This window comes from Azolla caroliniana, unplaced genomic scaffold (assembly GCF_043228905.1).
Source record: "Azolla caroliniana isolate FFs.n. ecotype wild unplaced genomic scaffold, voAzoCaro1.0.p SCAF_18, whole genome shotgun sequence".
Taxonomy (NCBI): Eukaryota; Viridiplantae; Streptophyta; class Polypodiopsida; order Salviniales; family Salviniaceae; genus Azolla; species Azolla caroliniana.
The window spans coordinates 1,635,344-1,706,114 of NW_028230453.1; the positions used below are offsets into that span (position 1 = coordinate 1,635,344).

Consider the following 70,771-nt stretch of genomic DNA (forward strand, 5'->3'; position numbering starts at 1 on the left):
TCCCTTCTTTCTTTCAGAATCCATCTAATTAATTCTTCTTCTTCTTCTTCGTCTCTGATTCTTAATTAGCGTTCCATCTTTTCCTGCGCTTTCTGTTTCGTTAGTTTTTTTTATTGTTTTTTTTCCCTTCTTTCTTTCAGAATCCATCTAATTAATTCTTCTTCTTCTTCTTCAGCTTCGTCTCTGATTCTTCTTCTTCTTCTTCTTTAACTTCGTCTCTGATTCTTCTTCTTCTTCTTCTTCAGGTTCGTCTCTGATTCTTCTTCTTCTTCTTCTTCTTCAGGTTCGTCTCTGATTCTTCTTCTTCTTCTTCTTCAGCTTCGTCTCTGATTCTTCTTCTTCTTCTTCTTCTTCAGCTTCGTCTCTGATTCTTCTTCTCTTTCCATACTTGAATGGGCTTCTCCTTCCACAACCTCCAAACCTGGCTATGGAGAAACCCTAGCTCCAAATCCTCCTCCGAATCCAACCCTAACTCTCACCCTAACCTTCGCACAGGGCAGGCGCGGCTCCCTCAGCCTCAATCTCGGTTGCAGAGCATCGACCTCGACGACTCAGACATGGTGATAGTCACATCTACTGCTCATGACCATAGCTACTGCTCGAGGTCGGACTCTGAGGACGGCTCGACAGGGTCCGAAGATTGGTCAGTCGGATGGTTCGAGCCACACGCGCCCGATTTCTCCTGCACAGATGATGGCACAGGCGGAGAATGCGAAGAAGATGCAGAGAATAGCTTCGCGGTGTTAGTACCTTGTTATGGTGGTGCATCCAAGGGTTTTGATCATGGATTGAAGGAGCAGGAGGAGAAGCAGAAGAAGCAGAAGAAGGATGAAGAATCTGAGGCCCTTACAGTGTTCGATTCAGGCTCTAAATCCCAACTCTGGGCTGCTGTTCTCTCCACCATTGCAGCAAACCCTCGTGCAGGTAAAGGTAAGAGCCATGAATACATACTGATACAGGCATACATGATTGCATCTACATGCATGCTTACACAGGCCTAGGATTCATGGTTCAAGCAGTCTTATACACATGGAAGAATTAGGGTTTTAAGCTGTCATTCATCCATTTTTTCTGAATGTACACTTCACCATTCAGACCTCTTTTTAATCAGAAATCTAATGAAGCAGACGAGGAGACTGTTTTCTTTAGATCCATTCCCATATAAATCCCTGAAAAAAATAAATATCAAAATGCAGAAGAAGTAGCTACCGTGAAGCATGACTATAAACCCAAGTAAACCCTAAACCCTAATCCAATGAAGCAAATGAAGAAAGTGTTTAAATTAGTGCAGCAATCTGCAGCAAAAAGAAGAAGAGATCCATGTGCAGATGTGGCTTTTTAGAGTGTCTGAAAGAGAGATAGAAATCAACAGATTGGATTTATCCAGAAAGTAGAGCATTTTTTTGGGATGATCCTTCCATGGTTTTAGCACACATAATTTATAATATGAGTCTCATGGTGGTCAATTTGTGTGTGTGTTTTTTTTGTCTTGCAGAGACAAATCAGTACTTGCTGCAATGGATTTCCTCCTTGGAATCATAACATAAGCTTCCAGATTAGATCGCAGGTCCGATCCGATCCGTTTTCCGAATTAATCGAAGTCACAAGGAGGACGGCAAAAAATATGGTGCAAAAACCAGAGTTAAAACACAAGAACACCAAGTAAAATTATAATGCCAAGAGTCATATGAAAATCACAAGAAAAAAAACAAAAAACTTAATTGTCCATAGCCTAGATTGATGATGGTTTACGGATTTTCTCATGATGTACACAAATTACTATAACTTTTTGTACATAGGATCGAAGATCATGGGGAGGAAAATTCGAATTTTGCTCATGTATGTGCATGTATATATCGATGGAAGAAAATCGAAATTAGGATAGAAACTCGATTAGTAGAGTATATCGATAAGTTGTTGCCATTATTAAGCACAAAGGATTCATTAGAGTGATGGACGGATTGACTTTTGTGGCATGGAATGTGTCATAAGTGTAAGATACAAGAATAACTCATTAGGTTGATGGATTTGTTATCACCTTGACCATGTACCTTCCTCTAATCTCACCATTCTTTTGTCATGACTTGCTTTATTTGTTGTAACTTGTACATATTCGCAATTATTCAAATAACAGACACTGTTTGATAAGTCTTCCTTCCTCTCTCTTCGTGTTTTCTGGGGGGAGTCATTGATTGATTGATTGCTTCAATTGTAGTTAATGTCAATCTTCATAATTATTCAAGAAATTTTTATTTACCGAGTTTCCACACGAAAAAGTACAAAGAAAAAGTCATGGATCTCTCTTGAGTAGGAATGTTTTAGAAAAATGACAAAAGGTTAACAATGATGGAGGAAATAATGCAAAATTATCTCTTCGAGGGGTTGATCATGTGTGTTTAGAGAGGTAACTGAAGTCAGGGACATGTTGCGAAATAGCTTCACAAAGGGGTATTTTGGGGAATAACATAAGTTAGAGACGTATGAGGGAACTGTTCATGCAAAATCATGGGTTCTATACTGGGGGGCATGATCGAAGGTGTTTTGGTAGACAAAAAGAAGCATAACAACATCTTAAGAAATAAGAGAAAAATGATGGGATTTGTTTCAAGCAATTTAGGGTTTTAAGAATGAAGATGGTGTTTGGGGCGATCAACAAAAAGTTAGGGACATGTGAGGAAATAACGCAATAGTAGGCACTAGGTCTTTCAAGAAACTCATTATTATCAAAGGATTGAGTTGAAAGCTTCAACTCAGCTGGTTTGCCCGAGTGGTTAAGGGGGGCGACTTAAGATCGCCTGCACTCAAGTGCGCGTGGGTTCGAACCCCACAGCCAGCACTCCATTTAAAGATTAATTATTGCTTGTAATTTTTCATTCGATTGCCTTGTTTTGCTTTCCATATGCATTTCTTTCAATCATACGAAAATAAGTTTTTTTTTAATTCATCAATTGAATAAGTAAATAAAACCCTTGAAGTGGACACGAATCGGTCAGGTCTCACATTCGCAATGGTACCTTCTGTTCTACTTCTAATCTGTGCGAAAGAGAGGGAGTGGCGATTCCACACAGAACGATCACAAAACATTCCGAACTGAAAAGTGCAACCTTTGGATTCAAATTGTCCCTCTTTCATGCCTTAAAAATGATCTTGAATGCATGAGTTGTTGTTGATTCATTCCAATAAATTGTAATTACGATAAGCAGTTGGTCATCTTCATGGTGATGTTTTTCTTATGAAACAATACATTTGCATGCAATGTGAGCATGCTCCATATAGATATATATATACATGTGTTCACAATTTTTATGTTCCGACACATATTTGTTCATACATTCGTGAATAGATAGTTGATAGTATTGTGTTATGGACATAATGGCTTGCTTAAAAAATGTCTATATTTGTGCAACAAACACATGCTAGTTTTAGGCCACGCATAAATTGGTATGCTTATATGAAAATCATTGAAATTATTATATATATTGTGATTCGTGAAATACTCAAAAACTTGTCTATATCCATTTCCATGCTTTTACTTTTATAGCTTTAGTTGGACACTTATGTTTGGTAGTTATTGGTTAGTTACTGGTGATTCTTGGTTAGCTATGGGCAGTTCTTGGTCTTGTTGTAACCGGCTTTGGGCATCTTTCCATTAATACCAAGGCGAATATTTAAAATAAAAAAAAGAGAGTGTTGCTAAGGAAAATGAGATTATGTAACGCAAATGTTTATCATGGTCAAGAAGCAAAAATTATGGTTAGCCAATGGTCTCCATTGAGCATCACGGAATTGGAATGTTAATGCATGAAATGTTGACACCTAGCGTTGAGTTTTTATCATTGATAACATAACTTCTATCTAGTTTGATGTTAGGCATCAACTTGTCATGGATTTGGAACCAATACATAACAAAGTCAATTCATAACATTAGATTCACATGCACTGGTAACTAGAAGTAGAGCAAATTGTTGGCTAACATTAGGTTCCCATGCACTAATAGTCCAAAACAAAGCAAGTCAATGTTAGGCATCAACTTGTCATTCATTATTAGGATTTTGCTATTCTGATGTTTCTATTGGTTTATATTGAAACCTCGATTGTGGAAATTTGATGGCATGAGAGCGGTATCACAAGCGGCCTTATTTTTTAATAGCAAACATGCCTTCCAAGATCACAAGTGTCACATACATGGCCTTAGATATGTGAGGTGCATCCTCGTCATCCAAATAAGCAAATATATTTTGCGGTTATGTACGAAATCTACTATTATATTGATGACTTGACATATGGGTTTGTAGAATGTTGCCTAGGCAATGCAATATATAGCTTTCATGAGTTGTTTAAAAAATGGTAGTGTCTTGAAAATGGAATGTTCTAAAAAACACATCATTTTTAGAGATTTTTCAAGGAATCATGGAACGGAAGTTGGCATTTCGTTGTTCACAACGATGAGTGTGTAAAGGAGCACTCACTAAATAATAATGGATAAATTCAAAATTGTATCAATTGAACCAACAAAGACCTGTTACTTTTGCACGCGCGTGTGGGGGAACAAATAGAGGGTGTTTTCAAGGGAAATATTTAAAGAAAACTCGGGGGCATTTTCTCATTGAAGAAAAAACCATATTGTGTTAACAAAGGCATGTTTGAGGCAGTAAAGAAAATAACTGTGTGGAGGGGTTATTTTCAAGTAAAATAAGGTTGGGTCAGAGTGGTCATTGTTAGGAGTTGAGATAGTTGTTCACGGCTTGAGATATCGGGTGGGTTATGGCGAAATATATATTGGGGTATTGCTCGAATCAAATACATCTTTCAATGCCCCGAGTTTGGGGGTGCAAGAGAGCTATCCAGAGGTCATCGACAAACAAGTGTTGTTTGCTCACGCGATTCTCGCTGTTTAGAGGAGACTTGTGCTGATTGTGACTGAGATGGGAAGCAATTAGATTAAGAGGGAAACATGAGGGTATATTTTGAATCGTCCGAAATCAACAATAAAAAACGAGTAGGGAGACATTACGTGAATGCAGGTTTCCGGATGAAACTGGGAGGTGATTTTGTCTTTGCATTGGGCAAAAAGGGCCCAAAGGCACATTTCTGTGTTGACAAGGGCAGGTTTTGGGGAATAATAGAAAAGCCATTGATGGGATGGATGGATGGGGAGGGGTATGCCCAGTGAAATTAAAGAAAACTCAGGGGTGCACCTCTGCACCAAATTGGAGCCAAGCAGGAAAAACCCATCTCCATTTCTCTCTTTTAATAGCTCTGTTTCTCTTATGATGGCTTGCTCTGACTAACACACACAGATAGAGATAGAGAGAGAGAGAGAGAGAGAGAGAGAGGTGTGTAGCCATGTTGGGCTCTCAGAGGGCCGCCCCTGTGGTGGTGGGGATATCTTTGCTCTGCTTCATACTCATCAATATGACCCACTGGGAATTCTTCTTCCAGCGACCCTTGAGCTTCGTGGAAAGAAATGGAACCCGTTTTGTTCTGGATGGGAAGCCTTTCTATGTCAATGGATGGAACTCTTACTGGCTCATGGCTCAGAGTATCGACTACAATGGTAGATCTGATGTCGCGACTGTTCTTCGCAATGGTGCTGAGATGGGTCTCTCGGTCTGCCGGACATGGGCTTTTCACGATGGGTTAAATGGCCTCCAATTCGAACCCGGTCATTTCTCAGAAGATGTGTTTCGGGTCAGGAATCCATTCTACTGCCACTATTTATTACTATTTAATTTTCTTTTTAATATTGCATTTAAAGGAATACATACCATAAGGAAGTATCTTCACATTTAATTTTCTTCCTATTTTTTTAAGCATTGTATTTCAAAGGAAAACATGAGGGAGAATTTTTACTACTCTTTTTTTGCATTGCCTTTCTAAGGAAAATTCTCGTTGATATCATTTTCAACCCCTGGGTTGTGGAAACAATGTCAAGGTCAATTTTGTAATGCCATTTTTTAATAGCAAATTGTTAGTGTAGGCGATCATAAAACCAAAATTATCAGGACTTCTTATTTGAATGCAAAATGAAACCCATAATATGTCAATTTATGCACAAACAAGTGATAGTTATTTTGTTTCAGAAAGTAGTCTTGATTTCCCCATTGAATAGCAAAGAAGAACTTGACAGAGGAATCTAATGGTAGATCATGCTGATTATACTTGCCTATGTTTAAAGATGCAACTTCATCCTAATGACATTTGCGTGAAGCAGAAAGCTGTTTCAATTCCAAAAAGATGGATGCAATGTTATGTTCCTTGTAAAAAGATGTTAACACTTCACGGCCCCATTTTCCCTTAAAATTGGCCTTACATAATCCACAACCTCAGGTATGAAAAGCATACCATTCCCTGAGGTTCCAAAAGCGGCATATAAGCTCTCACGATTTGATTTCCCTATGGATAGTCTTCCTATTGGTGATTGTAAGGAAAAAAAAGGGTGGGTTTAGAAGAAGAGGACAATAAGTCCTTAGTTAGAGTGTGAAATGGAAGTGGCACAATTTCATTGAAGCATATTCATCCTACCCGTGCTTGCTAGTGTTATTTGAACTGCTTTTGATTGGAACCTAACAGCAAGGGGCTTTCATTACATATCTTCTTCCTTATGATGATTCTAAGTTTGAATGAGGTTCGGTTTGCATTGCAAAATAGCGTGGCATAGAAGCTCCTGTAGGATGTGAAACTGAAGTGGCAAGATTCAATTGAAATCTTAAGATAAGGGGAGAGCACTATGCATCTGCTTCTCAATGGTGGTTGCAAAGGAAAAAAAGTCAGGGCTCACAAGAAGAGGACATAGAAGCTCTTATAGGGACATGAAAATGCAGTAAATGCAGTGACATGATCAATTGAAGTCAAGGCCAGTATGAAAGCTTCCAGGAGATAATGGGTGAGCAGGAGAGGGAATAGGCCATCTTGACAAGTTGGAATATCAACTTCCACGAAACAAGGATAGATCTTCAACTCAAAGTAACCTTTTGGCCATTGTAACCTTTGTTTTGCCTGCATTCCCATTCTGAATGTGATCACTAATTAATATCATCCAAGCAATTCCAATTCCTATCTTATTTGCTTAAAGAAAGAATATATGCATGATGTCAACCTCTGAATCCTTGATGGATAGAACTTCTATCGGCAATTAAGAATGGAGTCAATTTTAGATGGGAAATGGAATCATTTGCATTTCACAGGCATTGGATTATGTGATTGTGGAGGCAAGGCGCCAGGGTGTCCGATTGCTGCTGAGTCTTGTAAATAACTTGCCTGCATATGGTGGGAAGGGGCAGTATGTTGAGTGGGCTCGTAATGCAGGGGATCATGTTAGTTCTTCAAATGACTCATTCTTTTCTGATCCCATTACCCGTGGCTATTACAAGAAGTACATGAAGGTATACTCTTTAATTTCTTAACTCCATATTGCTATTGGATTTGGATACCATAATATTGTATGCATCTCATTATAGCATTGCAAATTCATAATATGCTGGTTTTATGCACCTGCAGCTAGTTAACAACTATCTTTTGGGAAGTTTAAAGTATTCATCTGCTAATTTCTTTGCTGATGTTATTTTAGTTGCACTTATTCCCCTGTGATTATCCATGTTGAGGAAAGTAGGAAATAATTGATATGAACATGTCATGAATGATGGCTGTATACTCTTTACATACCGACTTTGTGGATATGCCAAAAATAGTAAGTGAAAACATTTCAAGCCAATGTGGAGTGATGTCTCGTTTTGGGGCATCCAAAGTAATATAATTTCCTCGAGAGAGAATAAAGATGTTCTCTATGCTACAATGTGAATATATGTGGGTTGCATTCACTCATAGAACCTATGCCTAGCAATGGGCCCGGTTCGGTTTCTTTGCCTTGAAACCAAACCATTTATATAAAACAAAAACCAAACCAAACTATTTAGGAACTCTCAAGCGATTTAAACCAAACCATTTAAGAAAAGATAAACCAAACCATTTAAACCCAAACTGTTTAGGGAAAAGTTGAAACCAAACTGAACCATTTAATAAAAAATTTAAACCTAACCACTTCAGTCAAACTAATTATAAAAACTAAATAAACAAAAATGTATTAAATTAAATAAAGATTAAGGTTATATTTATTAAATCAATAAAAAAACATTAATTAAACCATTAAATTAAATAAGCATTGATTAAATCAATAAAAAAACATTAATTAAACCATTAAATTAATAAACCATTAAGTGGGGTAAAAAAAAGTTTAACAAAAACCTTTAAACCAATAAACTCGAGTATTAGAACCAAACTGAACTAAAACCAAACCGTTTATTTATAACCCAAACCAAACCAAACGATTAAATGTTTTTGGAATCGATAAACCGTTAAACTATGGCTTAACGGTTCGGTTCGGTTCGAGCCGAAACCGGGCCCATTGCTACCTATGCCCTAAGTTGTTCATGATGCTTGGATGTAACACACATTTGCAAGTCTCATTCAGAGCATTATTTAAGGCTTTGAGATACCATTTTGGTGTTCAACACACTTTCGGAGTATAGACATTAAAGTGTTTCTCTATGAAAGAAAGAACATTTATATTCTATAGAAAAGCTTATTGCAATAGAAGTTCTTCTTTACCTCCTGTTCTCCAAGAAACTGAAAACTACTAGCCCCTGATATAGAAAAACTGTGAATTTAATGTGAATACTTAAACATGAGCAGAAAATCATGACGAGAGTTAACAGCTTCAGTGGAATTCCTTACCATGATGAACCCACCATATTTGCATGGGAGTTGATGAATGAACCTCGGTGTGCATCAGATCCATCAGGTGATACTTTACAGGTGCGATACCTCATTTACTTTCTTTCTCTTGCATATTTTACCACTTTTTGGGTATTCCTATTTCCCTAAATGATAAGATTCTCTTTTGATACATATGTTTTGTACAAAAACACGCATAACTCTCTGGTTAACCATAAGTGAAATGACTAGGAGAAATAAAGTTCTCATCTTTGCTTACTTATGTATCAGATTTTGGACACTCATTTGTGACCAAACATGGCATGAAGAAAATTTGTTAGCCAGATCATGTGAGGTTTGAGAGATGATGATGTGAAGGACCTTATGTTAACTATGCTGAAGGTAAATAAAGTGAAAGATTTCATTTTGTAAGTCATAGTGTGATGACCTTCTGTTTGAGAGGCAAAAAGAGAAAAGGCTCGAGGCATGATATAGCATCAACAGGAAGTTTTATGCCCCAAATTTGAGTCCAAGAACGGCAAGTTTCAGATGAAGATCTTAGCATATTAATATAGATTGGCTCCATTCTCCTATATCTTGAGAAGCAATGGCAGATGAGTCAAGAATAGTAGCAGCTGAAGACTGGAATAAACACAAACCATAATAAAGAGAAAGATATAATGATGTGAGATCAGGCATCCTTTCTTCCCATTGATGGTGCTTGTGGTGTCTTTTGACCCGCTGCAATACTTGGAAATCTAACTCATAGCAATACTTGCTTGTATGATGTAGATATTGCACATGTCATGTCAGAGGCGATCGTGAATGCTCATAGTCTATATAGAAGAGGTCTAGTGGAAATCCACAAATCATCCATACTATCTTTCTTTTGTACCTCTGTCTGGTTCACGAAGGAGCTTAATGTTAAGCATGTGGTCAGTGGTAGAGAAGGTGCATCTGAAACTTTCTCGACCTTGCCATAAGCATTCAACTGCTACAAGTTGCAACATCATCTAGTAAAATTAGTGAGAGTAGGAGGTTTGTACTCAAGTGTACAGGCTAATAAAACATGGCTTACCACTAGAGTATAGCCCATATTTGACAACGAAAGTTAGAGAGAATGGAGAGACAGCTATATAGATCAAAAGGAGAATCTTAACTAACTCATGGATTTATTTTGTATGTAAATACATCTGAAAAAGAAAGTCTTCTGTTTCCTGTTTTTTGTTAGCAAGGAAATGTATTCCTTGTTTCCCATGTTTCTTATCGTACGTGCAACTATGCTCCTAGCAGCAGATACTTGAACTAGTGTCCTATGTTGTCTACAGGATATAGGCATCAGTGTGTTGAATGTTTGTTGACCTATTTCTCATTTTCTTTCCTTCATGGTTTTTTAGTTATTATGCTCTTTGTAATTAGAAAGGTGTATATGACCATTCGACTTCATTGAATCAACAGGGTTGGATTGAGGAAATGGTCACTTATGCCAAGTCTTTGGATCAGAAGCACCTTATCACTGTTGGGCTTGAAGGTTTTTATGGCTCATCTTCACCAGAGAGTTTGGAAAAGAACCCGGGGGACTGGGTCAAAAACCTAGGTTCTGATTTCATCAGGAATTCAAAAACAGACCTTATTGACTTTGGTTCCGTACATTTATACCCAGATATGTGGTATGTGTGAATGTTTTAGTAATCGTTATATGTGTACTCTTGTTAAGTTGTTTACGAGAAATATGAAAATGTTAAATCATAGGACTTCGAATCTTCAAATGGAGGATAAGCTAAAGTTTGCAGAAAAGTGGGTAACGTCCCACATTGAAGATGCATCACAAGTCCTAGGAAAACCAGTTCTCTTTACGGAATTTGGAGTATCGAACCAAGTAAAGAACTTTGAGTTTAAGAATAGAATTGACATGATCAAGATGATTTCGGGAAAGATATACGAATCAGCTAAAGCTAATGGTGCTGGTGCTGGAGCATTGATATGGCAGTTTGTAGTGGAAGATCTCGAGAGGTTTCAGGATGAGTTTGCAGTTATTCCATGGCGAGAGCCCTTGCTTTATGATGCTATTATTGAACAATCTTGCAGATTGTATAATGTTACAGGGAACTACAATCCGAAGCATTCAGTATGTTTGAAGTACATCACCTGATTGGGTGGAAGTGTTTTGAAGCGCATTTTGTCGATATTGGTTTACTTGGCTCAATTGTAAGTAATACTTGGATTTCACCATTCTTTTCTTCATTTGTAATAATCTATTGAAGAATATTAATAAACAGTACATTTACGAAAAGAGATGTCAGAATGAGATCTTCATTCTTGCTGATAATGGCAACCTCCAGTTTGTAATTGTTTGGGTTACTTCTTCCAATGTATTTGTTTTAGCAGGCAAATTAAAGATTTTGAAGAACTCAAGGCCTAATTTAAGGTCACATGGTGTGTATTTTGTGATGAAGGTCGGAAAGACTACTATTTATCAAGATATATTCTTACATAATTGTAGGTTTCATGGGAATGAATGAATACGAAATACACCCAAATCGTCCATCAAAGTGCTGAGTGGAAGTTACCTAATTTGAACTCTATTCCGTGTCAAAATTGTAAGAAAATCTTCGCACAAATGTATTTGCCTTGCATTGATAATCTTTATGACATTGCATTATACACAAAATTGATTTTAAACGTGAAACTAATGGAACTATTTTGACATGCAAATGCAAGCATGGATATTTCTTTTCACTCACACCCATTTTTATTTTCAATTTATTGATGCTTTCCCTCTTTCCGAGTCTTTTATTGTTGGTTGAAAGCATATATATATATATATATATATATATATATATGTATATGTATGTATGTATGTATGTGTTTATTTTCTTCAAATTGGTATATTAGTTTTTATGTTGCCTTTTTAAGAACTAAACCAAGTCTTTATAACAAGAGTACTCAGATGAAACTTGAGTGATTATTTGGGAATCTTTCCATTAATACCAAGGTGAATCTTAAAAAAAGGCAAAAAAGGTTTTAAAAAAAGAAACTTGAGCAATTATTATACAAATATATTTGTGCGTTCAAATAATTGTATATGTAATCATTCCTTTTCTAATGTAATTCTCATTGTTCATGCTCAATAAAGAAAAGATAAACTGAATCGAGAGTTCCAATTATTGTTTTATATGTTTTGGTTGAACTTACATACCTCTTTATGTTTCAATTTGGTTTTTCCAAGGGACTTTCAATACTATCAATGAATGGGAAATGTGATTAGTGTAAGCTAATCTTCTAGTATGTTTACAATGTAAGGTCATTCCCACAAGAGAAACTCGACAAGACCCATATTTTAGTTCTTTGGTTAAGTGTTTAGTAGTATACATATATGATTGTAGAAATATCAAATATGTCAAGGATAGAATTTATCTAGTAATGAGTGAATCCATAGAATAAAAGCATACTTGAATACCCATGGAAAGAAATCTAGAGCAATGCTTTAGCCATGGTATATGACAAACGAAAATAACATATTTGTTTCCCATGTGTTGGATGCACCTTGCATATAGTCGTCACACATGAAAGTTAGTATCAATCACTACATCAGTTATACAAATAACTTAGGCATCCTTAAATGTGATAATGTTTCACCAAATTATGATCACGATGACTACGAAACCTAATCTTTACAAATGCAAATGAGTTTACAATTCAAAGACTTTAGACGGGGGAATGCATCTTTAATGGGTTCGTATCAAATCTCAGATTTTAAAAAAAGGTAATAAAAATCATTACATAAACATTCACAAGCACACTGTACAAACAAAGAATTTCAACACTCATTTGTATGTTTTACCTTTATGTCCACATTGTTAAGTGATTTCTACTTTCACTACACGACAAAACATGTTATGTTGATGTATGCAGTAGCGGAAAGGTCATAGTAGCTTTAACACAATCATTTCTATATACATGGAAAGCATACAGAGGGACATTAAAAAAAGCAATCCAATATAAATTGGGAGTATCATGTTAGACATATTGAATTTTTACATTTATGCATCATGGGGAGATTCTAATTGGTAACCAATCCAATATGTGTGTTGCCTCTATGCATTATAAGCTTGTTGCTTCTCACACATTATAAGATTGCATCAATAAAATAAAGCATGAAACCATGGCATGCAAACACACAGACCAAATCTATACAAGAAATTCTTGAGAAAAACTTTGTTATTCCAACGCATGAGTGCTCACACAAACACACCCCCACCCATTGCCCCAGCCGAATCAATAGTTGCACGTAACTTTACAATTTCATTCTAGGTGGTCATTTTCTTTTGTTCTGGATATGGATGCCCAAAGGACATCATTATATGGTTGTTAAACAATCGACATGATGTACTTGATGATAGAAAAACCATGTGTTTGTGAATATGACAACTCATATATGCACATACCACATCACCTCCATAATCTCTTACTCGATTCAATCATCTTGATACTCCTAGGTTTAAAGACTTTGTGCGTATGCTTATGGACAAGATCGGGTGTGGGCTATATTATCAAATCGCAAAGGAACACATGGGTAAATTTGTTCGAAAAGAGTGGAATATCATCATGAATTCACGAACCCACCCCCCAAACGCTCCAAACCGAAAATCCTAGTTTCACTTAATTGGAGAGTTTATATGGAATCCAATACATATATTGAAGTTGGTATGATTGCATCACGTTGGAGTTGTCCCTTTAACAAGAATGATAGAAACTAGAACAAGAGATTGGTGGGGCGAAAAGACATATAGAAACCTTGCACAATGTTACGAATTAATTCCTCCACTTCACTCTTATAAAATTAAGACATTGGTCAATTGTCAAAGTAACTTTGTTACTTTCATGTGTGATTTGATTCACTTTCAATCAACTTGTTGGCATCATGCAAGTGGCAAGTAGCCACATATTCCCATTTCTCAACGTGATAATCTCTACTACTTTGAGATGTTATGCTTTCCCAAATTTACTTTGTTCTAGAGTAATCAACAAATGACCTGAAAAGCATCTTTGAAGTCTTATTGCTCTCGTGAATCACTTTCTCAATACTATGATAGGACCACAAAATCATTGGATTCTTTTGCATCATATAATCACATACGTGTCCCTATCAATCTCTCGCTAAAAATTGGTGTGCCTTAACTTGAGTATTAATTAGCTTATTTTACACTTTGGGAAACCAAAATCCCTCTTGAACCCACTCACTCACTCACTCATTAAAGTATTGAATTAAAGCATTTCAAGGGAAACTTTCTTAGATCGTTCATTGGATTAGGATTCTCGACATTGACCAAGCATATTTGAGTACAATTTTCAATATAAATGGATGAGCCTCTTGTAACTTATAACATGTTTCCGTAACTTTCCCTCATTTACACATTTTGATCCAAGTGGTCAACACACATTGTGGACATTATATTATGTGCTCCTTTAATAATTTTGGGTATCTATCCTTTCCATACAAAAATAATGTTGCACCTATCTAATCCATTGATAAAGTAACACATGCATATGTGTTGCCCCCATTCGATAACAAAAACCATCGGGACGTTGATTTTATTACATTGATCGAGCAACATGAATAGGTTGTCCAATCCCTAGTAAATTTGTATTGTGATAAGACATGGTTCTTTTATGGTATGTGATAAAGGTCATCATGCCAAAGTGTAGTTAAGCTTCACTAAAATTCCTATATACCTTCACCCATTATGTGATGAAGGTACTCAGATCAAAATTCTTATGGGCAAGAACCCCATAGATCATCCAATTGAGTTATACTGTTTTCTACATTACATGGGGAAGAGCTAATCACTATTGCATCTCCTTCTAATCCATGGAGCATATCGATTTGATCCCATATAAAATCATTCTCTAAGATGCCCCATGTGCTATAAGAAGATGGATCGATGCTTGACATGATTGGAAATGTACTAGTCCATTCGCCGGTTTGAACTTCATGGACTCCTCCGAGACTAGGAAAACTGGTACAATGCAATGGTCTTGATAGTAGTCCATGATCATTACAATCCACTTCAGATATCTCTTTTGTTGACCCAATCTTTTGAATCTGAGGCATTTCAATGTTATTAATGCATTCTCGAGTTTGGCTACTGTCCAAGCAATTCGCTGTTATAATGCCACCATTAATATTGGAATGCATTAACAAGCATGGACTCTCATGATTTTGTGTAGTATAGTTTTCAAATTCATTCATTCCTTTCCCAAGAATAATGATTTTTGGGTGTCTCAACGAAGATTCAAATACATTAGCCTTATTACTAGCACATGTTTCCAAATTACATCGAGCATTTCTTTTAATTTCTCTATCGAATCCGTTGGATCTTGGGAAAGGTTTATGTGTCTTGGGGTCGATCCCCAGTGCATACAATCTTTTCTTGAGATGGGCATTCCAATGGTTCTTTATCTCATTATCAGTTCGACCTGGTAGTTTGCTAGCAATGAGGGACCACCTACACATATTGAACATATGTTTAAAAGGTTAAATTCATGATAGGGAACATTGTCACAGATAAAAGATTGCTAGATGCAAATTTCCTATTTAATTAAACCCATTCTACATATAACCTATTCAACTCTAATATTAGTTCGAAACAAATTTTGATTGTGCTTGATTTGATCCATAAACTTAGATTGTTAATTTTCATGCCAAATATGTAAATAAATGTAGGTATTTGATTGTTCTTGAATTATTGATCTGGCATAAAGATTGTTAATTTTCATGCCAAATCTGTAAATAAATGTAGGTATTTGATTGTTCTTGAATTATTGATCTGGCATAAAGATTGTTATTTTCATGCCAAAGCTGTAAATGAATGTAGGTGTTGTCCGTGTGAATTTCTCAGAACATGAGCATTGTTGTGCATTAGGAAACTTTCCATGAGTCTAATTATTCAAGTTGCATTGTATTATATGCTTTTAGAGCAGATTAACTGTTTGATTATCAGGTGTTTCAAAGCGCCATTTTTAGTTCAAATGTGCTTCATCTGAAATTCATAGTTACTAGATCAATTCGTGCTCGAAGGGGCATGATTCTAGGTGCATTTTTACCTGTTGCCTAGAATGGAATGGAGCTTGATGATGAGGCTCTCTTCATCTTTGGAGATGTTCCCTTTCTTTATGTTGGGCCGAAGGTAGTTCAACCAACGTAGCCGGCAACTCTTGCCGCATCGAAGCAACCCTGCTTCGAGAAAATTTTCAATTTAAGAAAGATTAAGGATTGTTAATTTCATAGAAAAGTATACTATAATGGAGGATTAACTTGATATATAGATATCCTTGCTATGGGGAATTAACTTGACATACACTATAAGGGGGGGGGGATTAACAATCCTTATCAAAGAAAGATAAGGATTGTTAATTTCATAGCAAGGTATAGTAGGGGGGGATTAACTTGACATAATACTATGGGGGATTAACTGTAATCCTTATTCAAGAAAGATAAGGACTGTTAATTTCATAGCAAGGTATATTATGGGGGGGATTAACTTGACATATTAATACTATGGGGGATTAACTGTAATCCTTATTCAAGAAAGATAAGGACTGTTAATTTCATAGCAAGGTATATTATGGGGGGGGGGGATTAACTTGACATATTAATACTATGGGGGATTAACTGTAATCCTTATTCAAGAAAGATTAAGGAGTGTTAATTTCATAGCAAGGTATACTATAATGGGAGATTAGCAATCTTTATCAAGGATTGTGAATGCTCTCAATAATGATCCATGTATTTGATTTCCAAGGCTTATCACGTTTCAGAACAAAAAAAAACTAAATGGTTGGTACCTGCTTCCTTGGGCAAGGTGCGCCATGCACCTTCACCATGCTTCTTGATATGAAGGATTAGTCGCATGTCTTCGCAAGATGTCCATGGCCCTCGCTTCAGTCCCACCTTCTCGCAGCACGGAGCTCGCCCCATTAATATATTTAGACTTGTATAATGCCGGAATGTCGTCCAGATTATAACTTATTCCTAGCCAAATGATTATAATCAACAATTCATCAAATTATGCCCAAATTCATAAAAATATAATCATAAAAAAGCACCAAGCATCTTTGTTGATTGGATAGATCACACATTCATTGGGTGTATTGTTTAGTCCATTTAAGTTAGTTCAGCATTCGAGGGGGTGCAATGATAGAACTTTAGCGTCCCTGTTCAATTAATTGTCATTAATATCTTTTAGTACTTAATAATCTATGATGACTAAGACTCGCTCTAATCCAGTCGATTTAATTTCTTATACAAAGTATCAGCTAGTTAGTGTGTGGTATGAAATGATTATCCAGTTACATTAATGACTTCATGATTGAGAAATGACCAGAATTGGTTTGATTAATCTAGTTAATGTACTTGTAAAGCTAATACCATACCATCTTATTATCATGATTAATATGATCACCAAAATCTGATATTAATACCTTAAGATTTACTGGGTATTCAACCTACAATTAATTTGAGCTAGTAGTATTTAAGCCTCTAATATATACCTTGGAATTCTGATCGGCCTCTTGGCACTAGATCTGACTCGATTTAATACCTTCGCACTTGATTCCAGTAAGATTGCTGCTGGGATCATACATTGTAAGGAAATAAAATTTAAAACCCAATCATATATAATTAGCTTTCGATCATCGTTTGAGAGGCTAATAAATCAGATAAATATCGTCCTCTACTAATTGAATGAATGGATTATATCTTCTCTTCAGCTACGCATATATAGTTTCTGTGACGATCAAAAGGTATAAACAATTAAATTGCTCATTCTTTTTGAACATTCTAAAGGCATATATTATATATATATTTTGTATAATTGTATACTTTTGCATGTTATTATATTTTGGAATTATTCCAAAATTTTTAAAGGCTATATATATAAACACGCACACACAATTATTATTCCGATATATCTATATCTGATGTCGTTTCCATTGGCTTGATCCACTTTAGTCTACTTTTTTGATTGATTGGCTGATGGTTCACATGGCTTTTCGTTCATCCTTACGGACTCGTAATAATAACGAAAAGAAGAAGGGAAAATTTACATCACTTTTCACGGAATTAAATTATTCCCGAGCCATCTGTGTTTCGTGTACCCCCAACAAGGAAGCAATTTGTGATGATACATGTTTGCAATATCCACACTTTTTATGTATAAATTAATCAATCAATTTGGAATGGTAAATCAATCATTGATCCCCATCACATTATTACCTGGAATCATGTTAGATCTTCATCATCATCATATTATTCATGATTTTGGATTTTCTTTGTCGATCACACCGTCCATACAATAATTTATTTCTCAAACAATATATTTAAGATCATCATCCAAATGTGATCATTTGTAATTCGCCAGTCGTCGTTCCTTCAAAATATTTGAAATGATTCAAGTGTAGACAAGTTTACAAAAGAGTAACACTTTCTTTTAAAGATGAGGATCTTGTGTACATTAATGATGTCCAATGGCAATTACTTTAATCTTAAGCATTAACTTTGCTTGGGAGCTTCCAGGATTATCATGATATAATCATATATTCCTACTAGCACCATGCAGTACCAATCTTAAATTTCGACACAGGCTATTGCAGTAGGAGAGCAGCTGCAAATTGCAATGTGAAGATTTATTGTGTACACAAAGCACAATGCGCCTATCATGATGACTATTTTTTTTTCCATTCACAAATTTGACATTAGCAGCCCTAACTAAGCACTCAAATGTTCTCAACACTGGGATTAAGAAATGAGAAGAACATGTCCATCGATCAAAAGCCATTATGCAAAACAGGAGCATCAAAACACTACATCCATATTATTACTGAGGTATACAACTCCTTATCACACATGGAGCAATTGTAATAAAAATGTATGTGCTCACATGCCAGCATAGCATCTCTTCAGCCTCTCCTTGGTTTTTTCTTTTCTTTTGCTCTTTCCTTGCCTGCCTATTTGATATATAGGGCCTCCAAAGGCTGATCTTCCTGTGATGATATGATGGTATGAAGACCCTTCTTCGCTTAATGCTCGGAAAGACGGGTAGCACAGTGTCGGTCACATCATGGAACCTATTTACCGAGCCTTCACCTTTCGTGTGCATGCACTCATTGTCAGATAGTACCCTTAATGCTCGGAAAGACTGGTAGCGCAGTGTCGGTCATCATGGAACCTATTTACCGAGCCTTCACCTTTCGTGTGCATGCAATCATTGTCACATAGTACCCTTAATGCTCGGAAAGACCGGTAGCACAGTGTCGGTCATCATGGAACCTATTTACCGAGCCTTCACCTTTCGTGTGCATGCACTCATTGTCACATAGTACCCTAAATGCTCGGAAAGACCGGTAGCGCAGTGTCGGTCATCATGGAACCTATTTACCGAGCCTTCACCTTTCGTGTGCATGCACTCATTGTCACATAGTACCCTTAATGCTCGGAAAGACCGGTAGCACAGTGTCGGTCATCATGGAATCTATTTACCACTTCAACTTTAATGTGCATACAATCATTGTCACACACCCTTATTGTAATCTCCACACTTCTCTTGGATTTCCTTTTATAGGGTCTCCACACTCAGGTGCTCTTGTCATTGAGAGTGATGGCAACGAAACCTCTACAGCCCCAGGACCCTTGATTAGCCTATATGACTAGCTTGGTCCACTTCCACAGCTTCCACTAACTTGGGCTCACAACTTGTCAAGCATTTCTTCCTTTCTTTCCCCTTACATCTGTTTCTCCAGTACTACAACAAGTTTGCTAATTTATATCCATTCTAGGTGCTGTCAATAAATGAATAAATTCCATCCACACTACAGCTGCACCTACTTCACCTCAAATGGTATTTTGGTAAAGAAACAATTCTGCCCCTTTACATAGTAATCCGTTATTGTTTTGTATACAATATTTTTACACTGTCATGTTCATACTATTTCACTTCCATTCGAGCCATCATTATGACTTTGGCACGAGACTGGGTATCCTTGAAATGAACCAATCAAAGCATATTGATTTTTGAACCCTATACAAGACGCACAGTTAGTGTAGATTTTCCTTGGTGATGTCTCCACAATGCCAAAAGTGGTGATTATAACAGGCTATACGTAATTTACGATCACTTATTGTAATACTGTACAATAATGACTAAAGATGTACCTTCAAATGTCTCTATCATTCACTAGAATTTCCACAAATCATGGCCATTAACTGATATGCTGCAATTTGACAATGATCATCATCATCACTGATTCTCAGCATAGAGTTAAATGCTTTCCATCCAAGATCTACATTACCCCATTTGTCACAGGCACCTAACATGGCATTAAATTTTACAGAATTAGGTTTCACAAATAGGTCTCTCGCGAGCATTGCAAAAGCCTCATCAAGCCGTCCTACACGGGCGACTAGGTCAAGCATACAATTATTGTGCTCAATATCAGCAACAATGCCATATTCCCTCATCATAACCTCAAAATACTTCTGTGCAGGATCCAAAAACCCTGAATGACTACATGCAGTAAACATACTTTGAAATGTAATTTGATCAGGATTTATATTTTCATCTTTCATTCTATCCAGCACATCGAAGATAACTTCACTTTCCCCATGATATGCATATCCTGATATGAGTGCTGTCCATGACACCAAGTCTTGAACTTGAATCTTATCAAATACTTGATGAGCTTCTGTAAGTGATCCACAATTTGCATACGCATCCACCAAAGCACTACCCACAAAGCTCTCCCTTTCAAATCCTTGCATGATGGCCATTCCATGCATTTCATGGATCTTTTCTACAGTGGTTATAATTCCTAACACTTTGAATATGGAAACAAATGTGATAGCATTAAATGGAATACATTGTACTTGCATTTGTTCAAGACAGCTTAATGCTTTCTCATATGACCCATATTTGGCATAATTCCCAATCAAGGCATCCCAAGAGACTATATCCTTCATCTCAAGTTCATCAAAGATCGATTGTGTATCTGTAAACACGCCAAATTTTCCATACATATCAACAAGAGTATTACCGATATGAGAATGTCCCTCAAATCCTTCTTTGACAATCTCCAAATGTAGTTGAAGCCCATGGTTTAGGTCTCGTACACTACCAAAAGCCTTAAGGCAGCAAATAATAATCGTCTCGTCAAGATCCACAGGCATATTTTTTATGCAATCCCATGCTTTTGAACATGGCAACTGCAAGGTTATGTTCACCACATGAGATATGGCTTTTCACAACAAAAGCCAAACAAAATTCATTGCAAATGAATAGTCTTTGAAATAACACTCTCCGAGAATCATGCAAATCTCCGCATTCACTTAGCATAGGGATAAGGTGATTCCCCACCACAGGATGCGAATCCAAACCATGACAGCATATCTCATGATGCAAAAACTTTGCAAAGCCACCATGGCCTCTTCATTTTCTGCATTCTTGTAGACTGTAGATGAGTTCTGCTACAAGGGGTAAAGTTTGAACTCTTACCCGTGAGTTTGTTGAGTTCCATAGCTGTTGAGGAGGCATAGAAGCTTCGGATCCATGAGGAAAAGCATGACATAGGTTGTCATTGATGATTTTTTCTTCCATTTCTGATGCCGAAACAACAGGACATGAGATGCAGAGCAGAGGAAATACCGCACAAAGGCAAATGGGTAGTCCACAATTTTGTCAAAAAACGATCACAGCATTCAGAACAGGGTAATGGAACCCATCTCATATAATATGTAGTTACATGCTACATAGTTAATTATAGCTAGCAATAGTGGCACACTCAAGACTCTACATAGTCTTTGGTTACTACCCATTGGACTCTCGCTACTAGCACAAACGGAAAAAAAAAAACTGCCATGAATGTCGACGAGAACGGATCAAGAAGCCACAGCAAAATCAAGTCATCTCTGCGGAAGCTTAATCCGTTTGTCCTTCATAAACAATTGGATTACAAAGTCAGTACTAACCCATAAGGCTCTGATTCAGATTCGCTCCACCGAGTTACCTAGACTCTATTTAATCATAGGTCGTACCTCGCCCCTATGTATAAAGTTACTAGCATTTTTGGCTGTTTCTCTTGCTCTTCCATGGCCTGATCTTTTTAGCTTTTCTTAATGTTGTCTTGATTGATGGGCTTGATTAAATTAATCAGTTTCTAACTGTCTATCCTCTGTTCTATTACTTAGTTAAAAATATTTTAAGGTCTTAGAAGTTGGGTTTGCTCAATTGTAAAAATGTTGATGTGCACGAGGGTCCTGATGTTAGAGACATTAACAAGTTATTTGGGGTTTGCAAGTTTTAGCATCAAGACATGCTCAAAAACTTTTCAAACCCTGTAAGAAGTAGAATGGTGAGAAAAAAACAAAAAGTCACTTTTGTAAGAGTTGATGAAGTGTTTCTTCATGTCTGGAAGAATCCGAAAGTCCTATAACTATACTAATTGTTGAGGCGCCCATGCATATCGAGAACAATGTGCAGAAACTAGAACTACCATCACAACCATATTGACTCAAAATGTATCCTAGTTCCTTGCAAGAACAGCACATATCACCATATGTGGAAACAAGATCTTGCTAATTGGATGGTATACACCTAAAGAAGATTCTATCTGAAATCGTTTGTAATTTGATGTAGAAATTTCCCACTTCTTTTGTTTAGGAAGAAAATTATTTCCAAGGAAGGAAGGAATGCTCACAACAAGGGTTCTAGAATGTATAACATAGGCAAAGTCTAGGTCGTAAAATCTGAAAATAACAATTGAAACAGCCTTCGAGCATGATGTGTAAGCATCGAAATTGAAAATAAGTGTATACATTGCTCAAGTTTGAAGTAGATACTCTATGAGAAATGCTAGAACATAAGAGTGACGATCGTCTACCAAAAGGATCATATAGAGCAATTTTGCTCATTATTCGGTAAGTTCAGCACCGATGAATGGAAATAATATTGTCAACCTGCCTTTACACAAATTGTAGTCTCGTATTTAGTTTGGCTTCCCTACATTATTAAAACTTTTCTTTCCGTCTTTAACTCGCAGTGACGCTTCCTGAGCAACACGTCGGGAAGCTCTTCTGAGAATCTCTATAATCTGATGAGAGAACTATCTTCTCGCTTTTGCTTACGAGCTCGGACTTGTTGGAGACCGAGGAAAGTGTCTTTCTATTGAAACTATTGTAGATCTCCTTCATCACACTATGAAAAGCCGTGTTCACATTGGTCGCATCCAATGCAGATGTCTCGAGAAACATGAGACCCTCAGCCTCTGCATACTGTGTTGCATCTTCTACCGATACTTCCCTCATATCTGCTAGGTCTTGCTTATTCCCCACCAGCATTGTCACTAGTATCGTATCCGAATGCACTGCCAAATAAACAAATTTTAGCAAAAACATTGTACTCCCATGCCCTCTTGACATATCCGAGTTTTAGACACACAAAAACACTCCACGTCCATATCTTAAACAACTATTAGTGTACCGAAAAGCATGAATTCACAAAAGAAGTCCAAGACCTAACCCACTTTTCCCACATGTTTCCCAAAGCTATTCAACATTTCCCCTCAAGAGCTTTTCGAAGCCTCTCTTAGAGAAGCAATTTGGGATGTGACAAACATAGTGGGGAAATTTACAACAATTACTTGAGATGACAAAGGGGAGACAATCCCCACTATAATATTTTTGGCAAAAAAAATGGTAAAATGACATAATATTAGCAGAAATGGACCAAGAAACTGGAAATACGGCCCCTTAAATATATGTCAGTCCATGGTACTTCAACCATCATCCTTGAGATGGTAGTACATATCACTTTCTCAATATATGAGAGTCCTACACCACAACACTCAATTAGACCAATGTTACCACCACACCATCATCTAGTAGACTCAGCAAAATAACCTAACCACCATCATCTGTGTATCCGAGAGATTGAAGCTCCAATCAGCTTACGATACGTGACACATGAGATCCAAATGTCCTACAATGAGAGACTTACTACCATCATGTCAATACAGAGAGGTTGTGAGCACTGTTTGGAGATAGTGAAGTCATTACTTCAATACACCTATATGTCATGGTGTAACCAAAATGTGTGAAATTATATGGATTTCAGTCCACAATGTTGTTTGATAGTCTAGAATAACTCAACACTAGGCTAGACCCATTAAGAGAGCAACCAGGCAAACATTATTGAAGGTGTAGTGTTTGGTCATCCATGAGAACCAAAACAAAACAAAAGCTATCAGTTTTTCTATAAGACAAATATGAAGATAGCTGTTTTTCTATATAAGACAAACATGAACATTATTAGCTGTTTTTCTATATAAGACAGATAGAAAAGAGCTCATACAAAGCTAGCTACCTGGCTAGAAAACAAATACAACAGCTCTAGCTGTTCTTCTATGAGACAAATACAAAAGCTGGCTCTCTCTCCTCTTGTATAGAAAATGAAAGGCCATCCATACATATATCAGAATTCTTTGAGTCATCAGGCGACATTATCCGAGATGCGGCATCAAGAACAGTGATCCCCTTACATAGAGAGGTCATCCATACATACACATCTGAGGGGGCTCTTTGAGCCATTGGGCAACATTACCCCAGGTGTGAGGCCAGAGAAATACAAGACTAGCTAGCTCTCTATAAAACAATACAATATCTTGCCTCTTTGAATAAAGAACATACATATAGATATCTCAGTGTTTTTGAGCTATTGGGCGACATTATCGAAGGCGTGACATCGGTGATAACAATGGGAACCTGAAAAAAAAAAACAATACAAAGGCTATAGATGTAGGCCTGTGGCACAATATCAATGCTTTCTCTCTATTGCACAACAGACTTGCTAGGTATATCTCTCTATGACACAATACAGAATCTAGCTATGTCTTGATAAACAAATACAAAATCTAGCTATGTCTTGATAAACAAATACAAAATCTAGCTATGTCTTGATAAACAACACAGGATCTAGCTATGTCTTGAGAAAGGGAGACAAAGAGATGACAAAGAAAGAGCGTACCTCTGAGCTCTTCGAGCCATCGGGCGACATTATCAAAGGTGTCTCCTCGGGTGATGTCGTAAACAATCAGGGCTCCAACAGCGCCACGGTAATAGGCAGATGTTACTGCTCGGAAACGCTCTTGGCCGGCAGTGTCCCAGATCTGAGCTTGGACATCCCGCCCATCGATCTCCAGACTCTGTGTCTGGAATTCTACTCCGATCGTCGCCTTGGAATTGGGTTGGAATTCGTTCCTCGCGAATCTCGACAGAAGGTTCGATTTTCCGACAGCCGAATCGCCGATCAACACTATTTTGAATAGGTATTCATCCCTGCCCATCATATCTCTTCCTCTTCACCTGCTTCTCCTCTAAACCCTCTCTCTATCTCTCTCTTCCTCTCTGTTTTTAGTTCTTCACAGGTGTGTTTATAGCTAGCTAGCTATCTATCTATCTACATGTATGTTCCTTCTGAGTATATAGAGTGCTTTGGCAAATGATGCTTTTCTCTTCACTTCTTTCTCTTTCTGCAACTCTGCTAACAGCAGTTATATAGCAGAGGAGTTGGTGGTTAGCTCTCATTACTCTTCTTCTCTTACCCTGCTTTCAACTTTCCCTTCCATTCCTTTGCTTTTTCTCGGATTTCTTCTTGCTTTTCCACTTTATTTATGCCTTTTGCTTTTTGCTTTTTGCTTTCTTGCTTTTTGCTTTTTGGCTTTTGGCTCTTGGCTTTTGGGTGTGTGTGCATATATGAATAATGAGACCATTCGCTTACATGCAAAACAAGTGTTTTCCAAGACCATGAGAGGCCCGAACTAATCTAATCATATGGCTTTATGAATAAATGCTTCCCATCTACGTGCGTAAATCCCCTCCTCTCTGACCTTGCCAGCTCTGATAATAATAGCAAGCGAAAAACGTCACACGGTTATTGACACATGACCTGACTCTCGACGATTTGTTGGTTGGCATTTGTCTTTCCCATGACAATCAAATGTAAAGCCATGGCCTTTTTTGCGCCGTTTTGAAAGGATCTTCATGTAGTGGGATCGTCTAGCTTGTCCCTTGCTTTGTGCTTGGATTCTTCAAGGCAATGTAGCTTTCCTTGGCATCGAGACTCTTAGCTTGGGCAAATATAGCTTTGTGCAATACATGTTCATAGCCTTTTTTGAGTTCATTCCATATCAAGTTAGATTTTCGATTTGGGCACCCGACTTGGACCCAACCTATTGAAATCCTATTGGTGCATTAAAAGAACATGCAACATCACAATATCCATCGATTCGGAAAATGGGATATGATTAGTGGGTTGCATCCTTTATCTCTCATTGTTCTCTTGTTTTATTGTAGAGATGGACAGATGTATGGATTTATTTTTAGAGTCCAAGGAAGACCAATTGTGATATATGAGAGAAAGAGAAAATATTCCAATAGCATTTCACCGTAAATTAGCAACGGATTCTCAAACTTGAAAGCATATTTTAGGGTGCCAAATGAACCCCATAACTTTTGAAATGCCTCCAAGCCAAGGCTCATTTGAATACCCAAGGTTACACAAACAAGACATATAAACAAAGTAAACATGCAATAAAATATGCTTAGTTCTACATGGGAATCGAAACTTGGCCATTTTGTCCAAAGTTTGGTGTGATATAGGAAACCTTACATGGGACTAGGGAGTGAATCCTCTTACTAAATCCAAACAATAAATGACAAGGCTTCATATTGAAAGGTAGATCATGGATATATCTTCCCATTGAATGTTACTAGAAAAGTTATTATCCTTATAGATCTTAACAATATCAAACCATGTCTTTTTCTCATAAAAAGAGAAGTAATTCTTGTTAACTCGAAAGTGTTTGAAATACGTGGCATTCTTCATAAATTTCCTTGCTTTATGTGTTGTTGACTATTGTTGTCCTTAAAATGAGTGTTTCATTAGCATCGTTGTGGATAAGTAACACAATTACCAGTGGACGTTATTAATATTCATAAGGGGTCATTAGAATTTGGTAGTAACACGTTTCACGTTATCATGGTGCAATTAAAACATATGTATACTCAGAAAAAAAATTAATGTTATTGCTTGAAGCTTCTAATCATACATCATGTATTCTTAAACCTCTTTGGCGATAATCAAATTACCTATGTCAATCAATATCTACCCTAATGACATATTTACGATAAATAAGTGGTTGTGATACCTCTATGTGCATCTCTTACATGTGATTCTATTTTTATGACATACAATATTGGCAAATCAATATATTGATAGTTTATAGTGGCAATGGGCACTCTATCATATCATTCAAATTGAATCTATTTACTTGGAAGAAAGTATAGAGACAAATCTCATCCAAATTGAAATCACTTTATGAAAGCCAACAAAGCATGTATCTTTGTCGGTATAGGAGAGATATTAATGCATTAGAAAAGTTTATAAAGGAAGATTCTTGGAATAAGAGAGAACGACAACTAGAAAGGCTATAAAAAAACTAATCCATAAAACCCATTGCATCATGTACTCTACACATGTGGTCATATACTAACATCTCCTTGAATTGATGATAAGTTCCATCCCACGTTGTCTTTATATGAACAAGTTGGTGATAGTGTTTCATTGAAATCCGTGAGAGGAGATGGAAGTTTGTGGTAGAATAATCGAGAAGCCAACTCTTAGTAGAAGGAACATTGTTTGTCCTCATGCCCATTCAATTGTTTCAAGCATTGTTGGAAAATCTATTTGTGTCCAAACAAATAGTTAGCACTTCATATACTAAATAAAGGTAAACTTATAAGTGTGGAGCTAGCTATATTATTTAAAACAATTGTCCCATAACTTATGTATAATTTTAATCCCTTAGTGCAATTGGTCCTCGAGGATTGTATATATTTGTGCTTGGCATTACAATGATGTCATGATATTCATGGATTTGTTGTAAACATAATATCAAATGAATAATTCGTTGAGTGCTCACTTAATATCCATAGTGTCCACGATGTAATCCAATTGTGTCGTACTTCCAGTACTTCCAACACATGTTGCATGAGAAAAAAGTGAGTGTGCACCAACAATTCAAGTACTTGACATTGTACATTGAACAATTGAAGTTCATTGAATCCATAGTTATGAGTATTGCAGGAATTAAGTAGTGGCATACATATATAACCTCTTCATTGCACATTCTTTTGTAGACTCGACTTTGTTTGTGTACACATTAATCTACTTTGCAAATTAGACATTAACCCATGTTTAAATACTCTTAATCTACTTTGCAAATTAGACATTAACCCATGTTTAAATACTCAATGGACATGGCGTGATCCCTACGCGGGGCAAGGAAGCAAACCCATCCCTTTCTTCCAATTCACAACTAGATTGGGTCGCCACATTCTAGCTGCTCAAGCCGCCCGAGAACCGGCTGCTGCGAAGGTCTGGCACACATTTCAAGTTCCCTTCGCAATAATCACCAAGTTTTGGCAGAAAATCTGGAAGCAACAACACGCAAGGCGAATTACCATTTTCCAATGGTTGTTAATACATAAGGCCCTACCGGTGGGAGCATGGCAACGTGGGAACCTTAACTCTCTGAATTGTGTAGAGTGCCCACATGTAGTAGAATCCATACAACACGCTCTGTGGGACTGCCCAACGTCCCATAGAACATGGCGGGGGGTTTGCCGCTTGTTGCAATTATGCTAAGTGCAAGGTTCAATCAAGTGGGGAAATATATGTTGGCTATCATGGCAGGCTGCAATTGGCCGATACGAGCATCAGGAGGAGGGGATGACTTTGGTGATAAAAGCACAAGAGGTTCTTTTCTCCTCCAGCGACAATGTCCACTATTTTCCTCTTAATGACAAATCTCAAGAGGTGTTGGAATTGGTTAGCCCAATAACCCTTTGGATTCTATGGAAACAACGATGTAGGCGAGTCTTCTCCAACCAAACCACCCATCCAACAAGGTTACTGCAAGAGATATGGAGTGAAATTGTAGCCACTCTGAAAAGCCAATATGATGGCCTTAAAGGTGGCTCCGAGGGAGTTGAAAGACAACGCATAGCCTTCATCCAACAATGGTCGTCCTCTCCCTTTCTTGAGTCAGCGGGCTTCCACATTAGATGGAACTATCGCGTCCCTTTAGGGATTTGTACATAATCGCCTCATTTGTAAAATTTTATAACTAATGGAAGGAGTTTTTTTTTTGGAAAAAAAAAACAAATCTAATTTTTGGAAAGAAAAAAAAACATATCTAATATCAAATAATGGCCTATTCATTAAGTGGTGAACCACATGACGATAGCCTTGACATGATGGGTACAAATATAGTATGCCATTGATATTTGCACAATTTCTTTATGGTTGTGTATTATTATTATTATCATGTAAACGCAAACATTCCACTCCTGTAAAGGTCAATTAGACCAATAAACTTACTATGAATGTTCAAAATAATGCATGTTTCACAAACTATGTGCACGGTTGGCACATAAGCAAATTGATTCTAACTAGTATTGTTTGTTATGGCAATTTGGAGTTTCAAAGCTTTAGTTTCATTGATTTCCATAATTGTAAAAAAAAACATATTTAGTGGCTTTGAACATAGAGGCCAATTTAAGTTGGATTATCTTAAACTAGCTCATAAATGATAAAAATAAGAAGTGAATCACATGGTAAAAGGTGACATATTAAGTCAAAATTGTGAGAGGGCATGGATTAAACACCCAACTCCCCAATGAATGAGGATGACATAATTATGTCATAAACCTAGGGGAAGCAAGGAAAATACTCACGAGATTGTCAAGAGATCTAATATACGATCAAGGATCTAGAATATTGTAGCTTGAAGAGCAAGCAATAATACGTGACAAAACGCAAGGTCATGCTTAGAAGGCAATAGATTGTCATTGCATTTAAATGGTTCAACAAGAATGAGGGGCATCTATGTTTAGGTCATGCTTTTAGACTAATGGTCAAGGTCATGACCACACCACTCTAAATGATGACATCATGCCAGGTGTGACACATGTGTGCGTTCTCTCGAGTGTTTCAAAACCTTCAAAAAGTATATTGGTTTTGCGACTCAGTACCAATTTGTCCTTAGTCTATAGTAGAATGAATGATAGTCTTTCACATTCTATAAGTGTTTCAATGAAGAACTCTATAAAAGTAGTGGATTTCCGTCACAAATTCCAGCCAAAAGAACTTTATTGGGATCATGTTTCAATGACTTTAGCCGCACTTTAAATAGTAGAAAATGATAGACAATGAGATAGCTCCAATTGCTCGCCTCTAATACAAAACTGTACTACAGGAGTTTGGGTTCAATGTGGCTCTAAGTCATTCAATCATTCTGGTATTACAATAGAAAATGGGTTTACGTTTTGCCAAAAGAAAGTGATTGCTCTTGAATCTATTGCTACCTCCGAGCTCTTTCAAAATATGAGTTTATTAATTGTACCAATTTGTTTGCCTTGCCATAATCATCCTTGTTGTAAGTCTCAATGCTTGGAAATAAAGGTACAAAAAAATCAACAATCTTCATGGGTTATCTCTGGTTCTTACTCCAATGACACCAATATACCAACTCATATTCTTTACTAAATTTGAATGAACCTAAATTCATTAATATTTTTTTAGAATAAATTTTGTGATTCGACTTATTGTTGGGCCAACATCCAAACCATCCATGGTTGCGTTATTCGATTTCAATTAAATTTACTCCCAAAAGGCGAATATGATCAATGCTACCATGATACATCCTTCCTTTACCCAACATTGAGTGATTTTGGTAAGAAGATGAATTGCATGAATTACTGAAGTCACTAATGCCAATGCATAACGATAAATGTCACACTTTGCTAAATCAAGGGAGATTGTTTTTTAACGGTTGATCTCCAATGGTTTAGTGTTTTTTTTTTTGTTTTTTTTTTTTATAAAAGATTTTCTTCAATAGTATTAAGAACAAAATGCCCGAAGGCTACAACTTGAACCTAGCTACCAAGGAGGTTACAAACTTTCCTATACAATGTTGTAAAATACAAGGATGTTTACATTTGTTTACTCAAGAGCCTCAATGGTTTAGTGTTATTGTTGCACTCTTATAGATCCTTCTATCCTCATACAAGACATATGGCGGATTAGAGAAGATGGAGTGTAGAGTAGTAAAACTCTTGAATGGTTACCCAAATCAAGACAATCTATGAGCCCAAAAAGTATTCATCCTACTCAACATTGTCTTCCAAGCAAGTATCAAAGACAATAGAATTGACAACTTTGATCTAAACATTGAAGGATCGTCCATGACTAAATACCATAATGGGCATATAACAAATTTAAGGAAATTTGAAGAAAGAAATTATAACATAGAGAAAACTAATGATTGTACCACACCATATTGTTAGATTAGGAATCATGAGCTTATTATAGACCATCTCCCCATTTGTAGGGGGTCTTCATTTTGATTGGTTGGTTTCACACGTTTGCACCTCCATCCTCTTGAACCAAAGCCATGTAGCACCACCTTATCAAGCAATGACGCTCATTGATTAGGTTTTGGGTTGACTGAGGTTGGTTTGGTGGTCATGATGAGGGTGTTTAAGTATTAGGGATTGGGATCCTAGTTTACAATTCTTTATTAAAAATCATACATACGTGTAACGTGGATATGTTTTGATGTTAGATTCTTGGGTTCTTGTGTTTTTTTAATGCCTATTATAGCTTTATTTTTATCTCATTGTTTAATAGATCATGCCTAATTCTAGTTCTTCGTCAAATTATGAAATAATAGCTTAATGTTGAAGATTGCTTGCAACTGCACTCGTGACTAAGACTCCACCCCCCCTTGAAGACCTTACCAATGAGCTCTCTTGTGATTAGATTCTTGCAACATTACACATGCAATGCTTGTCGATGAGTTTTTCTGCATAATGCTAGCGGATGCTATGGAGCAAGAGTGTGGTTATTAATAAAAAAAGCAAACAACATCATGCAATGGGCGGTTGATAAATATGTTACTCATCAAGATGAGGTAAACACCACACTTATGCGAGGATTGAGAGAACTAAAGTTCAAAGACCACATTATGCAAGGATAGAAACCATCAGAAATAGATTCCCTAAATGATCAAAATAGAGACCACTCATTGATAGGGGCGATTTCAAAGAAGACGACGACGACAAATGAGAGGTAGAGGAGAAGTATTCTTGTCAATTTTTGAAACATAACATCGTGTGTTGTAAACAGTCGGGGAAGCACCAAATGCTTGAGTCAAGACGCCTCAAGCATAGAAATACAACTACTAGGGCAGAACTTTTTGGACGAGTCGAAACATGACTAGTCTCGTCTCCACATACTCGTTTATCCGTATCGAGGGTTTTTATCGTTTCTAACTTCTCTAAGAAGATACAAGGCGTATGTATAGCTGTTTAATTGCAATGGTCACGAATTATACCATTATTCCGCGGTGGAGAGAGAGATGCGGAGGCTCTCGTACCACGACGCCATACGTGCAGATGATGTGAGCGAGAGCCCATCGGTTGGTCTGCCATTCACACACGAGATGCTTTGTCCGGAGATCACTTGGCCGGCCGCCCACGCGAATCGGCCCCGCACCGACACGTTAGCTTTAGGAAATCCAATACCAGGCAATAATGGAAATGGAAGAAAAAGAAGAAGAAGAAGAAGCCATAGCTTTGTACAAGACAAACAGAATGTTTCCAAAGTAATTGCTTGTGCAGGTGATGGTGATGGTGATGATTATTATTATTATTATTATGATAATGATGATGGTGCAGGCGATCGTGAAGAAACCATAGCTTGCCTATGCAGAGATCGATTCGAGGCTTCACTTGGCGGAGCAGGCCGCCTTCTAGGTATAATCACTCGGGCGACTGCGTTGGATGAAAGCCATGGATTTTCTGAGTTTCACGAATCGGGTTTCGAGGTCGTCTCGCAAATGGAGGGACTCTTGAGAATCTCGAAGACGATAGACGGCTGCAGACAGAGGAGGACGAGTTTTAAAGGCCTGATGGAGAAGTAGCGGATGAGAAGGAGAAACGCAGCAGCCGAGATTGAGAATGGAGAAGAAGTAGCGAAGAAGAAGAAGAAGAAGAAGAAGAAGAAGAAGAAGAAGAAGAAGGGGAAGGAAGAATGCTGCAATAGCCTCGAAGAAGTACAGATCTATCCAGCAGCAGAATGAAGAATCATGCATGAGTGAAATTTGCATATTTGAGAAGAATTAGAAACCTGCACAAAACAGCTCAAAGACGAAGAGGATATATATCAATTGAAATGGAAGAAGATGAAGAGGTAGAGCCATTCTTAGAGTTTATGGCCAAAGATGGAGCATGGTATGCTGGCACCGCTACCTTAATAGGCCCATCGTCAAGTGACATGCGTGTTCATTTCTTGCACTATTCTGAGGATGAAGACGAGACATGGCATCCTCATTCTTTCAAATCCTCTTATCATGTTGATGCCATGATCCGCCCTGTCTCTGAACCTATGCAAGATTCTGACTGTGGAAAGCTCCGCAGAGGTATGATTCTCTGTGCTGCATGTAGAAGACCTGATTCTGATTGCTTTGAATACTACGATGCTCGGCTCGAACAGGTAAACCTTTCCTAATCTTCTTAATATTGTTTTATTAGTTCTTCATTAATTTACATGCTTACGCCTGCAGTGCTGGTTTGAGCACGTTTCTAATCTTCCACTTATCGTTTCTATAACTTTTTCCCTTCTAATTTTCGACTTATTCTTTTCCTGTTTTTATATTAGTACATGCGTTTCCGGGATGGGCGATTGATTATCCTCCCACAATTGCATAAGACAAACGTGGAATCTTGCCTGAATTGAAATTTGTGTTTTCGTTATGGAAGGTATAGGAATCACAGTCTCTTGGCTATTGAGGGGAATAATTACCTCACAATAAAATGAACCATTTTACTTGGACATTCCTGGAATCTCACTCACATTCTTATTTCAAATCAAGTCGAGTCTTTGACCCAGGTTTTTGGTCACTTTTTTTTATTTGAAATTAAAATGAGACATAGATCAAAGGAGCATGCTTGAGGTATTCAGATGTGTAGGTATTCCTATTCATAAGTCCAGCAAGAAAACTCCGCAAATTTGAGAATGGGTTCTGACAGCTGATGAACCCAGCATAATCTTTAGTGCTTAGTCCTGTAAAGTTATCTAACTGAAAGCATTAGAGAATTTCATCATATTATATCTAGAGAAAATGGAGATAATAAAATGAATATACAAAAGGTGGAAAAAACATGCATACATATAAATATTGTAACTGAATTTGTGTGTGTCCCAAACTGGTTTAAGAAGGTGTCTCGTGATGGAGGAATAGGAGATTGAGAAGTAGATAGAGGGATTCCTATAATTCCTCCATGACAACTCATTATCAGGTGTTCAAAAATAAACATTAGCTTCAGGAAAGTATGCTTCCATATCCATTTTCTTGGAGGTTATGCTTCAAATCTGGAACATAAAGAACCAGATGTGGACAACACTTTCAAATATTTCTTTTTCTTCTAAGGAGTTTTAGTCATAGTTCTTCTTTTTATAGTGCTTGAACATGTTTCCAATCTTCTTTCCTTTTGTTTTCATAGCAATTGTTGATTTCCATACTTTTCTGTTTCCTTATGGAAGTTATCAGCTATCTTCATCTTATATTTGTCATAGTGCTTAATTATTGCTTGCTTTTCTATCTTTTTCTACAATAGTTTCTAATAGTTCTTGAATAATGCATTCTTTTCCATCTGCTTTTACTATGTGACCTCACTTGAACAAGCATATTCTTTTTGTTCATATTGCTAGTACTAGTAACTAATAACTATATATTTGATGGCACAAAAAATTACTACTTGGTCTCTGAATATGTAGCCAAGGCATAATGCTTTACTTAGCAGAAAATCTTTCTTGATCTTGATGCATTTGTGTATCCCCCTCCCTTTCAGAGGTACCAGTGACAAATAAACACATAGTGTATGGTATATAGGTTACTACTTGCTTTCTTTAAATGTAACTGACACAATATTTATTTGTTTAGTTGAATAGGTATAAACATCGTGGCCAAGATTGCTGCAGATGCCAATTTGAAGTTGAATGGCTTGGCGGACCTTTGAAATGTCAACGACAATTTGTTACATGTGGAGACATATGTTTGTTAAAACCTGGAGATATTGAGGATGATCCTGTAGTTAGGCAATTTATCAAGAATGTCAAAGATTCTGTACGAAACTCAAGCAAAAGATTGCGTGTAACAAAATCTATTTCTGCCAAAGATGGCAACTTGAGTCTAGGCTACAATTGTGAGGAGAGTTTGCCTGACTTGATTGATTCTGCTAAACAATCAAGTATCTCTGAACCTAACCAAAATGTGACTTGTAAAGCATGTGTTGGTGTAGAAGAAAGATGTCTAAAGGTTGCCTCAAGCGTACATGAAAGTCTGACCCTTCAAGATTGGGCTGAGCAGAAGAAAAGTGTTAATGGAAACATCCAGAAAAGAAAAACTGAGGATCCTAGTAATGATTTAAGTATGGCTGAGGAAACAATCGATAAACCTGTTGAAATGAACAGATCTCAGTTTGATTCAAAAATGAAACATAGCGAAATCATAAATCTTGATTCAGATGATGAGAATGATGAGGAAAATAAGAAGCTTCCAGCATGCAAAATGATGGAACCCCAAGAAGGAAAAACTAAGGAAGTTTCTCTAGAAAAGGTGATTCTGGAAACAAATTCTCATTATCAGGGTTTGAATTATATGGAGTCGGATACAGCGGAGAAAACAAAATCATACCCACTTGAATCCAACATTATGGAACATGAAGTTTCTGTCAAGGAAGGTAAGAGTGACTTTGTTACACAAGCTTCAAATGCACTGAAGACTGAAAACTTTGATGGGAATCCTCCTTTAGAGGATCAATCTGTTCCACTTGAAAGGTCTCCCGGGTCAGTGGATAATACTGTGTATCATATTACTGATGATATTTTGCCAGATAGATTATCACAAGTGAATACATCTATGCAGCGTCTTCCATCTATGTTGTGCACTTCCCTTCCAAGTAATTCTCATGAGTGTGGCACGATGGATTCCATTTTGATCGCACCCTTGCATTTGCAAGCAAATATGTGTGGTCACGGATCATCATTCTCTTGCAATGATCATTGCCTTGATGGTTGTCAGTTCTCAAATAAAGGTAGTAGGAAAATCAAGAATTATTCTTATCCAGAATCAAGTCAAAGTGATAGCAAAATCTCAGCCACAGAAGAAAATAGCAAAATGTCAGCCACAGAAGAAAATGGTGATGATTGTGTAAGGAAGCTCAATGCAGGTGTTCTAAAGCAACATCAAGCTATTTATCAGCGTAGTGATGGTGATGAAGATGATATTTCAAAGAGAGATATTTTACAGTCATCTAAAGAGAACTTCAAGGCATTGGATAAATCACAGATATTACTTGTTGAAAATCTCGAGATGGATCTAACACCTTCTATGGCATTGAAAATTCTTTTGGAAGTCTCCTCTGGGGCATTGATGGTGTATATTTGGCCTCATTTGGAATATGAGATAACTAAAAAAGCGTATATACTGTATGAAGATTCTCAAGCTGCAAATATTGCGTACTCAACCTTTCATAGTGATAAATTCATGGTTATTTCATCTAAAAAAAGGTATGCGCAACCATCTCTTTTCAACAACAAATAAAACAAGTAAGGAAACTTATCTAGAATAAAACATATAGGTCACACATTCGATGGAATTGTTTCATGAGGATTAGACTTTGGTGACTCCTTTCGATTGTATAGAAAAGCTATGAGGAGAAACATATACTTATTAATTAGTGATGTTCTTTTATCATGGGTGGTACCTCTGGTTACATGGTCAAGTTCATGTTAGAAGTTGATGTGGAATGCAAAAATTTCTTGATTCAAATGCATGGTTTTCTGTGTCCTCGAGTCTTTAACATTGTTCTCCTTTTACATTTAAATGAAATTTACAGTTATTTAAATATTGATTGTTTTATTGGCCTGATGTGGAGATAGTTTGAAAGCTGGTTAACTATGTGGAAATAGTTTAAAAGCTGGTTGTCTTAATAGAAATACATTGGCAGATGCACATAAGATGCAAAGACATACAAAGTATGTAGCACAAAATTTCATTATGTTCCTTACAAGATCATGAAAATATTTGTGCTCAACTTTAGGAACATTGTTGCATTATCTTTAATATCATGGCTCTATTGAGATGGGAGTTTTGTTAGATATAATCAATGATCAGCCCCAAGTTGTAAATCTATCCCCATATGTGCTCTTAGAGTGCACATTTTGTGATAGTGCCCCAAATGAGGAGTGGCTGGTGTGCAACTCGACCATATGGATCGATAAGGTGTTAATCTAGGAAACCGTAGATGCGTAGGACACAATGGATTTAGGAAAGAGCGAAATAGGTAATAGGATTGGCTAATCAGTCAACTAGATTGTCAACTAGATTATTTTGTGGGCAAGTTACAATGTACTTAGTCTTGAAGTATGTGCCATTGACTTCAAAATAAGTACTATCTAGCACTAGCCCGTATCTAGGGAGTTGGGTCATATTAAATGACAAGTCAGTTGACAGAAAAGGAATATCTCCACTACTATCAACTGACATGCACATTTAATGTTACACTCAGACCAAACAGAGAATATAATCCACTCTCTTACACAGTGGTGTGTTGATCATCAGTCCCCACTGGTCCAGATCCCATCTAAGCTCTAAGGTGTGAGCGCATGGGTGAACTACCATTGTGAGCTACTCTCATATGTAATAGAAGTTTTGTTTTCATATATCCATCTCCGTGGTTGTAACTCTATATACCTATCTAATCGATTCTCAATATTTCTAACAAGTTTGACACACTAAAAGTAGAATCTTTCTTCTACATTTGGTAGTAAATTTCAGCATTTGGTGGCTTGTCTTATCAATCAGTCCCGAGTCTTTATTTTGTCATCCTTTCTGTTTTAACACCATTGGCTTTATTTCTGGTTCACTTAGGAGGCCACAACTTCCATGAAGTAGATTACATGTTTGGTGTTATCTAGTTCGTCACACAGATACATTGTTTTTTGTAGAACATTATATTACTAGCTGGAAATTTCAATGGAATGATCAATAGATCACTATGTCTGTCTTCAAACTAGGAACATTCAAAATAGAGGGCATGTATGTTGTCCTCTATATCAATTAAGACATAGTGAGAATATAAAGATTGCCCCATTGGAAGCCTAAAAGTTCAATACTTGTCAGAAGTAGGTTGACCATTATGCAGTTGATTGTGATATGTCCATATTGTCCAAAGACAATAAACATTCTAAGAAGAGGGAAGATTTCTGATCTATCTCTTTTGAGACATAGCATAATGTAAAGGTTGCCCATTAAAAATCAAAAGGCTCAATTTGTATCAGATAAAGGTTGACCGTCTTGTAGTTGATTGCGAGGTATCCATCCATGTTAAGGAAGACTAATATCTGAGCCATTCAAACAAAATGCACAAGAGCCTAAAGGAAAACCAAATAAACCTTCCACACTGAGTAGGAAACTGTAACAGTAGATAATATGAGTCTTATGTTGTAATGAAGTGATTGCTTATTTACAAGTTCATAGAAGATGAAGATGAAACTCCATTTCATCGTGTTACAATCGTATAGTGACCCCTTTGTAGCCACATGCAGACATGCACACAGAAAAATGTACATATATAAATTTAAATGTAGAAAGATATATATAAATTCAATGTAGAAAGATATATATAAATTTAAATGTAGAAAGATGCATACATGTGCTTACTCTGGGTTTTGTGTTGTGTTTGGGTATTATGTCCATGATAGAGTTTGCCTTGACATGTATCATTGATAGAGTTAATTCAACATACACAAGTTGAAACTGGAGTGGCAGAAAGAAAATAAGCTATATTGGAGAAAGAAGAAAGAAAGAAAGAAAGAAAGATATATTAACATCTTTTGAGACCAAATTTGGCCCATGAGACAATTGGTTAATGGGATGTGTACCCAATCATTGAAAATAAAAATAAATAAAAACATAAATAAAAAAAGTTTTAGTGTGGTGTAAAAGATGTTATGGGGTGTAACATGTTATATAAAGGAAATGGCTTTGTGACTAGTTTCATTTCCATTCAAGTCTCTTGAAAAGGAACAAGATGTCAAAGGGTTTCAATGCAGGTGTGGCCCGTGGTCCCGATGTAAATGGTATCCCAATCATAGCTTCTAAGCTGGGTGACTCATGTTCCCTTATCTTCTTAACTGCATCTGCACAACAAGTGACTTTGAGGCCCAGTATCCGAGGGCGTTTGGTTGTTCTTTGGTTTTTTGCTTCATCGAGGGAGAGGCTGAGTGGTGCAAGCGTGTCTATGTTCATCATCCCCTCCCGTCCCTGAAAAATTTCAATGGCCACATGCTGGTGAAAATTAGAAAGGTTATGGTTAACATTTTGTAGCTTATTCTCACTATGTCATTTTAGCTCTACGATATACCAACCTAGTGTCATTATATTCGGAGTATCCAATAGTTGGGAGAGGGTGAGAGAGGGGAGAGATTGTAGCCAAGTGGCGACATGCAGTTGCCACTATCTAAATGAAAAACGATCATTTTCAATGCAGCTAGATCTACGGTTCTCTCAAAGCTTCTATTACAATGTTTTGATACAAGTGAACAGGAACAAATGTCTGTGGATATTGCGGATGTATATGTATACATAAATATATAAATATATAAATATTAAGAAAAAGATATCTCTATCCATTTCCCTGTTTTACTCGTACAAAATCAGTCAGACAAACAAAATTCTGGTAGATTGTCACGAAATGCACTGCTATATGAAATTTAGAACTAAGTAAAGAAAGAATATGCCATTCTTTGGTGAGGACATTTTACAGGGTTTGTTTCATGTGTCACCCGTTTCTTGTTTTATACATGATCCAAATACTCTCTGAGTGACACTGTTACAGGGTTTGTTTCATGTGTCACCCATTTCTCGTTTTATACACCATCCAAATACTCTTTGAGTGACGTTGTTCCTAGCTTTCAAGATTAAGAGCATAATCATCGTCCTTAAAACAATCAGATTTGTAGTAAATGAAATCTCGATATTATCTGATGAGTTTCATTGGAAGCTGTAGTTGTTTTTAGGGGCCAGGGGTAATAAGGTGGACATTTAAGATAGATCAAAGAAATCTCCAGAAGAATAGAACAAGAAGAGGCCGGGAAAGATGTCCTTTCTATCAGTAAACTGAGTTCCGTAAGTAAGACTTTGAAGGCCTATGATCAGCTGGTTTGGGGCGACCAGCTGGTTCATCAGGGGTGAGGGGAAGATTGTTACTTAGATGATTTATTGCCAGTAGTATGGCATTAATAAGTATTTTCTCTTAAACACTGGAATCAGGCAAGAAGCGAGCGACAGCGAATGGTCCCTAGATCGGAAGAGCCACTGTCGTTGAGAGCCGGGATCAGCATTGGGTTTTGATGTGTGCTTCCAGTGTTAAAAGCTGTGCCTTACAGGACCCTTGTGAATGCTGCTGGCTCGATGCTCAATGCGAGTAACTTACCTCATAAATTCTGGGAGGAAGGTCTTGCAACAGCATACTGTGTAACTACCTCTGTTTACATCCTCGTCAGTTTATCTCTTTGGGTTTAGTTCATGATTGATGATATTTCAGAATAAGAGTGGTCTGGGTAGAGAGATCATGGGTGCAATCCTTACCTGATCTTGGATATTCTAGAGGGAATTATTATATAGTCAAAATTTGTCATTATTTTCTTGATGAACTTATCATATTCTTCAATCCATATTTAGTTGTGTATAGTCTACACTTATGTTTTGTTTATATTAGTGTACGCTGATTCTACGGATCTGTATGATGCTGAACCGTTCCCAGTTTCCTGGTAAGCATAAGATCATCATTTCTGGGGTCTAGAACTACTTTGGAGATCTGATAGGAATCTGGATATTTATTGTACATTTGGAGATGCAGTTATGCACCATAGGTTGTTGGAGACATATTTGCAGCGATCCTCTGGGTGATTCCCTTCTCTCCACTTGAGTTGTTATATTTCAATCTCCCATAAGTGTTAATAAATCCATCCATCTCATGATAATGCTGATGAATTGTGGGCCATGTACATGAGGATCATGTAAGTTGTTTCTCCTCAGCTTGCTTGTTGGCATGACCGGATATATTTTTCAACTGCTGGTGCTATAAAATACGAAAATCTATCATTTGGATTGTGGGAGTATAGCGCTTTGATTCTGGGTAGAGCATTAGTAGTCACATCTTAATGTATGTTGTTGTAGATGCTTACTGTTTTGTTTCTCTGGATTCAGAATTCATTGTAGTATGCTTCAATTATTTTCTGCTAGTTATGTCGTCTATTCAAAGCTCTTCAGTCGTGACTCATATGCATGACATGACAAGGTTCCTGTTCGAGTTTGAAAAGTTTGAATTAGGGTACTACTGATTTCCATTGTCATATGCATGACATGAGCTTCCTTCTGGAGCTGGATTTCGCCAAATTTTATTTGAAAACATTCTAATACAGCCCGATTGCATTTTTTCTGAGTAGACAGACCCTTACAGATTTTATCTGGTAGATGCATTTTATTGAAAAGAATATCAGGTACTGTTGATATCTCTTCAGTCATGTCTCATATGCATGACATGAGCTTTCCATTGAGCTTAGAAAGTTTGTATTAGCGGTACCAATTCCTCTTCAGTCATATGCATTTGGATTCTAGACTTCGATATAGATTATTTAAATGTTTTTCTAATAAGAAATGCTAAAATAATTTCAGACCTTGGGTTGTATCGCGATCAGAGCTCTGTTTACTTGATTGGAATCAACTGTATGGTGCTGGTGGTACTGCAGTTGCTATAAAGGTTATTCATCTACTTGCTCTTTTTGGTTATCATTTATGTTGATATTTATTTTAAGAGGAGGTTTTCGCTATTACCTTCCTGATTCAATTAATGTCGTAGGAACAAGAGGCTTGCACCAAAGAAAATCAGAGTTCTGATGATGGAGACCTGTCCATTCTCCATAGAGGAACCGAGGGGTATGCTTCTGTTGTGGCTCGATATAAGCTTTTTTTGGTACAGAAGGAGAAGCTTCGTACATACAATAGGATGTTCCAGGAGGAAGAGAAAATGTTAGAGGAGGCTTTATCATCATGAAATTTCCTTGTGGTTCAGGTTTTTATGTATATTCCACTAATACTATCTCTCTGACAAACATCTATAATCATCTTGTCTTGCTATTGAAGACATATCCTTGATATACCTCACAGTTTTTACCAAGTGAGGGAAAGGTTCAGGATGTATTAACATGCTTAAATTACACACTCTAAAGTTATTTTGTAAAGGCCCTTTCTGTTTCCCCATGCAAAACATGGTCATTGATTCATTAACAACATTTGAATCCCTGCGTTTTGATATTCAACAAATTGAAGTAGCAGTGCTTGCAAATAATATTCGTCAGGATTTCCCAGGTATCTTGAAGATGGTCCACAATAACCTCCTACCAAAAACAATCCAAATCTCTATACTCTATAGACCTGATGGTTGTAGTTTGCAACCAAAATTTTCTCTTATATGATGAAAAAGGAAAGTTATTGTGGTCTAGACCTGATGCCAAGGGAACGAATGAGACAATAACAAAAAGATAATTATCATCCAGTCAATAATTCCAGCATAACATTCATTGCTGTTATTCATTGTATTTGTCAAGGTTTTGACATTGGACCTTTCTGTGCACTTAATGACTTAATCGTTCTAGTAAAAAATTTCTACTGGACTATTTGTTGAGGGATATATCTCCTAAAATTTTATGACTTGATCATCTATCTAGTTACAAAATTTCAATTTGACCTTCATCTTGGCAGGAAGTCCTGTTGATATCTCATGAACAAAGACTTCATTCAGTTATTGAAAACATCATCCAATGTCACTTGAAATCTCATTGTGTAACTACTTATCCAGTCAAGAACCTCCAACTGAAATTTCGCAGGAGTATTATTCCATTTGGAGATCTTACTAGACAAATTTCTTGAGTCAATGGTTCTTTCTCACATTTCTTTGCACTGATAGTTTAGCATGTCAAAATTTTATAGACACACTGAACACCTGAAAGTAATGAAACGTGAAGAAATTGTTGATTTGGTTTTCTCTGATGCAAAATTTAAAGCATTTCATTATGTAACAAATTTCAGCAGTTCCTCTTTTATTTGTTAACTATTGATTACTAAAGAACTCAGACTTCTCTCACTTTTCATTGCTTCTTCAAAGTCTGTCCCAACAAGAGCAATATCTGTGCAGATGGCCAACTTTAATTGAGTGGTAAAATTGCTTCTCATCCTACATGTGATCCCTTTTCATTGTGGGGTGGGCAATCAGGAAACCCTAAAAACCAGGATGGACATATTAAATGAAACCCCAAAACAATTCATGAACTCCAAAGGGAGTCCAAGAGAATGTAGCATTCTCATCATCTATATGCAGTTATTTAAGATTGAAAATCTTGCTAGTGGCGATCCTGACAAAACTCATTGCTTGTCTTCAATTATAGTTTTGCTCTCACTGTGTTGACACCCTCTGATTGCCTTTATTTAACATGAATATTTAGGCAAATAAGGCATTCGTAACACATGTGGTTTACAATCATAGGTACAAGTCTAATTGATGATTTACAATCGAACCTCTTCATAAAACCTACACGTGAAACATGAATAACACAAAATGTAAGTGCAGTGCATTACATATACAGCTTCTAATCGACATCTTACTTCTGTGTTTCCTGTGTCACACAAAGAACATGAATTTCTAGTGAATCCACAGCTTTGGGAGGAAATGCTCCATTCCATGGCTATGCAGTTCTGTGCAGTTTGAATATATCACAAATCCTATTATTAGACAAACTTTCCAAACTAAGAGACAGAAGTGTGCTTAAAAAGGAAAAGACATTCCTTACTTAAAAACAGGAAAAAACATTAGACTTTGTTAATAATTTTTTCTTTCCGTGGAGATACATACACCAACCGATTGGACTGTCAAAATTTCGGCTGCAAAAATTCTACACACAGAAGCAGAAGAGGCCGCGGAAACCTTAGGTTTTCTTCTTTGCTCAGAAACAGAACCCTAGAGGTAGAGACTTAAGTGCTGGGAGAGACATAGAGAGACGGGGAGTTACGTGCTGCTGTTGGCGTTTCTGTGCTAAAGAAACCCTAACAAATCACCCGCTTGCTTAGGAATACGCTTAGTAAGCTGATCAAGAGAAAGAAAAAGAAAAACATTATCAAGATGGTACACTTTACTTCTTAAGACGAAGGATTCCTAGAAATTCACTGCTGATGGAAACCCTACAGGATGGAACTTCACTGCTGATGAGAAAGAAATCTGTGAAAGAGAAATTCATGTAAAGAGAATCAACAACTAGAAACTTCTCTTTCTGACGAACCAGAGGGGAAGAAGAAGAAGTGATATGATCTCCATCTCTTTCTGTGGTATATACTTCGTCGTCTCCCTTCTCTTGACTCTATGTGGAGCGAGGAACAAACATGATGATGGAAGCGCCGACAATGGCAATGACTGCACCGACCCAATCCCACAGGTCCGGTTTGGAGCCGTCAACAGCCCATCCCCAGAGCAGGGAGAGGAGAATGAAGAAGCCACCATATGCGGCATAGGTTCTTCCGAAGTTCTGGTTCTGGAACGTAGCGATGAGGCCATAGGCGACCAGGACCACAGCTCCCAACACCACAAACAGCCACATCCCTCCTTCCTTGCGCCACTTCCACACAAGCCATCCACCACTTATCTCGCACACCGCCGCCGCCACGAACAGGAACACCGAAAGCACCGCCTCTGATCCCGTGTACTTCATCAGATCTTCTTCTTCCTTCAAGCCTGCGTCTTCTTCTTTACCCCCTTCTCAATCCCTCTCTCCTCCTCCTCCTCCTCCTCCTTCCACCTGCGCAAATCAAAGTTCACAAAAACACACACACAAATGCTAACTAACCCTAAACTGTTTTCACAGAAGCGAATACTGTTGAACAGTTCTTCTTCTGTGGTCTTCTTTCTCTCTCTCTCTGGGTCTCTTTGTGTGTGTGTGTGTGTGAGAGAGAGAGAGAGAGAGAGAGAGAGAGAGAGAGAGAGCATGGCGGGAAACGCTTCATTTGAAAGCGACAGGGCTGGCCTCTCCTCGACCGCGCCACGTGGCACCTCCTGGTTGGCCCGGCCGCCTGCTGACGCGGCACCTCCTGGTTGGTTGTTCCTCTCTGTCTCTAACTCTGACTCTCGGGACTCTCATTGACCCTTGAAAGTTCAGCCCCCAGAGAGAGAGAGAGAGAGAGAGAGAGAGAGAGAGAGAGAGAGGGATGAACGTCTACTAAGACCAAGTTTGGCCCATTAGAGAGAGAGAGAGAGGGATTAACGTCTACTAAGACCAAGTTTGGCCCATTAGAGAGAGAGAGAGAGAGAGCGCTCTAAAGATGGGCGGGGGTGCGAGGGTGGTCATAAAAGTGTCTTAAGTCTCATGTGGGCGGACCCTGTGAAAGATATGTTTTAACGTTCATATATGGGGGGATGCCGATTGCGATCTATGAGATGGTCATAGCCCTTGACGCCAATCGAAGTGAGCATTTTTACCTTGCCCCATCGAATTTGTTACTTCGAGTTCTAGTGAGAAACTGGGAGTGTCATCTATATTCTCAAACTTCAAGGAAACAATGACCTTCTCCTACCTTTTCAATTTGAAATGTCATGACAACTTGGCCACCAATAGAACGTTACACGTGGTACCAATTCAAAACTCCTTTTAAGCTTAGAAGTTGGTGCATTGGATGGCTCACACGTGGAACAAACCATTAGCATGGCTTGGAGGTATAGTCATGCGATTTTAACCATCAAGCTTTTAGTAGCATGATGATATCAATCGTGGAGGGAGAACTCTTGAGGTTGCCCAGTTGGCCATATGTCCCCCCCCATCATTGCATGGTTCGATGAGATACATAGTCTGTGAGCTCATCATGCATGGCAATAGAATGGCTCTTCACATCTCTCTTCACATCTACACAACAAATAGAGGTTGAGAAAAGGCGAAGCATAATTGCACATCCTAATGGGACATGCAAGACAAATTGCCAAGTGAACACCTTTGATTTAAACTTCATGCAATCGATATGTAAAGCCTGTTGTGTTGGTGGTCCAAGGGAATGAGCCATCAAGGATACATACTGACAAATGTTATCCATATCGTTGACCTAGGAAAACCGAGGTTAGAGGAAACTTTGACAAAACGCTTGTTGGTCGAATATGAGACCATCCCATCATTAGAGAGCACAACTCGTGAAATATTGAATTATCTCACGGGATTGCCAAAATAAGACTCTTTGATGTTGCTCCCAACTATCAGATCATCTCGGTAGAACCATTTCACAAGCCATCAATTGAGCAAACCCTCGGAGGAGGAACTGTAGGCCCTCAGAAGGAGTTCAATGCGGACACAACCACAATGGCGAAGTTTGCTCCAATGTTCTTCGGGCGAAGCTTCGAGAATCAGATAAAAGACCCAAGCCAATATTGAGGCAGGTGTGCCCCTAGTAAAACTGTTACAAATCGATTCCGGATTCCAGAGACGGAAGCATGGATCAGCTACGCGTAGATGTAATCCCATGTTTCCATCGGCCCTCTTGCCGGTACATAATCCACGTGTTCCCGATAGTAAAGCCTTATCAAGGTTGTGATTTAGATGAGTGGGTGGGTTCGAATCCGTGTAAATCCAGATGTGTGAGCATGGATCCTGGCAGATTCTCCTGCAATTCCAACCCACTTATATGATGGTGAGCTTTCACCTGTTAGACTTAGGATCTAAAGCCTGATTTGCATATGCTCTTTACTTACTATGAAGATTCGCTGCTCTGTGTTCATCTCAGATGGCACAGGGAAGCTTTTTGGATTAAGATGCTCCATGTTAGATATGGGAATCGAACCGTATTCCCGAATATGCTCGGTAAACCCTAATTTTTGAGGAGGGAAACCCTAATTGGATTAAGGTTATTGATGACGGATATGGGAATGAAACCCTCATTTGGAATATCCTTCTTAATGAAAGATATGGCACAGTGAAACCATGAGTTTTGAAGAGTTGCTTATTCGTGAAAGCCTAAATTTGAAGCCATTCTCGGGGATGGATCCCTAATGTTGACGACATTCTTAGGAATTGATTTCAAATTTTGAACCAGTGCCACGTAATGAAACATTAATTGCTATGCTGCTCTCTAGAAGGAAGCTAATAAGGTGGTTTAGGATTGATTGAACATTGGTTTAAGAAGGATATGGTGATGGGTTTCTAATGGAAGATGGAGGCAGCTCTTCTCTCTCTTGATTTGGCTTCTCCTGGGATTCCTCCCTTAAAAGGCTTCATTTCCTTCATACAGGAATGCAAGAGAGGTCACAACTCACTTCATGCCAATCTTGCATACCAACATGCATGTAGTTATGGTATCGAAAGTGATCAGTTCCTTGGGAATTTTTTCATCCCATTGTTTGTGGAATGCGATAACTTATCCCATGCTCAACAACTTGCAAATAGGATTTCTTTTTTGAATGATCACTCATGGACTTCACTCATAGAAGGTTATATAGAACGTGGGGAATATTCACATGCATTTGGACTTTACCAGAAGATGCGGACAAGTTCTATACCTCCTATTATTCCTGCTTATATTAGAATACTCAGCACTTGCGCTCAGCACAGTTGTTTGCAACTTGGTATTGCTTTACATAATGATATTGAAAAGAGAACTGACCTAGATGACCTAAAAATTTGGACTGTCCTCATTAACATGTATGTGAAATGTGGCGATTTGGAGAATGCAGTTATCTTGTTCAACAAGATCAGTGTGCGTGATGTTACCATGTGGACGATACTTGTTTCGGGGTATGTTGATTGTGGACATGGTGATAAAGCTATAAGTTGTATGACCCAGATGGAGAATGATGGTATCTCCCCAGATCCTATCACATTGCTCTATGGCGTCAAAGCTTCTGGCATCATTGGATCTTTACACAATGGACAGGAGATACACCTAGATATCATCAAGAAAGGGTTCGAAGATGATCCTTTCATCGGAAATTCTTTGGTTGATATGTATTCGAAATGTGGCGCTCTTGTTGATGCGGAGCATGTCTTTAATTCGCTCAAGGTTCGGAATTCAATAACCTGGAATGCATTAATCCAAGGGTATATCGAGTGTGAGTTCAGGGAGAGGGCTTTTACCTATTTCCAGTTCATGCAAGAGGAGGGATTTTCGCCAGATGTGGCAACATATCTTTGCATCTCGAAAGCTTGTGATGACATTGTAACCATAAAACAAGGTCATAGAATCCATACTGATCTACTTATAAGAGGATGGGAAGGGAACCTTGTCATGGGCAGTGCTTTGATAGGTATGTATGCAAAATGTGGTTTGTTTGATGAAGCACATTCAGTGCTCGATGGGCTTCCAGTAAGGAACACAGTCTCCTGGAACTCTCTGATTGCTGAATATGCAGAGGTAGGATTTGGAAAGGAAGCATTACTTTGTTTCCATAATATGCAACTTGATGGCATACTTCCTGATGTTATAACATATACTTGCTGTCTGAAAGCTTGTGGAGTCATCAGAGATATCAACGTGGTTGAAGAACTACACTCGAAGATTACAACAAGAGGTTATATGATAGATCCTTTTATCGGAAGTACGTTGATTGACACATATATAATGTGTGGATCACTTGCAAAAGCACAGGAGGTATTCAATATGGTTTCAATTAGGCACGTTGTTGCATGGACAGCATTGATGACAGGATATGCAGAAAATGACCTCCCTGAGGAAGTGCTTTTTCTCTTTGAACAGATGCAAGGAGATGGCATCTCACCAAATGCGGTGAGTTTTATTTGCATCTTGAAAGTATGTGGAAACTTTGGCTATATAGAAGTAGGCAAAGAAATGCATGCCATGATTGTGATGAATGGTCTCGAAACAGATGTTCCGTTATGCAATGCATTAATAAACATGTACATTAAATGCGGCTCACTTGCAGAAGCATTGATGGTCTTTGATAAGATGCCTCTACAAAATGCTATCTCATGGAACACGTTAATTTCGGGACTGGTAGATCATGGGTATGGGAATGAAGCCCTTGGTTTGTTTCAACAAATGCACCTAGACGGTGTGTTCCCGGATGCAGCAACTTTCTCTTCATCATTGAATGCATGTGGTAGCATCGGTGCGATAGAGATGGCTCAAGAAATACATAGTGAGCTATCAAAAGAAGGTTTTGAAAATGAACCATATGTGGGTAGTTCTCTAGTACACATGTATGCCAAGTGTGGGCTCCTTTCAGAAGCATTAGATGTTTTTGAGAACCTTCCTATAAAGGATATTGTTGTTTGGACTTCTATGATTGCAGGATATTGTGAAAGAGGTCTTACTATGGAAGCTTGGGAGATTTTTCAGGAAATGCAAATGTATGGTATGAATCCTGATGTGATAACATGGAATGCCCTTATCTTGGGTTATGCTAAACAAGAGGAAATTGACGAAGTTTTGAGATGTTATGCTCAACTTCAGGAACAAGGTTTACTTCCAGCACGCATAACCTTCATGAATATCCTCAAAGCATGTGCAAGCACTTGTGCTCTTGTAACAGGGAAAAAATTTCATGCTTTGATATACAAATCTATTCTCAGGAATGAAGACCAAGGTCTGCATATATCCCTTATCGATATGTATTGCAAATGTGGAACAAGCTTTTCTGCTCAGCAGGCATTTAATGAGATGGAAATGAATAGCCTTGCACCTTTGAATACTTTACTTACAGGGTATGCTCATATAGGTGAATGTGGAAACACCCTTCGTTTGTTCGAATCAAAACGAAAAGATAATCACCCAGATGAGCTTTCATTCCTCTGTGTTCTCAATGCATGTTCTCATGAGGGTGTTGTATATAAAGGGTTGAGATATTTCAAAGAAATGACTGAGCTTTATTCCATGGTTCCTACTGACAAGCACTACAATTGTATTATCAATATCCTTGGTCGTGCAGGTCAGTTGAGAGAAGCAATGACAGTAATGAAGAAGATGCATTTTGAGGCTGATGTTGCTACTTGGAGTACCATGTTGAGTGCTTGCCAACAGTGGGGTGATGTGGAGCTTGGAAGGGAGGTCTTTGAGTGTGCTGTGGCATCGAATGGGGGACATGCATCGACATTTATTATAATGTCCAATATATATATGCAGACAAGGGAAGTGAACTGACTTTCACAAAAGGGATCAGAAATAGAAGAAAGTGGGCTATGTACAGTTTTTAGTGCCTTTCTCTGCATTTGCAACCTCAAGAAGAATCTACAAACACACATATATCCTTGCCCCTTTTCTTCCATGAGTTAATAATACTTTGAAGAAACCATCACGGCTTGCTTGGCCTTGGTTTTGTAGAAATCGAAAGCTACACTTTATAGATGTATGCGAATCATGGGACTTAATTTGAACCAATGTAAACCTATATGTCAGCAAAAGATCAGAATGAGGGGACGGATAGTATAAGGGTAAGAAAGGGGACTCTGGTTTCTGGTGCCTGTCTATGCCTATGAAACCTCCAGAAGAATGTGGAAGACAACTACCTCACTTTCTCCATTACAGCTTTTTTTGACTTGGTCTGTAGTTTAAAATTGAAAGCTATGTTTCAAATATGTCAGCCTTGGTTTGGAATTGACCGCTGAGAATTGTTTTGGAATAACATTTTTGGTGGAAATTGAACACTAAAGATATCACACTCTGAATAATGAAAACTGAAAGCAAATAGTCGCATAGGATTGGATTGGGGGTAGTCTATTGTTTGCAGTCATCCCGACGACCATCTTGTATAATGCAGTGCATACTCAGATGACAATAAAAATTAGGTTGAAAAGAATTTCAATTGTTCTTTGGCTAAATTCATACATGTATGATGTATGCATGGCTGTGATAGAAAATAATTAATTGACAAAATACCAATAAGACAACGTAGCTCTGATGCAATTTACATAAACACAAGACAGACAAACAAAAACAAATAATGCCAATACGCAGAGTTTGATGTATTTCAATATCCACTAGTTTAACTGCAAAGAATTTGACGAGAGACAGGTGACCAGTGATCAAGATTTGCTGAATTAAAGGCAAATCTCAAGATGGATCAAAGTACATTTGAATGCCATAGACCTCAACATCTTGCAAACCAAACATCCTTCAGCTTATGTACCTTTACTGCAATACTCCACAAGGAATTCTTTGTAAAAGCACACTAACAAGTCAGTTGTTTTTTTAGCAAAACATGTACATTTCGTGCTCTACTTACTAATAAAATAACAGTGCATTCTTGATGAATAACTACCCTTTTACCATTGTACAGCACATTACTTGTTTCATTCATTTGTAGCATAATTTATTAAGATTCACTTCCACAAAACCGCACATCCTTGTTTATTCTCTTCCACATCTGGTAGTCGATTTTAAAATTCACCGGCATGAAATGAATGAACCCTAAGGTTTGCCAAGGTAATGTGCATCGTTATTTTCTGCTTTTGACCAAAATGGGATGCTATTCATCAGTGATAATTATTTTTATTCAGCCTGATTGATCATATGGAGGCCTCAAAGTTCCTAATCCAAGAAACTAGAAACTAACCCATCAGTGAGAATTATTTTTATTGAGCCTGATTCACCATATGGAGGGCTCAAAGTTCCTAATATCCAAGAAACTAGAAATTAATATCATTACAAGGCCTCTTAGTCTTTTACCCTACATTGATAGATATTCCATAATAGATGGCTCAATAATCCAAACAACCGAATAATAGCAATGCTATTGGACTTTCACATCATCCAATCCTTGAAAAACAACATATATATATATACGAGAGAAACACACAAATAAATAAATGAAAATATGCATATTATCAAAATTTATCTAAAACTATTTGCCATTAAGAGGGAACAACTGGGTTTGCAGGCATCTAACACTCTCCTTTCACTGACATCCTCACTGCTTTTTTGTTGACATAAGACGTTCTTTGAAGTCTTCTGCCATTAACGGGAGTCCCTCCCGAAGTGTCACCTGTCAATCCATCAATAAAGTAATAAAAAACCAAAACACCAAACATCCGAAAAATTAAAAACTAGATCTTATCATGTAACCAAAGAAACACTGGATTTCAACCTTAGGCTCCCATCCAAGGACTGATTTTGCTTTTGAAATATCAGGTTTGCGCTTGCGTGGATCATCGGGAGTGTTTTCAACCATTTTCCATGTAGCACTTGGACCAACTAACTGTAAAACATTTTACAATTTGCTATATCAACAAATTGCATATGCAGCTAAGTAAAAACAAAGCCCCTCACCTGAAGGTTCAAATGGTTAATCTAGAGGCATTACCAAGAGAACCTCAAAGTAACTTACCTCTTTCACAGCCTCTGCAAGCTCTATCATTGTGAATTCACCTGTATATAAATCACAGATTTAACTCTATGTCCATTCTAACTGAAGGGAACAGAAATACTCTCTTCAGTTCCATAGATCTATAAGCTCTTTATAATTAAAAAATAATTACCTGGGTTCCCTAGATTTATAGGGCCAGTATCATTCCCTTCCATGAGGCGAATAAGGCCATCCACCTGAAGCAGGAGGTAAATGAATTCCAACAGATTTTCAATATTAATAAGATCAGAAAAAATATGATCAATCAGTACATCAATAATGCATATCAGATTCAATATTAATATGATCAATATGTACATCAATAAAGCATACCATATCCGAAACATAACAGAAGCTACGTGTTTGAGTCCCTGGTGCTTGGACAGTCAATACTTCACCCCTATCAAATAGTTAACCTTAGGTTTGTGTCTTTATTCTTAGATTAAATAACTTTAAAATATCTCAAGTACCTCAGTGCCTGTGCAATGAAGTTACTGACAACTCGCCCATCATCAATGTTCATTCGAGGTCCATAGGTATTAAAAATCCTGGCAATTCTAATTTCTGAACATCAAAAGAAACAAGTTGAGAACCTTCACCGAAAGTATATGCTAGATTGTGTGAAAGCTGAGAGGAACAAAGAAAAAAGTGAATGGATTGCCTTCAATGCCTATTAAGAAAGAGAAAGGAAGAAGAAAGAAAGGGAGCTAAATTAATGACTTTAAGAAACCAAAATGGCCCATAAGACCAAACAAGCACATTGTACAGTCTTTGAGAGCAACAAACCTAAACAAATATAGCTAGATATATGGTTCTAAAGAAACACGATATCTAAGAACAAAAGATTAGAGAGGGAGAGAGGTGTGCCCAAATGATTGTAGCACAGAGGAAAAAGTTGTGGAGACCAGAAGATCATGTGTTCAACCCCTACTGCCGCAATGGCATCTATCCAAGTGTTGCATTAATGAGATTTGAACCCAGGTGAATGGAAGTAGAAACTTGAGTCATCACTAAGCTATAGCCTTACGATAAAAAGCGAGATGTGTCGATTCTATGATCTGGAGCAGCAGCTCAACCATATACATTTCGTGCTCTACCTACTAATAAAATAATAGTGCAGATGAAAATATTGCCAAAGGGAGGCATACATATGTACGAAAACAGAATAAAGTCTCACCCAGGCCATGCTGTCTGTGGTAGTCAAACATGAGAGTCTCTGCAACTCGTTTTCCTTCATCATAGCAACTTCTCACTCCTACAGATCAAATTGTTTAGACACTCACTTTCCTGGATGCACTATTAGCTTCTCACTTAACAATGATTGCGACAATATATCTTACCAATGGGATTAACATTCCCCCAATATTCCTCCGTTTGAGGATGTTCAAGTGGATCGCCATATACTTCTGAGGTCGAGGTTAACAGAATTCTATGAAAGAAAATATTTGAAATTAGACAACCTAACTGGATTCTTTCAACACTTGAACAATATAACAAGGTTAAAAACACTTTCCAAATCCAGGTAATCCTGAATAAACTACAATATGCTTTCCTTCCAAACTGGTTCATTTATACTACTTTAATACATGAAAGTGTTTGATTCTTGAGAAAAGACTGTTCTCATCACAACATATCTTGCTATCTCATCACAAACAAGTACTTCAACCAATGCCAGCATATTATCATACCTTGCCTTCACACGCTTGGCAAGACCAAGCATATTGAGAGTTCCAATGACATTTGTTTTAATAGTCTGCCACACATAAGCAAACCACATCAATAAAACAAAGTCAGAATACTTTATGCATTCCTATCTATCTATTATGTGCAGTATATGCATTGCCACTTTTGTCTCTCAATGTACATCTATGGATGATGTCTACAGGATTCACAACAAGAAATACCTTCACTGGATTATACTTGTAGAAAATTGGTGAAGCCGGGCATGCTAAATGATAAATTTGGTCTACCTCCACAAGCAACGGAGTTGTCACATCTGCATAAAATTTGATAATCCCCGGTTAGATCCAATGGATGTGATTTGTATACTGCCTCCAGAGATAATGAAACCTCTGGTGCTTATGAAATAGAAAAGAAACTTGATATAAGTCCAATTTGTATACTTATATTCAGTCCTTTGTAGGACAATTTCTTGTTTACAAATGGTTGCAACTTTTGGATGATGAAAATGTTCATCGTTATGATTTTAACATGAAATAAAAAGTAAAAATTGACACAGAAAGGTGACAAATTGTTGCACTTGGTTCGACCCAAAAACTACATTATTGCCATGGGTTATGGGGTTCCTAAAACAAAACTATGATTATGATATTACAATTGGACTCCAAGTTCAAGTATAATAGAATCCATAGCACATCTAAATTTTATTATATGAATTTAACTTCTAAGAAGCACTACATGATCCCTAGGCAATAGCAAATTTTTATTATATGAATTAACTTTTAAGAAGCATTACATGATCCCCAGGAAATTGTAAAATTTGGAAGCAACTAGTCTTATAACGTGCTCATATCCCACCATACATTATTTTTAATGTTTAGACTCATCGTATTACATCCATCAACAGTGTAGAAATTTATGCTTGAGTCTTCTCGAGTGAAGTGCATGATGACCTTCTTTATATTATACAATCCACTGGAGTAAAATGCATGATGTCTCAATGGCCAACCGAATTGATTGTTGTTCAAAAACATTAATGAATAGCACATTAAATATATCTAAAATGGATGACACACTGCCCACAGAACCCTAAGTACACAATTTCTACTAACCATGACGGATAAGCTCAAAATGTGGATGTCCTATCCACCGGCGAATATTGTCTTTGGTTCCTGTGAAAAAGTTATCAGCAACAATTACCTGAGATCAAAACACTGGGATCAGTACGCAATATATAGCTTGGCAGACACAATAAAGCAATATTATTTTACAGGATCTATATAAAAGAAACTATAGCAGGACATTTAAACTTTTGACATAAAGTGAATCAAAACTGGCAGGATGAAACTAGTACAGACGTAGCAGCCGAAATGGTACTTAACTACAGTTTGAGACATGATCTCAATTATTGATATAAAATAAATAAAACAAATAAATCTAAGGTACAAAAAGGATGGGAATCAATAAGCCAGACACAGAATCTCAGCCAAAAAATTGTGTTAATAGCTTTTGGAAATACCGTCAGAGCTGACTTATGTTAAGGTAGAAGAAATAGGGATGGAAAACAGCATGGGACTAACCTGAGTTATGCTATAACTTTTATAGTGTTACATGGAAATTCGATTCATTCACATTCAAGAGACAATGGCTCTCACCTCATTTGTCCAACTAAATTAAGCTAGGGCTTCCATAATAATCACAAGAAAGTAACTAAGTAGAGACGATTCATGTTATATCTCAAATAAAGCTAGAATTTCTATGATATTACAAGAGATAAACTTGGAAGAGATAATCCATCTAGCAGGATTTGTGCATACACATTAAGGTCACACTTCTATCAAATTTTTAAGAAATTAACTTTCAAGAGAGGCTTTATCTTGCCTGTTTTATGAATCTAACTTCCATCATAATGCTGAAGATTTAACCTGGGAAGGATACAACTTCTATCCGATTACAAGAAACCAACTTCAGACAGATGTTCCATCTTGCCTGACTTGTGCATGTGAATTATGCTCAAACTAATACCAAATTGAAAGAAATTTAACTTTGGAGAAAGGATTTGATATTGCCTGCTTTGTGCATCTTAATCTATCACAATATAGAAGACTTACACTGGGAGAGGATCTAAGTTTTATCCAATTACAAGTAAGAAATTAAGCTCAAACTCCTATCAAACTATAAGAGATTTAACTTTTGAGCGAGGATTCATATTGCCTGATTTCAATGTCTAACTTCTAAAATAATACACGGATTTCAATTTTGGGGTGAGCATCTAACTAATATCAAATCACAAGAAATAAAATTGCAGGAGACGATCCATCTTGCCTGAATTGAGCATGCAAGTTAAGCTCAAATGTCTACCAAATGGAAAGAAATTTAACTTTTGAAGAGGATTTATCTTCCACTATTATGCATCTACATTTATAATACTAAAGAAATTTAACTTTGGAGAGAGGACTTGATTTGTATCCAATTACAAAAAAATTGATGTGCGAGAGGCTATCCATCTTGCCTGATTTGTGCATGCAAGTTAACTTCAAATTTCTATGAAACGAAAAGGAGTTTAACTTTGGAAAGAGGATCTAACTTCTAACTTGCGAGGGAATCCAGCTGCAAGAAATTTAACTTTGGAGACAGAAACCATATTGCCTTGCCCATGTACATGGAGTAAATCTAGAACCTCTATCAGATTACAAGGGTTTTAGAGATGACTTAGCTTCCCTAAAAAATGCATAAATTTGCCTAACACATGCATAAATTCTACACACTAACAAGAAAATCAACCATGAATGGAAAGATTTTGATTGCATGTTAAGCTCAAACTTTCTTACAAAATAACACAGAAAGTAAGATTAAGCTTAAAGACAAATATTCTTTAAGCTTACTTCATTTGTGCCAGCTTCCATTAATCGATCAACAAGATGAGATCCAATAAATCCAGCTCCTCCAGTGATCAGAATACGTTTCCTAATCTGTAGAAGAAGAATAAAAGAACAGATCGATCAGTTTCATGCAAGCTTCTGAATTGATGAGAAGGAAAGAAAAGAGTAGAATAGAAAATAGTTTGTCGCTGGCGTTTGAACAGCCAAGAAAGCGTTGTGTGAGAACATGACAGTTTGAGTAATGAAAAATACAACCAGGATGGAATGAGATGGGATCAGACGGAATTATCGACTCAAATGAAAAATTCAGGGCTTTACGTAGGCCACAGTTCATGAAAGAGATTACCATGGGATTAGATAAGCTTGGCAACAATAATGCGTAAAGACAGATTCAAATGCCTATAAAGATTGAAATCCCTATACGATTAGACCATCATAGCAATAAAGAAATAATATCTGAACGAAAGAGGTCTGATCCAGAGGTGACGAAATCGTCCATTAAAACCCTGAGTTTAAGAAGGCTACTGTTAATCAAAAGCCACTAAAATGAGAAAATTAGGGATTTGCAAAAGGCTATTACTGATTTCAAATGAAATGACAGGAGAAAGAAGCGAATGAAGTTAATAGATCTGAGGAGCTGACAAAACAAGGCAATATGCATGGCCAAAAGCTTAGTTCAATCAAAGGGCGTCGAATCTCTCCAATGCAGATCTATAATAGCAGACTTAATCATCAATCAAATCGAGAATCCATGAAACCCGATGAAGTTAAAGGATTCCTAGATTTATGCATGTTATATGATTTTCAGCAGAAAATGAGAGGAAAGAGGAGGGCTTCATGCAGAGCTAAGGATTGTATGTAGCATTTAAAGAGCTTCGAGCAACACAGAAGGCGAAGTTTCTTTTCCATGCAGAGGTTAGGTTGCCACACAAAAAACTTAAAAGAGTTTTGGAGAAGGGGGGGGAGAGAGAGAGAGAGAGAGCAACGTACGGGAGAGATGGAGCTTGGGAGGTGAACTGGCGGAGCAGCGGATCCATGATCGGGGTGAGAATTGGAAGAATCCATGGCGACAGCAGCAGCAGCAGTAGAGAGGAAGGAAGGAAGGATGGAAAAGGAGGGAGGAAGGGTGGGATCAGGAGCAGGAGCAGGAGAAGGAGAAGGAGGGATCTATTTATACACAGAGAAAAAGAAAGAGAGAGAAGAAGAAGAAGAAGGGTGGGGTAGTACTGCTGTGGCCTCCTCCGCCATATCCATCCATCCATCCATCCATGGCCATGGCCATGGCGCTCCTAAACAGACAAAAAGCCTTCCTTCCGCTTTCTGCTTTTTCTCTCCCCTCCATCCCTTTTCTTTCTTTCTTTCATTCTTCTTCTTCTTCTTCTTCTTGCTTTCTTTCTGTCCTCTTCCTCCACCTCACCAAAGAAAGCAGAAAGCAACACATACACACAGGCAGAGAGAGAGAGAGAGAGAGAGAGAGAGAGAGAGAGAGAGAGAGAGAGAGAGAGAGAGAGAAGACAAGAGAAAATGAGAAGGCCAAGACAATGGCCTAGAGAAGAGAAGAGACATATGAGACGGAATAGTAGACAATGGCCGCCCGCCCGAAGAGAACACGAGAGACAATGGCCGCCCGCCCGACGAGATGAGACCAGACCGAACCGGACTGGACAATGGCCGCCCATACCCCCACCCGACTGCAATGCTCGGCACTGTATATTGAAACGTTGTCTCGATGGTTGTAAAACAAGCGTTGACCAAACTCATATCGCTCGACATGGGGCCAAAGCACCGTTCGTTTTTAATTGATCATTAAACGATCCACACAAACTCGTTGTTTGAGAAGCGAATCACATGCAAACACAAGTAGTGCTCCTTTGGAAGTAGATGGTCGGTGTCTTCCATAATCCTATCACACTTGTGTTCGAGTTTCGCTTTCATAAATGTTTTTTTAAGCGGGGAGATTCGGAAGTTGCCAACGTACGTTGCTAAAGTCATGTTATGGAACATTGTATGTTACCAATGTGCATCGTGAACACTACAAACTTGGACTTGGTTTGTACTAATTCGAAATAACATTATAAGCATCATGAAATATATTCTATTCAATTTCTTTCTTATGTTGTTCGGTAACCCAATATATATAAAAGAAAATGAATAACAATTGCAGCATGCACATGCTTTGGACCTCTAATAAAATGTGCCACCGACATTGAGATGCGCCAGACATAAATGTAGATTAACATAGACTAAACCTTTAGACAATGCTCCTTGTTTTTCTGACCTCCGTCACAAAAGCTAGGAGGGGCAGGACTATTGTATTTAACAATGCAACATCATAAAATAATGGTTCACAACTTGATGACTTGTAAATTACTACGTGATGACATACTTTTTACTGGGATGCTTTTTTCACTAGATTTATATGTAGTTTCTTGGATCGGTTTGTACCACGCCGAGTGAACTCATGCAAGTATGTAAAGACAAGTTGCACGAAGTTCATGTTTCTCTTTTAAGAAAAAGGCGTTACAAAATGTTTCCCCTTTAGCCCAATCTAGAGAATAATATATGATGTCTTCTATTCCTTCGACTTGTGGATGCAAAAGATGTATAAATTGAGAAGGGTTCACGAGAGAACTTCCTATCCAATAAAGTTACTAATCAAGATCTTCGTTGGTACTTTTGAAGAGGAAACAATCCTTATGCATGTAAATATCTCTCAAAACTAGTTTTATAGAAATATGTATATATGTAAGTAATGTTTCACATGTTAGGAATGCCAAATCTAACATGAATACCTATGCTTGTAAGTTTGTAACTGAGGTTGCTACGCAATGGACACAATGTGAATGACATCATTACAGTTGAAGTATTGATCAAAATATGAGATGCAAAAGCTTATCTTGGAAGTGACACAAAAACATGTAATTAAAATTATAGCTCCCTCCTTTACACAACTCTTGCAACAATCAACCACCATATTTTTTTACCATTTAAAGAGACACGCTTAGTGATTACTCAAAGGCCATCCAGGCTTTTCATTTCTAGTATATTGTTTAAGCACCTCTCAAGTTATTGCTTGACTCAATATCATATAAATTTTGATAGTCCCTACTAACGTTTACCAGAAGTAACATACTTTTGATTGTCCCAAGTAACATTTACTGGAAGCATTCACTTTGAAAGCATTAATATGCCACTACAAGGGACACCAAATGTTGAGTTCATAAATAATAATAAGCAAAGGCAAATCATTCCATGTTGTTGCATGGATAATCAAACCACCAATTAGTTTGCGTATTATGTGTAAGCTGTTAGTTTTAGAAGAAGAACTCAACCAATAAATTTTGGTATCATTTAAACTTGGTTTCTTGATGCTCGCTATATAAAAAAACCTTTAAAAGGAAATCTATTAGAAAGCAACATATTAATGAGCATAGTTTAATAGCATTAGGATATGGTTCTACGCCACCAATATGTATACTACATGGAGTAACCTACTCATTTGCAATAGTGCGGAGAGTCTCTTGCCTTTCTTTTGAGTTTATATTTGCACATTGCTTAAGAAATCCAGTAATGTGCTTTGTAGTTGCAATTCGACTTTTATGCTAAAGTGCAAGGTAGAACTATGCGATTGGTTGGCCAATCGAGATCAAAATTAGTTGAATCATCCATGTCAAGTCAACATAGGTCTCATGTACATGCTCTAGATTTGTTGTTCCATGATTATATGCACTCACGACATCTCTTTTCTCACATCAATTTTGTTTCATTTATTTATTTTGCCAACATGCAATTAAATCTCTTTGCGATAGATACATGGATTTTGACACTTTTTTCTCCCATTACTTTTTGTTCCATTTATTTATTTTTCCGCTTGTGATAAAACTCGTTTTAGCTAAGCTCGAACTTGGGTTTCCTCAAAATTTATGGCTTCTGATGGAGACCCATTAGGAATTGAAACCACAAGGAATATTCTGTTTGATACCATTTTGGGTGCAAGTACAACACAAAGCAAGAGATCAAGAGAGATGGTAAGCATAATGTTGGGCATATAAATGAAAGTTGAAGGGAGCATTGATGTGACAATTTTGTTTATTAGAGCAAGTGGAAATTCTTTCCTCAACGAAGTGTTTGACTTTGTTATCAACAATTCAACATGTCCACTACCCATGAAGTAGTGACACCACTAAGTTGTGATACTATTGTGATTTCTTCCACACACAAATTGTGTATTTTCACAGAGAGAATTTTTAAATTTAAACTTTACCCCCCCCCGCCCCCCTTTATAAAGACAACTACAAAGACTCCAACAAGTGGTGGTGCATGTTCAAATCACAACGTTTTTTTGTCTTTCTAAGGCTACTTTTTTTTAAAACAAAAAGCTAATAATATTTCCCCACACGGTGAATTTCACAAAATCAAAGCTACCTTTCATTTGCCGGTTGCCTTTTGCCATGATGCAATTGGACATAGGTCGGAACCCTTCCTTTTGCCTTCACCAATAGCTTTTCATCATGTGTCACAGTTTCAAATTGGAATCTGGATATTTATATTCTCTAATTATATTTCATCAAATGTCATCCTTCCAAGTGCAAAACCGAAATCTTTGCACGTGCATTGTTAAACGACAATTCCCTATCAAACTTGATATTGAAATGCATATATTATTTTGTAATGAATCATATCTTTTAGTTATATGTTACATCACATATAAGAATTATTGATTCTAATAACTAAATATGGAACGTTGAGTATTTCCAATCACCACGTACCTGACTTTGTTGTAGATACATTTCTATCACTATTCTTAAAAACAAAGAGAAGGTTGTAGTTATCTCTTTTTATCTAAATGTGTGCACTCAAACAAGACCTTCATCATACTTATAATATGGAAACCGTTGTTATAATGAGGACACCGTTTTTAAAATGATTAAATAAGTCCTCGAGAAAAGTATCGAAATGGCCACTTTTTTGCGAACTTTTTGCTGGCATCAAGAGCCCATACGAAGATAAGGACAAGCATGCTCATAGAAAGATAAGGAAAAGTTGTGATGCATGCTAATAAAGATAATTCTAATTTGATCCAACAAGAAAGCCCTTAGAAGCTGTATAATGAAGAAGAGCTCATACTTTGATGGAATCGAGCACCTAAACTTTGTCAAAAAAATGGAATCACAAGGTAACGAGTCACAAGGACACATGAGAGAACTACAATGACAATGGTAACATGCCGTCCATGGTAAACTTGTCACGATGGAGCTCAAGGATATCACCCCAACACTTTTCTTTCACTTTATTGTTTCACTTGACACTTCATTTGGAAACCTCAAAAAGTTTAGCTTTTTTCATCAATGCCAATATGGTTATAACTCATTTTCGATAGCTAAAGAAAACGAGAAAAGGTCAAAAGTGATTTACAGGGAAATGTCGTCAACAGAAATGTTTGTTTATTACCAAAATTTTGGTTGCCTAAAAGCAGTGCTGATGCATATAAGTCAATTTAATTTGGATATCTCAAGCAATCTATATCAAATACATGGGATATAGTTATTACTTAGTTTGTTATGCATAGCAATATACACACAATTTAGTTTGAGCTTAACCAAACCCCATAAATAGTTGTTTAACAAAATATCCAAGCAATTCATGGCTTGGGGTTTCAAGCGTTCTGTTTGATTTGGTTTGAGCCCGTAACAATTTAATGGTTTGAAGTTAAATGACTTAACAAGTCATGGTAAGGACATTTTGAAATATTTATTAAATTTGAATTACCTTTACTTTATAACGTTAAGAGCTACAACCTATTAACATAATATAACATTTGAGATCCAATATTTCATCTTTACTCATTTATAAGTAACAAACTCTTCATTAAATAATTGTGAAAAAGCCAACACCAACTATTTGTTTGCACCAAACTGCAAAACTGGATTGTGAAACCACAAAACCAAACCGTCATACATAATAAACCATGATATCACCACTGAACAATTTCAGATTTGTAATTCTGTCTAACATTTGGGTTAAGCTTGTAGAACCCTAAAACCTGACTTGGTATTGTTTGGTAGGATTTAAGTTTTAAAGTTTTGAAACAATTTGGTTTGAAATAGTTTTTAGTTAAGACTCTGAAATTGAACCAAACCATAGACAATTGCTAGTTATGCAACCACACCATACATTAAGGTTATTAACTCAAAAATATCAGAAGCTGAGTTGACTAGATCAATGGCAATATCAATACTATTACATCAATGTAAATGCAATGAGAAAGCGGAAGGCTTTTTTGGTGTTTCAAAAAGCTGATCACTTGACATCAATGGAGATATTGATATTATTGATTTCGTTTTTTACAAGTTTACAATATTCAGATACAAATTTAACCATTTCTAGAAATCCCTGTAACTTGACCATATGCCATTCATTGATGAAGATATTGTCTCTGTTTTCTTATGTAGACACAAACAATATTGTTAATAACTTTGGTCATCATGACACAATCAGAATTCGGAAAATATATAGAAGAAAGATTATTTACCCCTGATGATTATATGCAGCAGAGGTAAGATGTTGATGGGTATGTCCATCTCTCCATCCCTCTTAAATTCTCTCATGGACAAATCATGGATAAATCAAAGTGCAGGAGATTTTTCTGCCAGTAATCAGTGTCTTCATGCAAGAAATAATGGGGTATTATGAGAAAGATGAGATTTTGTAGGAAATCGAGGAAATTTATGTTTTTCTATTGGCTTTTCATCTAATGTTTCTATCCATCAAGTTAAAATTTCCAATCAGCTCTTAAGTGAATGAGGGCACCTCTTTCCAGCATGGTGTCTATATTTACTTCTTTAAAGCCTCATAAGCTGCATTCACTTCCCGAAACTTCGCCTCGGCAAAATCTGATCATAACCGAAGAATTATGTTTCCTTTCATAACCATAAACTCAAATCAGATGGAAAAAGAAAAACAAACACCAACTCAATCTATAATATATGCTCATAGTTCAAAAGCTTATGTTAATAGTCTCAAGCTTGACTTACAGAGGTTTGCAAAATTGCCTACTAGAATTCTTAAATTTCAATGATGTCACCGTGAGGTTGTGAATGCAAATCTCAAGCATGGGTCTTTTAGCTGCAGACCAAAGACTGCTAATGAATGAAATGGAGAATATTCATACAACCATGCCTATTCAAATTCTCAAAATTTTGGTATAGAACATGTTGTAACAGTAAAGATTGTGCTTTGCAACCATGAGGTGGTGAGTGCAAGTTTCAAGCAATGGGTGTCTTTTAAGTTTCAGACTAAGGACAATGCTAATAATTGAAATGGAAAACATGCATAAACTCTGTTCGAAGATATACGTTTATGAGATTATGCATAGAAAAAGTTCGATCCTAAAAAATGGCCTCACAAATTTACTTCCAACCGTTCGAAAGTTGAAACAACATTGGCAAATGGTATCTAAAGCAATGGGTTCCTTTTAAGTTTCAGACCAAGGACCATGTTAATAATTGAAATGGAAAACATGCATACAACCCTGCTAGAAGATATACATTTATGAGATTATGCATACTAAGTTAGTCCTAAAAAATGGCCTCACAAATTTACTTTCAACAGTTCAACAGTTGAAACAGCATTGGCAAATGGTGCCTCAGAGTTTTCATCCTAAATCACAAGCTCAAGGAAATACCATTATAACTACAGACTGAGCTCCAGACTTGTATGCAAGTTCACTTCATTCATTACTTAATCAAGAAAGACCGTTACTCGTGGAGTTATCCTTGCCTAGGTTTGCCAACAATACCATCAAGATGACCTATAGCAGAGTTGAGCACTTCATTCCTTCAAACTAAATGCCTCATCAATATGCTTGAGTGAATATCCTCTACAAAGTAAGAAGGTGAAAACTTGATAATCCCTTTCGTGATGAATGAGGTCAAGCTGTGTAGCTATTCATCATAATGCCCAAATTGACATATCTTCATAGCAGCATTCCCACATCACTAACGTGAAAATTGCTCCCCAGAGACAAGTTTAGGCTAGACAAATCCCATAATACACGTACTCCATGAACTATGCTGAATTATCACCTGACTTCACATGAGAGGAAACATTCACGCAAGGTTTTACTTCCATGGACAGAGATCCAAGCTCTCTTCATGGTAGTAGATTGCCATTGGTCTCATTCAGCTTAAATATCTTGGTAGTTAAGATGGAAACAATGAACCAGTAGATTGGGACATTTCTTGCAAAAGAAATAGGATACAAGTGTAATACTTGCTGAATCAGAGAGTGAGTGAGGACACTATCATTAGGCTACCGATTGCAAGGCAGCCATTAATGACCAACATGGATCTGCCCAAATGAAGACTATGATTGGACGACACCTATCCTACTGGACAAAATCTCTATAAAGATTGTGATAGACACTTTGCATGCATAATTCCCTTATATCTAAACATTTATTCAAAAGATGGGGCAAGCGAAGGAAGAGAGAAGCATACCCTTCCGATGTTGATTTCGATCAGGATGATACTCCATAGCCTTCGCTCTATACGCAGCCTGCATTAGAATAAGTGTGTCTAATTTTGAAGAAACATTATTAACTTAAATTGGACTTCAGAGAAACTATTCAGACATCTAAGCTACAGCCACAAAGTGATCTTATTCTTCCTTGGATACAAAAACCTATTAAAAGGAAATGAAGCTGAGAGCTATATTGTTTTAGGTAAAAAAAACAAATCCTGAAAGTACTAAACATTTAAAAGAGGTTAAAAGTTACTAATTTACAATTTTCTCGCCTTTATGCTACTTCCCGATAAAATTCTTATGCCCAGCTGAGTGCATAGCATGTTTACCACCTGTAGAAAACTGAAGCTTAAATTATTTTCTTCTCTACAGTGAAACGTAAAATGGTAGGCTCCAGGATTGGCATGTGTTTTATTCAGCTAGAATTATATTCGGATGTGTGCATGAGTGTGCATCAAATGGTAAACTTCAGCTTATAGACTTCAGGTTTGAGCCTTACATAAAGTAGTATGTTGGCTCAGATATTGTTTTGAAAGGGTGATGCTTGGCAGCATGACAAACCTCTTTTGATATAGAACACAAAATTCAGTTTCAGAGCGTATGAATACTGATTTTCTGTTTTTTCTAATGTGTTCAATCAAGATTACGTTGGAAACTCTAGATGAGGATTTTCACTGTTAAAATTGTATTTATAATCCACTGACTGTTTTTACGCTTTTAGGCTCTATCAGAGGAACTGGTTATTTCCTCTTCCATAAATTATCAATAAAGAAATACCAAAGGGGCACCAGTTTTCAGGGCCAATTCTTGGGAATAAAGGGCCATCATGCATTTTATTTGAGCACAGGAGTGACCACCTAAAACCTAAAGGGAAAACACCGAGACAAAGTAATATTGCACATCTCTCTTCGCCTCAACCTGCAGTTCCTCTCTGTTTCTGTGTCTATGTGTGTGATCCAAGGGTGCTCCGCTCTGCTCTCATCTCCCTTCAAAATGGTATCAGAACAAAGGTTAAGGTGTGCGAGCTTCTCAGATCCCTGGAGTTCACAGGTCAGCACAAGCAGGAGACGGGCAGGGGGCTGTGACAGTGAGCACAGCTTACAACAGGTCGCACAGGGAGAAGACAAGCAGGGGGCTGCAACAGTCAGCATTATTTTCACATCAAGAGTTTTTACCACAGAGTAATAACACCCCTTCTTAGGAAGAAGTCATATACAAGATATGTGTTGATTTGGTTCCATTGGTTGGCCTCATCATGGACGATAAAATTTCTATTTGATTCTATTCTACTCTATTCCCTGTCTGTCTCTTGTGTGTGTGATTATTGTTTTTGATGCATTATCTCTTGATTATTTGTATAGTATGCAACAGGATACAGAAACTGCAACACAGAGGGCCCAATACCATGACGGTTTAGTAAGCAGAAAATTTTCCCGTGGACGAGAAACTTTAGCACTACTCTTGGCACATGCTTAATCGGGGAGTATATGAAGAGGGTTGCTACAAATAACTTGACAAACAGATATGCTTCTTTAGTATCTTTCCCAGACCAGAGGTGATGGACCTTCCCAGACAGGAGACAATGCACCCTTCCTACGAGAAGAAGCACTAATAGATTGGACCTTATCCAAACAAGACAAAGCAAACTCTTCCACAGACATTAGGAGTTGGTCACACAAACTATTTTGCCTTGTTAAGACTCGGTTCCGGGTTCTATTCCATAGAGAGGAATTTGTGTGACAAGTGTATCGAATAGCCACAATTTAGTTTGTGGCTCTTGGAACCGCACATGTGCACATTGTCATTCAAGAGCACCAAGGGCTGGATATCCACTAGAAAGTCAGGCACAAGCAGAATCCCATAGGGAGAACTCAGGCCGTCTAAATGTTACTTCTAGGTATGAGTAGGATTGTGTATATGCCATCTTTTCATCACAGTTATAAATTTAGGTATGCAGATATGCACAAATACCCTAGAAGAAAGAATTTGCCAATTGTGTCATTAGGGAGTGGAATATGAGGAGCATTATGTGTCTCATTGTACTGATTTTTAAGAAATAGATACCATTGACTCTTTAGTCATGGATTTGCTCACTATGCAAGGAAAGGAATATGCGGACCAAAGGTGCTTGGGGCTTTTCTTCCTAGTACTCAAGAGACATAGGGAGAAGTAGTTGAAGGACAACAACGCAGCCACAGAAGCTTATCAACAAAGAACAATTACCACTTTCTACTCATGCTACAAGTCAATCAAGGGTTGCACAAATGGGCTCCCAACTAGGACATTGCAAAGGGGTTACAATAGATTGGGCAACAGCAGTTTGTCATGCATGTAGACTCCAGTCTCATGAACCACAATCCCACCATCCTCGTCATTGACAAATAAAGGCCATTATATCCCGCCATCATGAGTGCTTCCCTCACTTCGGAAGAATCTTTTTCTGGATTGACCAATCTTTCAAAGACAAAAATTACATGTCCTATCCTGTTTCTATTTACTCTTTTACTTGGTTGCATTTATTTTGGCTTGTTGCTCGAGGAGACAACATTTTAAGAGGCAAACTCTTCGTAGGCATTATAGGCCATTTTGGCCTCTTAAAAGACATTAATAACATCTTTCTTTCTTTCTTTCTTTCTTTATCTATTTATTTCTCTTTCTGGAAAACATTCCAATATGGTATCATATTGTACGATAGGTCTTAAAATATAATACCGTATTGTATTTTACACTTTAACAGCCTTGCCAACATGGAGTTTCGAGAACCAGGTATTACAAAGAAATATAGCCCATTATCACTCTGGAGTTGGTCAATCAAAAGCTCACCTCAACCTATACAAGATGCATGAAAGAGTTTGTCGATTCCATGCCTCTATTCTTTACCAAGGAATCTCACGTGACTTTGTTAGAATCTTAATTAACATTAAGTACAATTAAGAAAGAAAATAAGGAAGGGAGCTAGTCCACCCAACCACCCCCAAGCGAAGGTGAAAGACAGATCCAACTTCCCCGCAGGTGTCATATACCAGCGAGTTTGGACATGAATTGAACCTTGGGATTGTACCGAGGCACACGTGTATGAAGCTAGAGCTTTGCCACACTATCATAGTCTCTATCTCAAAACAATAAAGAAAAGAGATCCCCCTTTCATGAAGGTAGCTAGCCTTCTTATATAGGCTCAAATCCTAAGCCCTTGTATGTTGTATATTTGGTTGCTTCGTTTATAAAAATTGGTCAAGTGATTAAACACTCTAAAGTTATCTCCCATCATAGAATTGAGATAACTGTTTTCTCATCCTTCATTGTTTATGAAGTAGTCCACAACTAAGATTATGGTTATGCTCGTAAAATAATCCCCCTCTTTAAAAGATTGCACTCTTATAACGGAAAGTCAAGAAAGTTTGTTTTAAGAGCATCTTCTTGCTCCCAAATAGCATCTTCAATAGAACCATCCATTCAATTAATTTTGAACTCTTGAATATGCTTAGAATGTAAATGTTTAGTTTTTTAATCAAGAATCTTTTCTAGTCTATGAGGTTTTGATGACAAATCCTCAAGAATAACGAGAGCTCTTTGAGACAACTAACATGAAACACAAGATGGACTTTAATACCCGCTAGAAGGTCGAGCCTATAGTGAAGGCAACACGAGGATTAGGGTTTAGGTCAAAAACAAAGAGGGAGAGAGTCTGAGTGAGAGAGAGAGATGCACGCTATCTTGGGTACAAAAGAGTGTACCTCTTTTTTGGTTTTTAGATATTATGTATATACAACTCAAAAGTGTGCTACGAGTGCGTTCACACTCGTGCACTAATAAAAGGCACGATGGCCCTTTATTCCCAACAACCTCCCACCTAAAGGCAATGTGCCGTGAGAAAAAAAAACAAAAAAAAGTCAGCTAAGTCCAAGTATGTACAAAGCTGAACTACATACGTACATCTATCCAACTCCCATCATCTGTCGGCAATGAGCAAATCGCTCAGCTGGAAGACCCTTCGTGAGAAGATCTGCAGGATTATTATTTGTATGTACTTTGACAAGCTCAATGTTCTTGCTGTCAAGTACATCTCTGATGAAGTGATACTTCACCTCTATGTGCTTCGTCTTTGCATGAAAGACGGGATTTCGAGCTAGCATGATAGCACTCTGGCTGTCACAATGAAGAATAGGTAACTCTGTAATGCCAAGATCTCTCACTAGATATGAAAGCCATAAAGCCTCTTTGCATGCCTCAGTGGCAGCAACATACTCTGCCTCTGTAGTAGACAATGCAACACACTTCTGTAGTCTGGAGATCCAAGAGACTGCTCCTCCTGTGAAAGTAAACACATACCCAGAAGTAGACTTCCTGCAGTCTGCGTGACCAGCATAGTCCGCATCCGTAAAATCAACGACGGATGCCTTTTGCTTTCCAAAGCAAATACACAAGTCCTTTGTGCCTTTGAGGTATCTCATAATACCTTTCACCGCTTCCCAATGCTTTTTGCCGGGATTTGCCATATACCTACTAACCACTCCCACTGCAAAGGCAATATCAGGGCTTGTAGCAACCATCGCATATATCAAACTGCCAACGGCAGAAGCATATGGAACCTTAGCCATTTCAGCCTTCTCATCATCAGATGTAGGGCTGTCTTCTGCACTGAGTTTCAAATATGGAGGCAATGGAACCCCTATTGTTTTCCCCCCCTCCATATTGAAACACTGCAAAACCTTAGAGATATACTCCTGCTGAGATAGAAAGAGTACCCCTTTCGATCGGTTTCGGAGTATTCGCATGCCAAGGATGTGATTTGCATCACCAAGATCCTTCATATCAAAGCTGCCATGAAGGCTTTGCTTCAATGAATTCAAGGCATTAACATCCTTGCCAGCAATCAACATATCATCAACATACAAAACCAAGATAATCAGGCTGCCATCTCCTGCCTTCTTGGTGTACAAGCAATGGTCCACTTGACTTCTACGAGAACCTTGAGACTGCATAAATGCATCAAATTTATGATACCATTCTCTTGGTGCTTGTTTCAACCCATACAAACTCCTTTTGAGCTTACAAACCATCTTCTCTTTGCCTTTAGTGACAAAACCTTCAGGCTGCTGCATATATATGTCTTCATGCAGATTGCCATGTAAAAAGGCGGTCTTCACATCCATCTGTATGAGCTCCATATCTTCAGCTGCAACTAAGCCCAAAATGATTCTTAATGTAGTCATCTTGACTACAGGCGAGAAGATCTCATCAAAATCAACTCCATATTCCTGCTTGTATCCTTTTGCAACCAATCTTGCTTTGTACTTTGGCGAGGAATCAGAAATTACCTTCATTTTATAAACCCATTTGCATGGAAGTGTTTTCT

The 70,771-nt window shown here is 37.5% G+C and overlaps 9 protein-coding genes and 1 non-coding gene across 12 annotated transcripts in view; 5 read left to right on the plus strand and 5 right to left on the minus strand.

The window, feature by feature from the left end:
- Positions 1–324: 324 nt before the first annotated feature.
- On the plus strand, positions 325–1,904 carry LOC147852003 (uncharacterized). The gene is made up of 2 exons (XM_087334208.1): positions 325–924; positions 1,496–1,904. The coding sequence occupies exons 1-2, from the start codon at positions 393–395 to the stop codon at positions 1,540–1,542; spliced, it is 579 nt and encodes a 192-aa protein (XP_087190334.1). The 5' UTR covers positions 325–392; the 3' UTR covers positions 1,543–1,904.
- An 849-nt stretch (positions 1,905–2,753) lies between these two features.
- TRNAL-UAA (transfer RNA leucine (anticodon UAA)) lies at positions 2,754–2,836 on the plus strand. The gene has a single exon. It is a non-coding gene; the product is annotated as a tRNA-Leu (tRNA).
- A 2,461-nt stretch (positions 2,837–5,297) lies between these two features.
- LOC147852005 (mannan endo-1,4-beta-mannosidase 2-like) lies at positions 5,298–11,144 on the plus strand. The gene is made up of 5 exons (XM_087334003.1): positions 5,298–5,691; positions 7,188–7,385; positions 8,692–8,814; positions 10,171–10,382; positions 10,465–11,144. Exons 1-5 carry the CDS (start codon positions 5,347–5,349, stop codon positions 10,862–10,864), a joined length of 1,278 nt encoding a protein of 425 aa, XP_087190129.1. The 5' UTR covers positions 5,298–5,346; the 3' UTR covers positions 10,865–11,144.
- A 2,934-nt stretch (positions 11,145–14,078) lies between these two features.
- On the minus strand, positions 14,079–17,438 carry LOC147852006 (uncharacterized). 2 transcript variants are annotated; one of them, XM_087334007.1, is made up of 4 exons: positions 17,266–17,438; positions 16,561–16,747; positions 15,820–15,949; positions 14,079–15,221 (listed from the first exon to the last, which is right to left on the minus strand). In XM_087334007.1, the coding sequence occupies exons 2-4, from the start codon at positions 16,691–16,693 to the stop codon at positions 14,489–14,491; spliced, it is 996 nt and encodes a 331-aa protein (XP_087190133.1). In that variant the 5' UTR covers positions 16,694–16,747; positions 17,266–17,438; the 3' UTR covers positions 14,079–14,488. The 2 variants fall into 2 exon arrangements, with proteins under 2 accessions (XP_087190133.1, XP_087190132.1); XM_087334006.1 differs by having other exon boundaries at positions 15,820–15,952.
- A 2,501-nt stretch (positions 17,439–19,939) lies between these two features.
- LOC147852007 (putative pentatricopeptide repeat-containing protein At3g23330) lies at positions 19,940–20,935 on the minus strand. The gene has a single exon (XM_087334399.1). The coding sequence runs from the start codon at positions 20,933–20,935 to the stop codon at positions 19,940–19,942; it is 996 nt and encodes a 331-aa protein (XP_087190525.1).
- A 1,630-nt stretch (positions 20,936–22,565) lies between these two features.
- LOC147852008 (ras-related protein RABA5e-like) lies at positions 22,566–25,283 on the minus strand. Its single transcript, XM_087333993.1, has 2 exons — positions 24,786–25,283; positions 22,566–23,127 (listed from the first exon to the last, which is right to left on the minus strand). The coding sequence occupies exons 1-2, from the start codon at positions 25,105–25,107 to the stop codon at positions 22,793–22,795; spliced, it is 657 nt and encodes a 218-aa protein (XP_087190119.1). The 5' UTR covers positions 25,108–25,283; the 3' UTR covers positions 22,566–22,792.
- A 7,211-nt stretch (positions 25,284–32,494) lies between these two features.
- Positions 32,495–42,245, plus strand: LOC147852009 (uncharacterized). Of its 2 annotated transcripts, none has more exons than XM_087334137.1 (4): positions 32,495–33,377; positions 34,828–36,455; positions 41,629–41,713; positions 41,813–42,245. In XM_087334137.1, exons 1-4 carry the CDS (start codon positions 33,057–33,059, stop codon positions 42,005–42,007), a joined length of 2,229 nt encoding a protein of 742 aa, XP_087190263.1. In that variant the 5' UTR covers positions 32,495–33,056; the 3' UTR covers positions 42,008–42,245. The 2 variants fall into 2 exon arrangements, with proteins under 2 accessions (XP_087190263.1, XP_087190264.1); XM_087334138.1 differs by having other exon boundaries at positions 33,210–33,377; positions 34,836–36,455.
- A 4,335-nt stretch (positions 42,246–46,580) lies between these two features.
- On the plus strand, positions 46,581–50,255 carry LOC147852010 (pentatricopeptide repeat-containing protein At2g03380, mitochondrial-like). The gene has a single exon (XM_087334241.1). It carries the CDS (start codon positions 47,188–47,190, stop codon positions 50,128–50,130), a length of 2,943 nt encoding a protein of 980 aa, XP_087190367.1. The 5' UTR covers positions 46,581–47,187; the 3' UTR covers positions 50,131–50,255.
- A 1,532-nt stretch (positions 50,256–51,787) lies between these two features.
- Positions 51,788–58,017, minus strand: LOC147852011 (UDP-glucuronic acid decarboxylase 3-like). Its single transcript, XM_087334013.1, has 13 exons — positions 57,883–58,017; positions 56,896–56,982; positions 55,123–55,210; positions 54,235–54,326; positions 54,019–54,083; positions 53,671–53,759; positions 53,508–53,585; positions 52,801–52,894; positions 52,664–52,730; positions 52,464–52,527; positions 52,313–52,353; positions 52,073–52,183; positions 51,788–51,970 (listed from the first exon to the last, which is right to left on the minus strand). Exons 1-13 carry the CDS (start codon positions 57,955–57,957, stop codon positions 51,896–51,898), a joined length of 1,026 nt encoding a protein of 341 aa, XP_087190139.1. The 5' UTR covers positions 57,958–58,017; the 3' UTR covers positions 51,788–51,895.
- Positions 58,018–63,196: 5,179 nt separating this feature from the next.
- The window catches only part of LOC147852012 (uncharacterized), a gene marked incomplete at its 5' end in the record, with an annotated part of 12,342 nt that continues 4,767 nt past the window's right edge, over positions 63,197–70,771 (minus strand). Inside the window, 2 exons of the mRNA XM_087334400.1 lie at positions 63,197–63,785; positions 65,391–65,448. Of these exons, the coding sequence (XP_087190526.1) occupies positions 63,727–63,785; positions 65,391–65,448 (117 nt within the window). The remainder of the gene's footprint in view (positions 63,786–65,390; positions 65,449–70,771) is intronic.

Excerpts from the sequence above, each read along its gene's own strand:
- LOC147852009 (XM_087334137.1), top strand. The coding sequence starts at position 33,057 with ATGGAAGAAGATGAAGAGGTAGAGCCATTCTTAGAGTTTATGGCCAAA. Across the intron at positions 36,456-41,628 it reads GTTATTTCATCTAAAAAAAG|ACCTTGGGTTGTATCGCGAT; the intron begins GTATGCGCAACC and ends AAATAATTTCAG. Across the intron at positions 41,714-41,812 it reads GTACTGCAGTTGCTATAAAG|GAACAAGAGGCTTGCACCAA; the intron begins GTTATTCATCTA and ends TTAATGTCGTAG.
- LOC147852007 (XM_087334399.1), bottom strand. The coding sequence starts at position 20,935 with ATGCCTGTGGATCTTGACGAGACGATTATTATTTGCTGCCTTAAGGCT.
- LOC147852008 (XM_087333993.1), bottom strand. The coding sequence starts at position 25,107 with ATGATGGGCAGGGATGAATACCTATTCAAAATAGTGTTGATCGGCGAT. Across the intron at positions 23,128-24,785 it reads ATGGCTCGAAGAGCTCAGAG|TGCATTCGGATACGATACTA; the intron begins GTACGCTCTTTC and ends TTTATTTGGCAG.
- LOC147852005 (XM_087334003.1), top strand. The coding sequence starts at position 5,347 with ATGTTGGGCTCTCAGAGGGCCGCCCCTGTGGTGGTGGGGATATCTTTG. Across the intron at positions 7,386-8,691 it reads ATTACAAGAAGTACATGAAG|AAAATCATGACGAGAGTTAA; the intron begins GTATACTCTTTA and ends AAACATGAGCAG. Across the intron at positions 10,383-10,464 it reads CATTTATACCCAGATATGTG|GACTTCGAATCTTCAAATGG; the intron begins GTATGTGTGAAT and ends GTTAAATCATAG.
- LOC147852006 (XM_087334006.1), bottom strand. The coding sequence starts at position 16,693 with ATGGGGCGAGCTCCGTGCTGCGAGAAGGTGGGACTGAAGCGAGGGCCA. Across the intron at positions 15,953-16,560 it reads CACCTTGCCCAAGGAAGCAG|CAGGGTTGCTTCGATGCGGC; the intron begins GTACCAACCATT and ends ATTTTCTCGAAG. Across the intron at positions 15,222-15,819 it reads CATTCCATTCTAGGCAACAG|GTGGTCCCTCATTGCTAGCA; the intron begins GTAAAAATGCAC and ends CAATATGTGTAG.
- LOC147852010 (XM_087334241.1), top strand. The coding sequence starts at position 47,188 with ATGGAGGCAGCTCTTCTCTCTCTTGATTTGGCTTCTCCTGGGATTCCT.
- LOC147852011 (XM_087334013.1), bottom strand. The coding sequence starts at position 57,957 with ATGGATTCTTCCAATTCTCACCCCGATCATGGATCCGCTGCTCCGCCA. Across the intron at positions 52,731-52,800 it reads TTCATTGCACAGGCACTGAG|GGGTGAAGTATTGACTGTCC; the intron begins GTACTTGAGATA and ends ACTATTTGATAG. Across the intron at positions 51,971-52,072 it reads TCCTTGGATGGGAGCCTAAG|GTGACACTTCGGGAGGGACT; the intron begins GTTGAAATCCAG and ends ATGGATTGACAG.
- LOC147852003 (XM_087334208.1), top strand. The coding sequence starts at position 393 with ATGGGCTTCTCCTTCCACAACCTCCAAACCTGGCTATGGAGAAACCCT. Across the intron at positions 925-1,495 it reads TGCAGCAAACCCTCGTGCAG|AGACAAATCAGTACTTGCTG; the intron begins GTAAAGGTAAGA and ends TTTGTCTTGCAG.